The following is a 72,089-nucleotide window of genomic DNA, read 5'->3' as shown; positions in this document are numbered from 1 at the left end:
CTGCCTTTATTAGAGATAATAATATGTTCAGCCCCCTCTCTCCGAAGCTTCGAATATTCGGTGCTCATTACTACCGAAGCTTCGAAGCTCAAAAAATGGTATTCGGACCAGCCCTATTTGTTACCTTACTTAAGTAGAAATTTTGGGTATCTACACTTTACTAGAGTAATTATTTTACAGCAGACTTTTTACTTCTACTCCTTACATTTTCACACAATTATCTGTACTTTCTACTCCTTACATTTTAAAAATAGCCTTTTTACTCCTATTTCTGTTTGGCTTGTTTTCATTCCGGCTTGTCATTGTTCAAAAAAAACACACACACAAGAAAACCTATCCAGATAAATCGCACCATCCGGATAGAGTGAATTTGATTGTGGTTGGATGAGAAGTATAAACATATACCATTCCGACACCCTATTGGTTTGTACTCGATCCATCGCACCTGCACAGACCCGGTGCTAATACAGCAACGGTGCCTTAACAACGTTATCTATCGGACCGAATAGCAACACGGATTTTGGTGCCTTATTTAGGTGCCACTTAAATGCCTGCCTCTGCTCCGAAAACGGACGTTAGAGGGAACTGAAACATCGCCACACGGGACGCTAGTAAACACTACATTCAACAGCAGGTAACGTTAGCCATCCGTTAGCTAGCAACTGGTGTAAACACGGTTAAAATGCTGACAGTTAAACGGGGTAAAAGTGAGTCTGTATTTCACTGGAGAGGATTGTAACACCAGACTGTAGCTGCCGTTGTCTGAAAAACAACACAGACTCAGCCTGAAATAAGTTATTGTTACATTTTTAATAAATCATTTAATTTTGACCCTGAGGCCTTAGCAATACACAAGCCGTTCTTTAATGTCGCCTTGTGCTCCTTTTTTTATGAACAGCTAAGTAAGTGGTCTTGAAAAATAATTATTTTTTTCTGTCTCAGCCTTGACTGTCTCTCATTTGAACTCGGTCTTGACTTGGAATTACATTTTTTTTTTACTCAGTCTTGACTTGGACCTGAACGTCTTCGGTCTTGGAGTTGTCTTGGACTCGACAAAGATAGACTTGACAACAGCCCTGGGTCTGAGCCGAGCATGTCGTCAGCAGCAACTTACAGCTACTTTATAACCGCAGGTTATGCCACAACAAGTAACTAATACGCTTATTTGGAAATTAATTCTTCTGCTGAGTGTATTTTTTTCTGGTGTTCCAGATATGCTGGATATACAATCTGACTCTTCTTTACTTCCCTGGAGTCAACGAGCACAGGTGGATATCCTACAGGAACATTGTCACTCTGCAGTTGCAACTGAAATTATGTAAGTTTGCCACTTACTTAGACCACTAATAATGTTACAGCTGGCAAAATACCTCCACTAATTAAATCCATGTACTTTTTTTGGTACAGTACAAAAGTACATTTGGAAGTGGACTTTAATCAACACATTCTCATGAACAGTGTTGGGAGTAATGTGTTACAAAAGTAACGCAATTACAGTAAGTATTGCTTTTTTGCTTTAACGCAGTAATACAACGCATTACACACCATCCCAATAGAGTGGAAAACATTGCATATTAGGCCCCTTCCTAAAAAACAAAGTCCCAAAGAATATAATGATATTCGGCCAATAGTGACTTTATGATCACAGACTTCATGATCACAGATCTGTGATCATGAAGTCTGTGATCAACAATTTGTCTGTGATCAACAATTTGCGTATAAATAAGGTCGTAGTACGGAGGATGCAGTGGTTACACTGGTGTACCTCATTTCCAAGCATCTTGATAAACCAAAAACATATGTTAGGGCTCTGTTTCTTGATTTCTCATCTGTGTAATCAACCAAATTTAATTTTATCAAAAATTCAGTTTCAGATTAATCCTTATCTTATTCTTTGGTATTACTCATTTCTCTCAAACAGGGTTCAGCTCGTCAAAGTAAATGACAAACTCTCTTCTCCAAAGACAACTAATGTTGGAGTACCCCAGGGCTGTATTAGCTCACCTGTGTTGTTCACTTTATATACATACCTCTATATATACCTCTGGCTTACATTGAAAATGCTAATGGTTAGCCTGTTGGGTAGCTGAAAAGTCTGTGTGATCTATAAAATCAGTGTTTATACAAGCATCTTGTATTTGAGCTCTTTACCAGGCCATATACTACTCTCAGCTTTATTGTAGCTTTTGGGAAGGGTTATGGTTATTGTATTTAGCAGACACTTTTGTCCAAAGCGACGAAATATGAATCTTACAATAGTTAAAATTAACAGTAAACTGTTTTTAAAGTTGCTAAGCCAATATTAAGCAAAATACTAATACTAACAATAATGGCAATACAATATCAAATATCAATAATAAAAAATAATAAAAATTACATAAATATACAAATCATAACTCTAAGAATGAATTAATTATTTATGTGTAAGCTCAACAGATAAGTCTTAAGATCCAAAAATGATAACCGGTGTGATAACTGCATGCCAAATTAATCAGAGCATACAAGGCCAAATTGTCTAAGTAACCACATTGCAAAGGGTATTTTTCAATGGAGTCTGACGCAGTCAGTCCACATAAAAACACACCATGGCTACATTTACTTCCAGCTAACTTCACGGAGAACAATGACGGCAGAACAGCATCACCGATCTGTTTTAACTGATACAGATACACTCTGGTCCAGCTCAGCTAAAAATACAGGATCTGCAGCACATTATCGAGTTGCTACCATTTTATTTCATGCTCACTAACGATCCTGTTTTTCACTGGTAGGCTACTGACAACAGATACTAGGCTACGTGACTGTCCTGCTATTTTTTACAGACCTGTGAACTCACGGTGTGCGCTGCTGAGAGTGAATAGAGGAAACACTGGAATATTTGGTGTTTCGAACAGGAAACCGTGATGTATGAAACTGCCAATTAGATTAATTTACTTGTTTATCGAAGGTGCCGGAACACTGTTCCGGACTGCTCTGGCCCACTTTAATCACTGGATATCACACACCTCAAACATGCGTGGGTGCTGGGGTTTCCCCCTTTCTGGTCTAGGGTCTTTCATATCCCTGCCTCTGCGGAATTATTTTTATTCCCGTTGGGGACAAAATGTATCCCCCCCTCAAAGAGATTACTGCTACTACCAGTAGAAATAAAGCACTGTAAAGTGAGCTAGCGACAGAATGATAAATCCAAGCGGCAGTTGCTGACTGTATTTAGCCGCTACAGAGCTCCGGGATGCTGGCTACCAGCGTCAGTTGTTTAGCCGCCAATAGGTGACTACGAGCCATCTACAGATGCACCAGATGTCGGCCCTTTTTCTAGTTTAGCTAGAAAAAGTGAGCGTCATGCGATGATGACAGTTAAGTTCAGACACTGCAGAGGAACAATGAGCGTTTCCTGGGTGAAAGTATTTTGTTTTTGCCGCAAAGTGAACTCTGCTCTCCATCTTGAAAGTACTGTTTTATGTTTATTAGATTATTTTCCATTGAATATTGAAGTGCATAAATAAGTGTTTTGGCATGCCTGGCCGAGTGGCACTATATCCATGGTATTGAACGTGGATTTAATTCTTGCATGTTGTGATTACAAAACATCCCCCTCTCTGCTTTTTTTCCCAAATTGCACCCTGGGAACATGACTTACAGATCATCCCTGGTGCCGACTTCTGGAACCAAATCTGCCAAAACATCTTCCACCAAAACAAACATGCATCTCATTCAATACAAGATTATTCATAAAGAGGCTGCAATAATTGGGCTAGATTTATTAAAGATCCCAGGTAACAGCCTTTTCTTCCTGTTGAGGTCACAAAGAAGGTAGGCCAGCACTGAGGCTGAAGAGGAGCTTCAACCCCCTTGAACCCTAAATGAGGATTACAATAAAACTGCATGAATGAGGAAAACAGACCATAATTGTAACAAATAATGTTAAACATGGAATAGTGTGGTATCACTTTTGGACATATTGCACGTATTTATTTTTTTGCACGTATAATACTTCGTAGATATTGTTTTTTCTTTTGTATGTTGCAACACACTCATTGTATTTTTATACAATACAATTGTTCTCTGTGATAACTGTGTTCACTTGCTTCTGGCAGCTGAAGCCATGGGATAAGAGTCACCTGCGCAGTCACAGGATGCGCGCACACACACACACACACACACACACACACACACACAATTTCCTTACACTTAATTAAACACATACATCAATGCATAAAACTCGGAGCTGCCCCTTCATGTAAATACACATCAATGCATACTTGCAAGCTACCACATACTCTTTCTCTCATAGGAACCCACCCTCCCTCAACACACACACACACACCTCCACCCAGGTCTCTGTTGGCCTCCTTTCTCAGTCAGTCCTGACAATGTGAATGATTCTCACTGGGGCACAGTATGACGGGTGACAGAGTCAGGGAATTTGAAGGGCGAGGAGTGTGTGTGTGTGTGTGTGTGTGTGTGTGTGTGTGTGTGAGGGGTAGAAGAGGAGGTCAGGATGGTGGTGCACAAGACCCTTCTCTGGTCATGTGTCTGGAGAGATGCACTATTCCCGGCTCAATGGTAATTTATTACATTTAGGACAGGACCTGACACCCTGAATCAGCCTCCATTCAGATCACATTGGCTGGGCCGGGTGGTGGGAGGATGTGTGCAGAGAACAGGAGGGAGAGGGAGGTGAAGACAAAGGAGGAGAAAGCAGAGAAAGGAGGAAACAGAAACAAAATGGAAATGATATGCGATGAGGAGAAATGTAGCCTAGGGGCATTGTGCATGTTTTGCCTGTTTCCTTATAGTTAGTGTATTTATAATTCAAATATATGCCTTTAATAATTCACAGACAGGGCATATCAAAGGAAAGTGTGTAAGATATTTCTGATTAAAAAAAGAACGTGCTGGAAATATTCAACTTTTTAAGCAAATGCTTCAGTGTAAATAAGGAAGAAACAGATAAAGCTAATAAGGACACAGAACAGTCCAACTGGACTGACAAGGTCTATGTGGATAATTTGAATATTTGAATTTGAATGTAATTCCATTACATATTTATATTTTTCTTTTAATTAATTAGCCTAAATGCTTATTTAGAGTAGTACATAGGCTCTACACAGAGCCTTTACAGTGTTGGGGTCTGCCCCAACACAATGTGAAGTTTCATTGTTGGGGAGGTGCATGTCAGCCTACGGTGTAAGGTACGGTGTGGGGTCCGTATCTATGTACAAACCTATGGCGATTCACACAGAACCACAAATCAAGCTGAAGTGTGAGAACAATTCCAAAATATTTCATATAACTTGGCAGCATTCATTCTGAAATAGTTGACCCATTATGGAAGGCACGGGAATGTATGTATATGCAGTAGGCAATACTATAATAAAACAATGCTTTGCCTATAAAATTGCTTTGATGTTCCTATAGTTCTGTATTTCCACTGCATGTTGTTTTGGGTTAACTCACTTCACTGCACTTTGACTTCTTTAAAGGATAAGTATTTTACTATATTTGTTTTACTGTCAACTAATCCCATGAAAAGACCAAACTACAAAAAGTGAGCAAACTACATTGTTAAGGTTACATGCTGCCAGTCCGACATGTCGCCACTCCGACAAGCTTCGATTCAGACATGCCGCTATTCCGACATGTTGCTATTTCCTAACCCTAACCTGTGACACACTTTTTCCTCCAAATCACACCACACCAGGCAGCACAAAGAAAGGATTGATACTGTTCAAAGTACAGCGAGAAAGAGAAAATGAAGTGCCGATTGTGGATGAATTAATGATGTAATTCAAGATGAGTTTACCTAATTTGTTATTGATTGTTCAATGCCATTCAGATCTGACATTTCTTTAAATATTCATTTGTTAAGACAAAATCATCCATCTATCATCCATCATTCACCTGCAACCAGTGTAAACCATTTTTTCTGCCTTGAGGACAATAAAATGTTGGAACGGTACTGTGTTTAAATGTGCACACCACATAAGATGTTCAGTGAGCCAACACCATCAGCACTTAAGAGTTTTTTTCATCCAAATGAAATAAATCATTCAAATCAACAAAAGTGATTTATGATTTCCACATATGACCATATAATTAAAGTAGTTTCAATTAATATTTTTTTGTTGTTCAGTGTCCATATTTGCATATAGATTTGGTTGCTAGAATCATTTGGTTGTCAATTATGCTAAAACAGTTGGGAACACCAAAAAATAAATAGGTAAGTTGTTTTGGGCACCTTAGAATATGATTAGATGACGTTTTGTTTACGGGATAGTTCCAGTTCTGCCGGAACCTAGTGCCAGGCATACCATTACATCTCTGTCACTGCTTGTGTGCTTTAACAGGATGCACTCTGACATATATATATGATCCAGGAGGTGTTTTGTGCTGGATGATGGTCCCTTAACAGGCATGGAAGATAATGTGTAGCACATAGGAATAATGTCAACACATTAACATTTCAGATGCATTTTTTAATGCATTGATCAACATGTTATCTTCTTTTCTTTCTTCTGATGTAGTTTGTCTAGTGGCTCCAGGCAAAACCTTGATGTCCAGCCGCATCAGTGAGATGGAATCAAAAGATTTTTCGTCTCTTCTACAAATGCTTTGTATTGCTGGCCCCAGGTATACTTTCTAAAACAATGTGTGATAATTGTAAACACCATATATTTGGTGAGTGCAAAAGCTGCTGTCTACTGTGATTCTTTACAGCTTTTTGTGCTGGATTTTCCTGTTTGTCATGGAGAAGTTCCAACTTCATGTTAAAGAAGAATACCATCGAGTGGCAGCTTGGTCATTGTCCGCTACTTCTCAAAAGAAGCTTTCTTTCCATGGGTAGGAATAGGTATGTAAAATATGTTACAACTCACGTTGCTTGTGTTATTGCTGTGTCATAGCAAGAAAAAAGTCATGTTGTCTACATCATTGTCATATCTGAATTGTAATTAATATTTCCTAAACTATACCTAACCACTTTTGTTTATGTTTTTCTTGATTTGATTGTATTGGTAGCTGACCAGTTAGTGAGCAAGCAAGCTAACATTAGCCAGCAGCTAAAACAACAATATCACAATATATTTCACATGTCAATGTCACATTTTGGATGTTTTCAACACCAGGGTGAAAGGGGTTTGTTGTAACGTTTGTTATGAAGGAGCAGGGAACGTGGACCCAAACGCAGAGAGAGGGAGGCAGGCAGGCAGGAGATGGTCGAACTCAGGGATTTTTTTAACAAAAAGCGGCAGTACAAAGACTGGGAAACACTCAGTCAAGCAGGGAAAAACCAAAAGCAACAGACAAGCCACAACAGGCTGATGGCAACACACAGGCAGGAATGAACAGGAACAAACACAAAACTAGACGACTCAAAAAAAAGAATAAAAACAACCCAAGAAGGGCGAAAAAGGTCCGGGGAAAGTGGAGAGTCCATGGACAAAGTCACTGGGGTACAGGGGAGCAGAGAGCCCTGGGGCACAGGGAACAGAGGGCCCCGGGGGGCACAGGGAACCGGAGAGGCCTAGAGAAAACAGAAGGCCGGAGAGGCCTGGGGATAACAGAGGGTCACTAGGGACAGGGTACTTTGGGACTGGGGACCGAGGGTACACGGAACTGGACAGACTGTGACGGGACCGACTCAGACAAAACAGACGGGAACGACTCGGACGGGACAGACGCAGACGGGACAGACTGACAAAACAGACGCGGACAGGACGGACTCTGATGGGACAGGCTCAGACGGGACGGACTCGGATGGGACAGGCTCAGACGGGACGGACTTTGACAAAACAGACGCGGACAGGACGGACTCGGACAGGACAGACTCCGACTCAGACAGGACAGGCTCAGACACCGACAGGATGGACTTAGGCTTAGGAGCAGGGAAAGTAATAGGGACACAGATAGTGAAGGGGACAGAGACGGGCACGGTGACCGGAAGGAAGACGGGCACGGTGACAGGGCACTAGGGAGGCTGCCGGCTAGCTGGGAATCTGGAAGGCTGCTATCCAGCCCGGAGTCAGGGGGGCTGCTAGCCAGCTGGGGATCTGGGAGGTTGCTGGCTAGGCTGGATTCAGGGAGGTTGCCAGCTAGCTTGGGTTCAGGGAGGTGCCAGCTAGCTTGGGTTCAGGGAGGTTGCTAGCTAGCTTGGGTTCAGGGAGGTTGCTAGCTAGCTGGGACTCGGGGGAGCTGCTAGCCAGCTGGGACTCGGGGGAGCTGCTAGCCAGCTGGGACTCGGGGGAGCTGCTAACCAGCTGGGACTCGGGGGAGCTGCTAGCCAGCTGGGACTCGGGGGAGCTGCTAGCCAGCTGGGACTCGGGGGAGCTGCTAGCCAGCTGGGACTCGGGGGAGCTGCTAGCCAGCTGGGACTCGGGGGAGCTGCTAGCCAGCTGGGACTCAAGGAACTCTGGGGGGCCGCTACACGGCCGGGACTCAAGGAACTCTGTGGGGCTGATACACGGCCGGGACTCAAGGAACTCTGGGGGGCCGCTACACGGCCGGGACTCTAGGGGAATGCTACACAGCTGAGACTCTGAGAGGTTGCTAGCTGGCCTAGGCGCAGAGAAGCTGCTAACTAACCTGGAGTCAGGGGGCCTGCTAGCTAGCGGGGGAATCAGGGAGGCTGCTGGCTAGCTTGGCTTTAGGAGGACTGCTAGCTAGCTGGGACTCAGGGTGGTTACTAGCTAGCCGGGGCGCAGAGAGACTGCTAGCCAGCCAGGAACTAGGGAGGCTGCTAGCTAGCCGGGACTTAGGGGAAAGGCCGCCAGCAGGCCGGGAGTCCGGCGGGAAGGCCGCTAGCAGGCCGGGAGTCTGGGAAGGGGCTGCACGCCAGCCCGGGGTCAGGAGGGCTGCACGCCAGCCCGGGGTTAGGAGGGCTGCACGCCAGCCCAGAGGCAGGAGAGCTGCACGCCAGCTCGGAAACAGAAGGGTTGCACGCCAGCCCAGGAACAGATGGGTTGCATGTCAGCTCGGGGTCTGGGGTGGAGAATGGGGCATGGTGACGGGAGCCACAACGTCACTTTCCCGGTCCACGACCTCCACGGGTCCCAGAGAAGACAGCCAAGTGGGTTCCTTCATGGGGCTGTTGACGGACGGGGGCGCACGCTGACCAGGCTGCATCCAAGGAGCCGCTAGCCGGTGTACTGGGCCTCCGACTAGCAGCTTGGAGGTTGGCTCCCTCGGCTCTCCCAGTCCGCTCAAGCCACAAAGAAAACTGTCCAAACAGGGATGTGCAAGTCTGTGGCTCCTTTCCGGGTGGGGCAGTGGCTCAACTCGGAGAAGCTAGCAGAGAGGCAAGCGGGGTGCTAAACAATGGTCACGGTGTTTCTAGACTGTGAAACAGGCAGGGAGATGGATGAGTCACTGGGATGAGGCTGGAGAAAGCACTCCAGCTTCTTTTTAACCACATCAAGGTGCGGAACAAAATGGCTCACCCAGGGTCTCTCCTTGAGCCACTGCTGTTGAGTGGATATTTTCTCCAGGATTGGGGTACGCTGGTCAAGTCTTGACGTTAGGAGACTCTATCTCGGACAGGAGATCAAACTCGGACACCTTCTCCTAGAACAGACGCCTCTCCGCTGGGTCCATAGTGGTTAGATCGTTCTGTTATGAGGGAGCAGGGAATGTGGACCCAAACGCAGAGAGAGGGAGGCAGGCAGGCAGGAGATGGTCAAACTCAGGGATTTATTAACAAAAAGCGGCAGTACAAAGACTGAGAAACACTCAGTCATGCAGGGAAAAACCAAAAGCAACAGACAAATAAGCCACAACAGGCTGACAGCAACACACAGGCAGGAACAAACGCAAAACGATCTGACAAGAGACAAAGGGAACACAGAAGCTAAATACATGAGGTGATGGTAAATCAGAGACAGGAGAGACAACAGGTGAAGCACATCAAGGCGGGGCAAGACAATCACAAAGGAGGGAAAACACAGGAAGTAAACTGGACGAGACAAGACAGAAAACCAGACTATCAAATAAAACAGGAAACAGAAAAGACAGAAAACATGAATTCAATTAAATACAGAAACTTGACACAACACTAGACCACGCAAGGGAGAACAGGGAACACAGGAATTAACCGAAACACACAATACACAGAACGGAATACATCAACACAATAGGGAACAGGAATATACAGAATATACAAACACAGAAAACATACAGAAATCAATAAGGCAACAGAAATGGGACAAAATGCAGAGCAAAACACTGAAACCATAACGTTTTTGTGATCTTAACTAGTCGTTTTGGTGCCTAACCCACCAGGTAAATTTTAGTGTAAAGACATTTAAACTTGAAGGGGGGAGAAATTTGGCAAGGAGGACATTTCCGGCACGAACACTGGTAACGTTAATGTAAATGTAACGTTACGGATGGCTGCTGTTCTGACTCGGGTGCCTGCGGGATGATATGGTCTGTTTCCCGACAGCAGTGGTGGAGGAAGTACTGAATCTCTAAATATATCTCTGTGTTACTAGGACAGAGCGGACTCAAATGCAAGGCACGAGGTAACAAATTTATTGAACAAACTCAAACAAAGGCTAACGAGGAACTCAGGAGCAGAAACTAGGATTGCGAAGGACTTGGGGGAGAAAACCTAGGATAGTGAGCCAGACAGCTGAGGAGGACCAAGAGTGCACTGGGAGCTGGACGGACTGCCACCGGTGCAGGAGCCGTTGCTGAAGGCTTCCCTGCGGACTGCAAACGTGTGACAGTCAGGAAGACCTTTTGGCCGGGGGGAAAACTGATCAGAAAATGTAACGAAAATGTAACGGAACGTTGTAGAAACGTAGTGGAGTAGAAAGTATAGATAATTGCTGCAAAATGTAACGAAGTAAAAGTCAAAAGTATGCACAATTGTTTGTACTTAAGTAAAGTACAGATACGTGAAAAATGTACTTAAGTACAGTAACAAAGTATTTGTACTTCGAAGTATTTGCACTGCCCGATGGTTCATTAAACTGCTATTAGCATCAGTAGCCCCAGGCGCTGGCCGGGTTTGGATTGCTGTAATGATAGTGGCTGGCTGCTAGCTGGCTAGGGGCTAACATTAAAGATATGTCCCAGGGCAGCTATCATCCCGAATGAAGTCTCTCAGCACCGGGGGAGTGAGGCAGACAGACCGGGGTGTGCTAGCTGGCTAAATTAGCATTAGATTAGTCGTCTATCTATACAGCTAAAGTTACAGGTGAACTTATTCATGGGTTAGCCCAGTGCTGTTAACCATGGTCAAAACATCCATCCATCCATCCATCTTCGTCCGCTTATCCGGTGTCAGGTCGCGGGGGGAGCAGCTCCAGCAGGGGACCCCAAACTTCCCTTTCCCGAGCAACATTAACCAGCTCCAACTGGGGGATCCCGAGGCGTTCCCAGGCCAGGTTGGAGATATAATCCCTCCACCTAGTCCTGGGTCTTCCCCGAGGCCTCCTCCCAGCTGGACGTGCCTGGAACACCTCCCTAGGGAGGCGCCCAGGGGGCATCCTTACCAGATGCCCGAACCACCTCAACTGGCTCCTTTCGACGCAAAGGAGCAGCGGCTCTACTCCGAGCTCCTCACGGATGAGTGAGCTTCTCACCCCATCTCTAAGGGAGACGCCAACCACCCTCCTGAGGAAACCCATTTCGGCCGCTTGTACCCTGGATCTCGTTCTTTCGGTCATGACCCAGCCTTCATGACCATAGGTGAGGGTAGGAACAAAAACTGACCGGTAGATGGAGAGCTTTGCCTTCTGGCTCAGCTCTCTTTTCATCACAACAGTGCGATAGATTGAATGCAATACCGCACCCGCTGCGTCGATTCTCCGACCAATCTCCCGCTCCATTGTCCCCTCACTCGCGAACAAAACCCCAAGGTACTTGAACTCCTTCACTTGGGGTAAGGACTCATTCCCTACCTGGAGAAGGCATTCCATCGGTTTCCTGCTGAGAACCATGGCCTCAGATTTAGAGGTGCTGATCCTCATCCCAACCGCTTCACACTCGGTTGCGAACCGATCAAGTGAGTGCTTAAGGTCGCAGGCCGATGATGCCATCAGGACCACATCATCTGCAAAGAGCAGCGATGAGATCCCCAGCCCACCGAACTGCAACCCCTCCCCACCCCGACTACGCCTCGATATCCTGTCCATAAATATTACAAACAGGATTGGTGACAAAGTGCAGCCCTGGCGGAGGCCAACCCTCACCTGAAACGAGTCCGACTTACTACCGAGAACCCGGACACAGCTCTCACTTTGGTCATACAGAGATTGGATGGCCCTGAGTAGAGACCCCCTCACCCCATACTCCCGCAGCACCTCCCACAGTATCTCCCGGTGGACCCGGTCATACGCAAATTTAAGGGAAACTTAAAACTATCCGATTCAGCAGGGAAACACGATTTACATTGCTGATCCTCCGTTTTTTTAACCTATTACTGTATTGAATGAGTGTTAGTCATTACGATAAATTATTAATTATCTCTAAAACACACTTTTAGATTTCTGAAAGCTTTATTGTCTTTATGAGAACACAATAAAAGTAGGTTTCACCGTTTTTTTCATATGTAGACCACATTGGACCAGGTCTAGATCCAAAACCACAATACCTAGACTTGTCAAACCTGGACTAAATTATCACAGAGACTCTAAGGAGTCTTAAAAACACAGTTTGAGATTTGTGAAAGCTTTATTCTATTTGTGAAAATGCAATAAAGGGAGATTATACTGTTTTTTTTTACACATAGACCACATTGGACCAGGTCTAGATCCAAAACCACAATACCTAGACTTGTCAAACCTGGACTAAATTATACCAGAGAGCCTAAGGAGTCTTAAAAACACAGTTTGAGATTTGTGAAAGCTTTATTCTATTTGTGAAAATGCAATAAAGGGAGATTATACTGTTTTTTTTACACATAGACCAAATTGGACCAGGTCTAGATCCAAAACCGCAATACCTAGACTTGTCAAACCTGGAATAAATTATACAACAGAGCCTAAGGAGTCTTAAAAACACAGTTTGAGATTTGTGAAAGCTTCATTCTATTTGTGAAAAGGCAATAAAGGGAGATTATACTGTTTTTTTTACACATAGACCACATTGGACCAGGTCTAGATCCAAAACCACAATACCTAGACTTGTCAAACCTGGACTAAATTATACCAGAGAGCCTAAGGAGTCTTAAAAACACAGTTTGAGATTTGTGAAAGCTTTATTCTATTTGTGAAAATGCAATAAAGGGAGATTATACTGTTTTTTTTTCACATAGACCACATTGGACCAGGTCTAGATCCAAAACCACAATACCTAGACTTGTCAAACCTGGACTAAATTATACCAGAGAGCCTAAGGAGTCTTAAAAACACAGTTTGAGATTTGTGAAAGCTTTATTCTATTTGTGAAAATGCAAAGGGAGATTATACTGTTTTTTTTACACATATACCAAATTGGACCAGGTCTAGATCCAAAACCGCAATACCTAGACTTGTCAAACCTGGAATAAATTATACAACAGAGCCTAAGGAGTCTTAAAAACACAGTTTGAGATTTGTGAAAGCTTCATTCTATTTGTGAAAAGGCAATAAAGGGAGATTATACTGTTTTTTTTACACATAGACCACATTGGACCAGGTCTAGATCCAAAACCACAATACCTAGACTTGTCAAACCTGGACTAAATTATACCAGAGAGCCTAAGGAGTCTTAAAAACACAGTTTGAGATTTGTGAAAGCTTTATTCTATTTGTGAAAATGCAAAGGGAGATTATACTGTTTTTTTTACACATAGACCAAATTGGACCAGGTCTAGATCCAAAACCGCAATACCTAGACTTGTCAAGCCTGGAATAAATTACACAAGAGAGCCTAAGGAGTCTTAAAAACACAGTTTGAGATTTGTGAAAGCTTCATTCTATTTGTGAAAAGGCAATAAAGGGAGATTATACTGTTTTTGCATATGTAGACCACATTGGACCAGGTCTAGCTTTCACAAATCTCAAACTGTGTTTTAAATCGTAAATCGTGTTTCCCTGCTGAATCGGACAGTTTTAAGTTTCCCTTAAATTTCCCCTTAACTGCCGAATCGGAAGCTGCGCATCGGATGCCAACTTCAGCGTCGTACTCTTCAGTGACTGTTGGTTCCTTCATTCCAGACGTCATTAATATATTGTTCGATTTAACAGATAATGTCTAAATTATAATAACGTTTGACTTTGCACGATCCCTGAAAAAAACCTTTTAATTTCGGCTGATATTTAACAGCTCTTCTGTAAACTAAGTTAGAGCCCGACATTAAGCTGGCTCCGTTTAAAACATTCTTGACGTCTCTGTTTACTGTCATTAATGTTAATGATAGCTGGGTGAAAAAAGGCTTGGCTATTTGCAAAGGGGTCCCTTGACCTCTTAATTCAAGATATCTGAATGAAAATGGGCTGTGTAGGCACCCATGAGTCTTCCCTTTACAGATATGGCCACTTTTTGATAATCCCATGCAGTTTATGCAGCACACGTGTTATTTTTGCCTGTTCTATAAGGGTGTATTTAGATATTTCAGCAGACTGTGGTCCCTAAACAGCCTTGGAGTTGCATAAATTTAGTCGACTAGAGACTTTTGTGGACTCAATAAATGTGTGATGATGATGTATCAACAAAAAAATGCAATTCTTGCAGAAATCTTGTCAAATGTTTTTGGTAACAATGAAAGAATTCATTTTGTATCTCATATCTTGGTGTCTTAAACTACCCTTTGAAAAAGGGTAACTACCCTTTCAAAAACAGTAACTAATCATTAACTACCTATTTTTTTGTGTACCTTATTGTAAAGTGTTACCGCATTCTAGAACATCTCTGAGCAGCGCTTGCTCTGGATGTCTTGAGCCTGCGTGTGTAGGGTGCGCGACTATACGTTTGGTCAATGTATTCTTTCTTTCATTCCAACTTCGGGTCTGTCATTCACAGTAAAAACCGGGGACATTTCCGGGGACAGCTCCAGCCAGGGACAGATCACAGAAACCGGGGACTGTCCCCGGAAACTGGTTTAATGTTTATGATTTATAACATGGGACGTTATGATGTTATAATATTCCCACACGTGATGTGTCTCTAGTTGTAAGCAGACATTTGTTTATTCAGTCCACAAGGGGGCGCTTTAGTTTTATTGTTGTGTTGAGACTGCAGAAGCAAGGAGTGGTCAGAAAAACCAAAATGGCGGAACAGAGAATGTAAAGGATTGTAACGGAGATTTATAAGTTCACTAAAGAGTCTAAAAGCTACCTTGCTGTGTCGGAGTTTCATTCCAGAACATTACACTGGTCACCCTAAACATAAGGATCGGGTCATTCACGTGCATATTAAGCAGCCACATGCATATATTTTGGTCTTATAATACATCTGTAGCAGGTTGATTGGTCGCACTCACTCTCTGGACCAATCAGGAAGTAACTGCATGTTATATAGGCAGGGGGTTTGTCCTCTTGACACTCTCTACTCTTTGTTGCCGGAGCCATGGGCGATAGTTTTGCCTGTCTTTGGCCTGCCTGTGTTTATTAATAATATGTGTGTGCAGATTGGGGTCTATATTTATGGGTTTCTTTGTTAAATTAGGATTATGTGATTTTTGGTTATTTTCTATTTCTTTTTGTTAAAGTTTTGTTAAAAAAGACTTTTATTTCTGTTGAAACCTTATGGTTTATTTGTTGTTAGTCTTTGGTTATTTTTGTTTGGCTCTAGGTAGCTAGGATTAAGTGATTTTTCGTTAATTCCTATTTCTTTTTGTTTAAGTTCTGATAAAGACTTTAATTTCTGTTAAAACTTTATGGTTTATTTGTTGTTAATCTTTGGTTATTTTTGTTTGGCTCTAGGCAGCTATTAGTCACTTTTGGCGGCCTAGATTCGCCATAGATTGAAGTTGTTTTTCATTTATTTTTGGTTTATTGATTTATTTCCCTTTCCCCATAATTGAGTGTTCTTTCTCCCACAGTTGCTGAGTGCCAAAGTGGTGGTGTCGGTGTCCTCGGTGGTGGTTTTTCCCCTTTGGTTTATTTTGAGTTTTTCACCATCGTGTGTGTGTGCGAGTGTTCACGCGTGATTGGGGTGAGCCTTCCCTGAGATCCCACACCTCTTGACCCTGTCCCTCCACTGGTAATGCCTCAGCACTGCTCTCCCCCATTTCTCTACTTTTGTGTGTATGGTATTTTAGTGGTATTTTATACTTGAGGTTTTTAGTAATTGTGTAAATAAAATAATTGTCTTTAAAAGAACTACATCTCTGGCTTCATACATAAGTCGAACCTGTGTGCTTTCTATATTTTGGGTGGTTTAACTATCGAGCTAGCCAAATCCTATTCTCGGGGTGAAATTCCCCGGGTGGCGTTGCCGGTGTCTTCCTTGGGTCTGGTCGTTGAGCGGGCCAAAAAGGCGCTCCACACCAAAAAGTCCCACTCACCACACATCCATAGTAGTGATGGGACAACCGACTCTTTTACGGGAGTCGGTTCAACCGGACGGTCGTTGGTTGGCCTACCGAGTTAATAGATTCGGTCACCGGTTCGTGTACCCGCGGCGGCGGCGGCGGGGGCGGGGGGGGTGATCGCGTTTAACTTTACATAACTATCAAGATAACATTACATGTATTTTTATGTGATATAGGCCTAATACTTGGTAATGTAGCATATGAATTTCCATGAACACAATTCTAAAATGCACGAGACATAAAGGCTTCTGCTATCGGTTGATAACTCAAACTTGCCGAGAACCTAGACACCCGTTTGATTACATGACTCATGCATTAGGCACGGTTACGGTCTTGTTCAGTAGTCTGGTGCACAGTCTCCTGGTGACAGCCTACCTATCACATAACAAACATTTAACTTAACATAACTCCTAAGATAACATGACGTGCATTTGTATGTGATATCCATCAATAATGTAATCTATTAATTTGTATGTACACAATCATCTAAGATGCACGAGAAATAAAGGCTTCTGCTATCGGTTGATAAGTCAAACTTGCCGAGAACCTAGACACCCGTTTCAATATAGACTCATGCAGTACCCTCGGTTACGGTCCTTACGGTCTCGTTCAGTAGCCTGGTGCGTGGTCTCCTTGTGACAGCCTAGCCTAGCTATCACGTAGCAACATTCACTTCTCTAACATTTAACTTAACATAACTACCAAAATAACATGACGTGTATTTGTATGTGATGTAGGTCTACTGTACTTCCCCATCGATAACAAGGTTTGGTTAATAACTCAAACTTGCCGAGAACCAAGACACCGCTTGATTACATTAGACTCGAGCGGGCCGGCCGGCTGCACGGTTACATTAGACTCGAGCGGCCAGCCTGTTGCACGGTTACATTAGACTCGAGCGGCCGGCCGGTTGCACGGTTACATTAGACTCGAGCGGCCGGCCTGTTGCACGGTTACATTAGACTCGAGCGGGCCGGCAGGTTGCACGGTCACATTAGACTCGAGCGGGCCGGCCGATTGTACGGTTACATTCGGTCTCGTTCGGCATAGGGTCTAGGTAGCTCATTTCCTGATTGAGTCTACCACCACCACTCCAGTCCAGTGGAGGCGCTAATGAGTTAGATTACTACACACACAGTAGCAGAAGAATACCAGCTACACAACACACCATTGACATATATATAATGCCAACGGCACAAATGAAGTAAAAGAAAAAAACAGGAGTGAGTCGGTTCATTGACGTATGGCACTCGATTCTCCCGGCTCCGTGACACGAGTCGGGTTAATTAACCGGCTCTTCGGTCAGTTCGTCAACACTAATCCATAGATTTACTGCACCAGCGGAGACGATGGTTTGTTCAGCCAGCAGTTATGTTTACAAGAATTTGTCCAAATTTCAAGATTCGTGGCAAACTAAGATAAACAGTTAGACTACAAACCAACAGCTTTTGTTTTAGCTTGTTTGTAAAAATTCGCTATTTGCAGAGTAGAGCTGTGTTTGCGTAAAACAGCACGGTGGACAAGAGTGGACTGTGCAGAGAGCAGATTGAAATATCGCTTCCTACATGTTTATGCCTGTAGACAGGTGAGTGGTTAGGCTATTGATAAGTATTGACTTTTTACTCACGAAGGTTTTATTGTAGCCTACTTACAGTAACGAGCCTAGCGTTCACCTGTGTTCATCTGAGCTAGCGGCCGTTGGTAATCCTCTCTGTATTGTTCCCAGTCAGGTAGTGCATGTTGTAACTCACACACCTCTTGGCTTAGCTGGTGTGTGGAGTATGTGATTGTCATGATTGGATGACTGGCTGCCAGTCAAACTCCTTGCTATGGCAACACTTAAGAGCTTGATCTGTCAAATAAATATAGATGCACCAAGTTGTAGAATGTTACAATATTTGATGTAGTCTGGATGTCAGTATTTCACTGTTTTAAAAGTGATGGGGAGGGAAAATGAAATATATAAGTAATAAATTGTTTGCTTTGATCACATTCATTTCACTGAATATCAATAATTATAATACAGATTAAATTAATTGTCATACTAGCCAATCATTTTATTAGATAGGCTACTTATACCTTGTATTTTCTCTTTAAAAACGACCGGATACTACAGGTAGAGTGCTTTATCTTGGGTGTAAAAAAAAAAAGATTTAAAAGATGTTGAATACAAACAAGTCATGGTACTTTGAAAACACTGCTTACATTTGTTCAAATTAAGAACAATATCAGACATGCCAAAATCATCTGTGTCTGAAAATACGTTCAGACCCCGGAGGGTTAATCTAAATAGATGATCAATTCATTCTTATCCTGCTGAGCTCTGCCGGCGGAGCTTTTGACCCCAGAACAGTGTTTATTTGATTGCACACCTTTAGAAGAATTTCTGGAAAATAAAGAAAATATATCAAAACATGAATTCATCAAACAAAATATTCTAATGTGTACTTTTTAATTTCATCAGCTAGTTCAGAACACATCATTATGAATCATTATAGCACATTCTCTGTACAATACTACTACTAAAGAGTGGAGATTCAGCTTTCCAATTAATCAAATAAAGGCAGAACAACTAGAGCTTATTCTAACTGCAGCAAATCTTGACAGGGACTTCCACAAGAAACTTCCCAAATATAGGGCTCTCACTTTTCATTTTGTGAATATAAGGTCATTCTACTAAGAGATATGGATGAAATGATAAATAATTATAACCCAGAATGAACCAAAGCATGGAATGCAAATATGTTTGAATTTATATGCATTAATTACCTACATCACAGACTATTAAATGAAATTCTTTATTCCCACTGGCTTTAAACAAAGTAGTGCAAGTTTTTTAAAGGTGCCCTGCCACACGTATTTCATTACTTTGTGGTAATGTCTGAAGTTCTACCATGGACTCTGTAACATTTTTTGTGGAAAAAATGCCTTGGTTACCTTGTTTCAAGCCATTCTAGCGTGGTATAGAAAGCCTACAGGAAGACTCAGCTCGATTTCTGCCAGTTGTCCTTAATATTCAACAAGCTAAGCTGTTTGAATCTGATTGGCTAACAGCTAGCCAATGAGAGCCTGGCTGTCAGAATCCTTTACCCAGCCCAACTGGGCAAGCTAATGAATAGTAATGAGCTCAGGCAATATGATGTCAGATTGACCAGCTTTTGTAATTGGCCTGATCTCTCTGCTTATTTCTTTTCAGTGGCTAGAGCTGACAAAGGAGGTAGCAGTTCATTTTCACATTCACAACATAACACAAACACATATGGACCTAACATATTTCAAAAAATGCAAGTAAAAACGGTTTTGTATGGCAGGGCACCTTTAACAAATCTCAGAAAATGTATTATTATTATTATTATTATTATATGGACAGTAGGCTGTGGAGGAAGGTCTGGCAATGCAAGTCTACAAACTCTGTTAATCCCACAGGAGTTTATAGACTAAACAACAACAATGTAATAGTGCAGGCTGTGAAAAAGGCATTACAACCAATTTCATCCAAAACTACAGAAGCCAAATTCCAGCCAAATTCTAAAATGTCCTGATTGTAACCAATGTGATGCTAACACACATTTCTTAAACACCTTGACCAACTTCATCCAAGACCATTCAAAAGCCCATGTTGTAGTGGGAAACATGAATTTCTGCTGAAGAAAGTATATCATACAGTCAAAGATCTAGAAAACCATTACTTCCATCCAGCAATGGTCCCTCCTACATCCACACACATAGATGGTAGGTGCTGTGATCAAATCTACATGATTGACTTCATAAGTACAAAAACACATCAGTAAGTTTTCAGTGATACTACTTGTCTCCTTAGATCATAAACAAATTTCAATTACACTTGAGATGGAAAAATAAATATGCTGTACAAAAAAAACTAAATGGGTTTACATGTGTCTTGTGAAATTATTTGTTTTTGAGGGATTTACTTTAAGGATCAATCACCTCCTCACAATGGAGCATGCCAGGCATCTTTCTTGCAAGCACAGTCTTTACAAATGTAAAATAATACATGGGATAAGAATATATAATAAATGAGATACAAATATATACATGTCAATGAAACAAGTTATCGCATATATTGTCAATGTCTGACAGGATGGAGATTCTTAACCACACAAAAAATGGTCTGTGCCTCATTTAAGTGAACTATAATGATTTTCTTAAAACAGTTCAAAATCAATTTCTTATATGATCACTATATGACCTATATGATCGTTAGCTTAGCATAGCATAAATACTTATTATTATTATTAGGTAGCCTAATCCATCACATTAAACACCATGCCACATGTCACTTTGGGGTTAACAATCACATTAAAGGGTAACTTCCCTATTTTTTAACATGGACCCTATTTCCCTAATGTTTTTGTGTCTTTGTGACAGATAGGAACAATTTTTTTTAAATTGGTTCAGTATTAAGCAAGACCGCTCCAGTCGGCAGCAGCAAAACAAGCTGCAATGTAACATAATAGGAAATTGTACACCTTCAATTTACGTCCACTAAAAGTGCTTGTTTTGCCACTTTTTGCACAGATGATTATTCTTAGTGTCTGACAACAAAGGTCAATCTTTTTGTTAAAGAGTAAGATCCTTCTTTTTTTTTTACGTGAAACAGCCCCAAAATCGCTATCACCATACCCACCAGGCTTCATTTACATAAACAGTAATTTTATCAATGCATGGGAAAATAGGGTCAAGGTTGAAAACTGAAATACCCTTTAATGTAATACAATTTAAAGTTTGAATTCATTAGAGAAGTCAGAACTAATAATTAAACTTAAATGGACTGCATTCGTATAGCACTTTACTAGTTTCAACAACTACTCAAAGTGCTTTACACACACCATCACCATTCACCCACACATTCTGGTGGCTGAGGTTGCCATACAATGTTGCACATTCACACGCCTGATGGCGCACCATTGGGAGCAATTTGGGGTGCAGTGTCTTGCCCAAGAACACCTCGACGTGTAGACTGCAGGAGTCAGGGATCGACCAACAACCTTCTGATTGGCAGGCGACTCTGATGATATTCACTATTAGCAAGTTTCAAGTTTTTCCAACTTATTGTTGAAAGACAGGAACTGTACATTGAAAATCTAAAAATGCTTTAGAAAAATTGTCAGTGGTAATGTAAAGCATAAGTGTTACGGGGCTAAGCTGACCTGGTCTCGTTGAACAACATGTTTCTCCTCCAAACTTAGCCAAATGTCTCCGGCTACATATCTCTAGCCTCGTGAGACCGTCTTGATCTCGCAAGCTCCAGTTTTCCACTAGCAGATCAGTCTGGCATCTTGAGATAGAGAAAATTTGGAGCCGTTTGCCAAACGACCGGGCCAATCAGCGTTGGTTTTGAGGTGGGTTGGTGGTGATAGACAGATGGTTTATCCATTCAGCTAACCAGTATTTTCAGACAGCGGTAGCCATGGTCAGCCCACACCTGGACCCACTCCATTTTGCCTACCAGCCCAGACTTGGAGTTGAGGACGCCATCATCTACCTGCTAAACCGTATGTACACACCCCTGGATAAACTGGCAAGCACAGTGAGGGTCATGTTCTTTGACTTTTCCATTGCTTTTGACACCATCAGACCGGTTCTTCTCTGTGACAAACTGACAGTGATGCAGGTGGATGCCCCCCTCTTGTCCTGGATTGTTTACTACTTGACTGGATGACCTCAGTATGTGCGCCAGCAACACTGTGTGACGGAAAGATTAGTCAGCAACACTCCACCACGTCCTATTTCCCTTCCTCTTCACTGTCTACACCACGGCACAGCTACCAGTCAGAGTCCTGCCGTCTTCGGAAGTTTTCTGATGACTCTGCGGTAGTGGGATGTATCAGTGATGGTGAGTAGGATGAGTACAGAGCTGTGGTGGAGAACTTTGTCACATGATGCAAGGACAATTATTTGCAGCTCAATGTGACGAAAACAAAAGGAGCTGGTAGTGGACTTGAGAAGGAGGAAGGCACTGGTGACCCCTGTCTCCATCCAAGGTGTCGGTGTGGAAATAGTGGAGGACAACAAATACCTGGGAGTACACAGACAAAAACTGGACTGGATTTAAAACTCCTTACTTTCCAGGAAGGGGAGTCAGAGAGGAGGATGCTGTCCAAAGTACACTCCATCCTGGAAAACTCCTCCCACCCACTCCACAATACACTGGTCAGTCTGAGGAGCACCTTCAGCGACAAACACCCATGAACAAATGTGTTATTTATTTATTGTTTTTGTTGTACTGCACATTGCTGGGGCTCCTCTTTTCACCCTGTGCGTTGAGCTCTTTGTTTTAGCTACAGAGTGAGGCATCTCACTTCTATTCCATCTTTGTTGGGAGTCGCACATGCCCAGTACCTAGGTAAGGACTACTACCTAGTCAAAAGCAGAGTTTGAGGGCATGCAACTTTAGCAGCTAGGCGAGCATTATGACACGTGTTACAAAGTGACGTACGTTTGTCATGGAAGTAAAAGCTGGACTACAATAGAGCTGTTTGGAGCAGTTTGTGAACAGTGTTTTCTGTTGGAGATGGTAAGTCCCTTTTGTGTGGACTTTGGGCTTTTTCACTTTGTAAAACTATTACATGCACAAACAAGATATATAACACGATAAAGGAAAGGGAAAAATCCAAAAAGCATAATATGAGCACTTTAACGTTTTTAGTTATGTCTGTAAATACTTAACTACTGTAAAATTTTTATTTATGTCTTATTGTAGATATGTTACTTAGGTATTTGCTGTATACACTTATTGACTTGCTCTTTTCTTACTCTTATTTTACCTTGAATGTGACTGTGAGCAACTGCAACTAAATAATTTCCCTGAGGGAATCAATAAAGTATTCTGATTCTTATGTGTGTGTGTGTGTGTATATATATATATATATATATACAGTACATGCCAAAAGTTTGGACACACCTTCACATTCAATGCGTTTCCTTTATTTTCATGACTGTTTACATTGTAGATTCTCACTGAAGGCATCAAAATTATGAATGAACACATGTGGAATTATGTACTTAACAAAAAAGTGTGGAATAACTAAAAACATGTTTTACATTCTAGTTTCTTCAAAGTAGCCACCCATTGCTCTGATTACTGCTTTGCACACTCTTGGCATTCTCTTGATGAGCTTCAAGAGGTAGTCACCTGAAATGGTTTTCCAACAGTCTTGAAGGAGTTCCCAGAGATGCTTAGCACTTGTTGGCCCTTTTGCCTTCACTCTGCGGTCCAGCTCACCCCAAACCATCTTGATTGGGTTCAGGTCTGGTGACTGTGGAGGCCAGGTCATCTGGCGCAGTACTCCATTACTCTCCTTCTTGGTCAAATAGCCCTTATACAGCCTGGAGGTGTGTTTGGGGTCATTGTCCTGTTGAAAAATAAATGATGGTCCAACTAAACGCAAACCGGATGGGATGGAATGTCGCTGCAGGATGCTGTGGTAGCCATGCTGGTTCAGTATGCCTTCAATTTTGAATAAATCCCCAACAGTGTCACCAGCAAAGCATCCCCACACCATCACACCTCCTCCTCCATGCTTCACGGTGGGAACCAGGCATGTAGAATCGATCTGTTCACCTTTTCTGCGTCGCACAAAGACACGGCAGTTGGAACCAAAGATCTCAAATTTGAACTCATCAGACCAAAGCACAGATTTCCACTGGTCTAATGTCCATTCTTGTGTTTCTTGGCCCAAACAAATCTCTTCTGCTTGTTGCCTCTCCTTAGCAGTGGTTTCCTAGCAGCTATTTGCCATGAAGGCCTGATTCGCGCGTCTCCTCTTAACAGTTGTTCTAGAGATGTGTCTGCTGCTAGAACTCTGTGTGGCATTCATCTGGTCTCTAATCTGAGCTGCTGTTAACTTGCGATTTCTGAGGCTGGTGACTCGGATGAACTTATCCTCAGCAGCAGAGGTGACTCTTGGTCTTCCTTTCCTGGGGTGGTCCTCATGTGAGCCAGTTTCGTTGTAGCGCTTGATGGTTTTTGTGACTGCTCTTGGGACCTATTTAAGAGTTAAGAGTTATTTCACACTTTTTTGTTAAGTACATAATTCCACATGTGTTCATTCATAGGTCTATACCTATACTGTATATATATATATATATATATATATATATATATATATATATATATATATATATATATATATATATATATATATGTGTGTGTGTGTGTGTGTGTGTGAACGACCCCCTTTGCCTACGGGATCATTAAAGGTTTAGTCGTCCAGGTTTATTTTGAAAGTAACGACCGGAAGACAATGTTTACAAAAAACGTGTCAGTAGTAAGAGGCTGGTTGCACCCACACTGCTCCTCCACGTTCCGTCATCAGCGTGTACTGTAGACGACAGAGCGGTCCTATAAACAGCTGCCTTGCCGACCTGCAGACAGTGAGCGTGTCGCGAAGAGACATGGACATGAGGACACACTGAGTGCAGACTGCACTGAGCCGCGGACCGTCAGGGCATTCCTGTGATAAGGACAACTGATGCGCGGAATCAACATCATCAAACACTCACATCTGACAGATTATCACCCGTTAAAGAACTAAGAACACATTTGCCAGTTGACATGCGCATTTTGGCCCTCGTGGCAACGGAAGGACCTATGCCTTTTTTGATCACTTTGCATTGATTTCTGTCATTGATTTACCCCATGCCACATTACAGGGCAGGATTATAATTCCCTCTTGGATGTAAAAGTCATCGATTTTCCTACTCATCAACACCAAACTTTTCTTTACACGTCTGGAAATTGCGCACGGAGATGGCGCAAAGGGTAAATCTATCTGTTGAATTTAGATTTTTTTTTTTTTTAAAAAAAATACTCTTGATGAAGGTCCGGAGTGACCGACACGTTAGTTTTTCTAAATGAAAGGTGATGCTATATGCAAGAGCAGAGTGCGGCATTTGTTCCTTTGTTTCTAAGTTGAATTTTGATTATTGAAATGGGTTGCACAAGTTATTATTAAATAGGCTACATGCAAACGATATGATCTGAATTCATATGCAAAAAAAGTTAAGTAGCCGTGGTTTTAAACTATAAAGTATACAGGTCTGATGCCTAAATTGTCCTACTGAATACAACAAACACATTATAAGAATATAATTGTCCCAAGTTTTCCGCTTATTAATTCCCTACTCCACTTGTCCTCCCGACACATGCCCTGATGTCATCTTCAAATTTCAACCCAGTACGATGAGCTGGCTCTTTATGGAGGCGCGATGGACGGAGTCGGAGTCCCCACCTCCATGTACGGAGACCCGCACGCCCCCCGGCCCCTGCCCCAGGTCCACCACCTGAACCACGGGCCGCCTCCGCATCCGACGCAGCACTATGGAGCCCACGCGCCGCACAACATCATGCCCAGCAGTATGGGCAGCGCCGTCAACGACGCACTAAAGAGAGACAAGGACCAAATATACGGGTATGCATACGTGTTATTAAACAGAAAGATAAATATTCCGTAAAAAAATCTTGTATTTGTCTTTTTTTTTTTTAAACCTTATTATTAATGTATATATATTAATTATAAAAAAAAATATATATATATATATATATATATATATATATATATATATATAATTATTATTATTTATTTTTTGCTGCTGCTGCTGATTGACACGAGACGAAATACCTCAGTAGCATGGAGAATTGATTAAAATCTCTTAACAGGTTGTTTGCATTGGAAACATTGGCGCGTTTGTTCCCTTTCAATTAAGTAGCAATAAACAAATATTTGTCGCAGTTTAAAAGAGGTATTCTTTTGTTGAACTCACCAGCTTAATTTAAAATGTTATCTGCCGCTTTGATAGCCTACTGAATAGGCAATAGTTCATGCACAGGCCTAACAATGGCTATAGAATAAAATGGGCCTGTCTTTGCCTGTGTTACAGCCACCCTTTATTTCCATTGTTGGCTCTGGTGTTTGAGAAGTGCGAGCTGGCGACCTGCACGCCCAGGGAGCCCGGGGTTGCGGGAGGAGACGTTTGCTCCTCCGACTCCTTCAATGAAGACATAGCCGTATTTGCAAAACAGGTAGAAGCACAAACGTGTACTGAATTGAATACACTAAAAGCAAGGGAGCCAAATTAAATAAGAAGCAATGTGTGTAAGAAGCAGTGAAACACCAACTGAAGCATTTTCTTTCCCTCTTTAGATCCGCGCAGAGAAACCTTTATTTTCTTCCAACCCAGAGCTAGATAACTTGGTGAGCACTTCTTTCTTTCACATTTATTCTCCACTTTTTTTCTTTCCTGTAATGTGTTTTTTTCTGCCCGCACCGCGACGTCACAGACTTGCACGGGCAACCTACCTAAATGACACATTTCTTCTTTTTTTGTAATAAAACAAAAATAATATTATGTTGTTTATTAGCACATTTCATAATTATTATTCGTCATTATTATTATAGCACAATGGGTGTCTCTAAAACCATGTAATGTTCTGGTACCATGTATTTTTTAGATGATTCAAGCGATTCAAGTCCTACGATTTCATCTCCTGGAATTAGAAAAGGTAATACGTAAAGTATATATTTTGATGGCTCAATGCCAGATCTAATCCACACCTTGTACCAACACTGTATTTAAACAACACTGACTATTTTAATTATTTATTATTCTGATGCTCAGCCAAAATTCAGAGAATCTAAATGAAATACTGGATTTCGCAGGTTCATGAGCTCTGTGATAACTTCTGCCATCGGTACATCAGCTGCCTAAAAGGCAAAATGCCTATCGACCTGGTCATAGAGGACCGAGAGATCTGCAAGTCGGACTTCGACGACCTCTCCGGATCCTCCACCAACCTCGCAGATCATGTGAGTCACCTGCCTGCTCTAAATTCATAAAAAAAGAATTGTTTTATTTTAATTTAAGAACTCGGAGAGTTGCTTGAAGAGTCCTGCGTTTATCCCATTATTGAAAAGTTAACATACATCTGTTGTTAACCCACACAAGTGGATAATAGTTGCTTTATGCTGTAGACCACTAGTTATCAAACTGAGGTTTGGGGCCCATCTAAGGGTACAATCACTTTGATAAAACATGTTTTGCTACAAAAAATAATATTTTTTTTCCGGACTTATCTCTATAGATTCAGATAAAACAATCTGAGAAGAAAAGAATTCAATTTAAACATGTGACTTGCAAGAAGACAGTGCTTATTTTAAGGCAAAAGGTTTGGGAATAACTACTGTAGACCAATGCATTTCTCAACAGGGGCCATTTAAAAAGATTTTTTTTTACTGGCAATGCAGTGAATCTGAAAGGATGTTAGAGTTGAATTCCTTTAGCCTTTTAACATAAGACATTTTAAAAGATCTGATGAATGTCATAAAACAGGATAAAAGGTCTTTGGGTTTGGTGAGTTTTTGGTAGCATTAATGAAACCGAAGGCTGCTGTTGTTTGCTGTTTGATGGCATCAGTCCTGTTAATTATGCTGAACATTGCCCCAGCGGAAGACTTCTGTAAGATATAGAGAGAAACAGCTCTTTTGAGAATAATCACAATATGGGCCATTGAGATTTGTTGTTTAAATCATATTTTGCCTGCAAATGAGACATTGTTACTTATTTATCTATTGATTTATATATGAAGGTAGTCCGACATGATGATGGTGATCTTCTTAACACAAAGTGCAGCTGCACAGTGTTGGTTTTGGGCTTCAGTCCCTCTCAGCCTGGTATTTCTCAGCCAATAGGATTATTATAGCTAGAGTGCAGGGGCTCTTTGTCAGGCTGCCCCCCTGCTGTGCGCTTTACACCGTCTCTTCCTATTTTTGGCACCTGTGTTCATTTACAAAATGTTTCTAGTGGTTCAGAGCTACAGTGTAGCAGCAGCAGTGTTGGAGTATTGCTTTATTGACACATTACTACAACAAATTAATTGTCTGTGTGCTGAAAACAGCTTACTTCATGGAGTTTTATTCAGATTTTAGAAAGCATTTAACTATCATTCCCTTTGGATATGATGGAAGTTCCTCCATGAATTGTAGACTGTAAACTAACCTTTAGTTCCATCTGTACTTCAATTATGTGTTCCACTGGGTCCCATGGATCGACTACTCTTAACTTATTAACATTAACGAGCTTCATTGCTACAGGTGTTCATGGAAGATTTTTTAAAATTTATAAATAGATTTTTGAAATAATATAAAGTATACAGGTTGAAAACAAATCCTAAATTCATTGTAATAGATTTCAAGGCAATCACGGGCCAGAAAAGGCTGATAAACTCTATCTGAAATGGTTTTTAGTGTCATTTTTACCTTGCTAAGAGTGCATCCTTTAATATTTTGACTGTAAAATTTTCAAATGTGAATACTGGCTCAAAATATTGTCTGTGGCTTTTGTGAAAAATATCAGCATTGATTTCAATAACTTCATGAACATAAATTATCTTTGTTCTTGAGAATTCAATTCTTAATATTCTTCCTTCTGCATTAAGCCACAAAACACAGTTGACATGTTTGTGTGTGTGTTGTGTGTGAGCCACCAGTTGATTTGACAGGACACTCTCCTGCTGTAATGCCTTCCTAACAACTGCTGCATAATGGATGTGCTTCTTTCCTCTGGGTACAAAGACATGCACAGCTGTGTAACGTACATGCAAGTTTACCACTGAGTGTACCACTATCTGTTTATCATTCACAAGGGCTGAATAAGTGTGCGTGATTACACGTATATCTGCATTTAACCCTTGTTTCTTCCCGTTTTGTTTTTCTGGATCACCATTTTGAAGTTTTTGTCACTTTTATCCAAGTTTTTTATGCATGTTTTTGTCAACTTTTTTCTGTGCCTTTTGACATTTTGTGGGATTTTTCCTGCCTTTTAGAAGCCTTTTCTGACATTTTTGTCAGTTTTTTAACGTTCTTTTATCTTTTTTTTTTCAAATGCTATAAAATTGAATAAAACACCCAAATTCAATTAAAGTAATGAACTGATCATTTATTTTACTTGTGAAGAGCGTTATTTGTTGTTGAAAGAAACCAAAATTTCTGATATAGAAACTTTTAGAAAATGGGTCAAATTTGACCCAAGGACAAGAGGAGGGTAAAAACAGGCATTTGGTTTGGTTTGTTAGACTGGTTGTGTTTTTTGTATTCCTTTGACACTGTGGGTTGGACTGAAAGCACCTGATGTCTAATCCTTTGCTCCCTGCAAAAAAAAAATCCCAGTTGAAAAATGTTGTCTATTGAGACCTAACATTGTATTTTCTAAAAGGAAGTGGATATCTGGCAGCATGATTTTATGTCATCAGGTTCAAGAATTATTTTTTAGTGTCATTTTCTTCTTCTTCGATATTCCATTACCAAAGGACACTGCACAGTGAACATAGCTACACATATCTCTATTGGCATCATTTTTGAAAATTATAAATAAATAAATACAAATAAGTACATTTTAAAATTAAGATGGAATTACGGAATTGTTTTTTTCATATGTACTGATATTTGGTAAATATATTTTGACCATTTCCTCATCACAAAAAGCCACAGTTTTCTATTCTTAAAATCATCATCTAAAATTACATTTAGACCATCATGTGACTTTACTGACACCCCTCACACTGGTTTAGTAAAAACTTTTTATCAACATCAGGCGATACTCACTATGCATTTAATGCCTTTATTAGAGAGTAATAGGTTAAGAATTGATGGGAGAGAGATGACATGCAACGAAGATACGTGGTCTGAATAAAAAAAACGACGTTACTATACATGCTCAGCACTTTAAAGTGGCCATATTATGCTCATTTTCAGTTTAATAATTGTAATTTGAGATTGTATCAGAATAGGTTTACATGGTTTAATTTAAAAAAAAAAAACACCATATTTTTGTTGTACTGCACATTGCTGCAGCTCCTCTTTTCACCCTTTTTCAGGTCTCTGTTTTAGCTACAGAGTGAGACTTCTCAACTTTTATAACATCTTTGTTGTCAGTCGCACATTCGCAGTAGCTAGGTAAGGATTACATGAGCTAGCTAGCTGTTTCTCCAACTTCGGCCTGTACAAGACAGGATTAGCCGGGAGACTTCTTCTAAATGAGAGCGCACTTCCAACTTTACGTGGAATACCTGCAGAACAGGGACATGTAAGTAATTCTATACAATTTATTTTGTAGATTAGGGTGAATTTGTGTGTGTTGTAGCAGTGTTTTTCCATTGAGAATGAGCTAGCATGTTAGCGCTAGCATGCTAACGGTTAGCCCCCTAGGCCCCTTCGTTTCGGCTAGTGACGTAGAAAGCCGTGCAGATTTTGAACAGCTCACCCGGAGACTGAAGGCAAGACACATTCAGAAACCCATATCTCACTCAAAACAGCATGGATGTTGTTTTTTTTTTTAAGTTTGTATGCGTGTGGAAGCACCAGAAACACAAAAAACACCCCAACTGTACTGTACCTGAAAAGTTACAATAACTGTTTATCCACAGTTGTCCTAAATCCTCCTTAAGCTGGACTGCTCTGGTTTCTCTTGTACATCAGTCTGTAGGTAATTGTCTTCTTTGTTACAATAGCTGTCAGAAATGGTTATATAATCAATAATAACCAGTTTGACCTGATTTTGCTGAACAAACATCCCTTCATTCACAATATTTTCCATGTTGGAAAAAACATAGTTTGTGTACATTTTGATATTGGTCTTTACCCTAATTTGCTGCTGGTCTGGAAAATCATGAAAGTAAAAGAGAAACTGTGTAAGGCATGTATGCATAATGTTTGGTAGAATTCTCTTCACCCGTGTATTTCTCATACACGTGGGTTCTTGGCTGTACACTACCCTCCATTCCTTTTAATTGGGTTTTAACAGATGGGATGTTGGAAATAAGGCCTTCATTAGCTTGATAAACGTGGACACACATGGCGCCTCTTTATGTAGCTGTGTGTACTTAGGAGTTGTAATTATTGGATGGCTGGATAAGAAAAGAGGGGCCATCATTGAGAGGCCTTATTAACACTGCGCCATTGTCCCAGCGCTTCTTGTTGTCATCTGCCGAGCTCTTCATTTAATTACCATCAGGCAAACAGCTGACGCAGAGAGGCTGAAGTGGGAGCTCTGCTGTTTGGTTTGGGCTTGTGGTTGTCTGAGTGGCCAGGCCAATCGGCCCAATAAATACAGGGTTTCCTCCCAACACAGGTCACAGTAACAGCCAGGACACAGGAGGGTCCACATGCTGCAGGGTTACTAAACTGTCTTCTAAAATTCTGCTGCTAGTCTTGTTGCAACTATATTTAAATCTCCCTCTTGGACAGAATGGTAATTGTTCTTGATCACATTTTTTACAACTTACTTTGCTAATCATGCCACACAGCTGTCTTTGTGTCTTTTGGAATTTGCTTAATGGACCTCATACTGGAACTACTGGATCTTTCTCATCTATTTTTTCCTCTCTCCTCTCATCTTCTCCTCTGTTTCCTTATTTCCTGTTCCCTGGTTTGCGGACCTCTTCCTTACCTTTTCAGAACCCTGCATCCTGGAGAGACATGGATGACACCCACTCCATGCCCTCTGTGGGCACCCCAGGACCGTCCAGTGGAGGACATGTCTCTCAGAGTGGCGACAACACCAGTGAACTTGGTAAGAGCACTCGCAGGCCTCCTGCGTCCTCTTTCAAATCAAAGCTTTGACTTTCTTGTGACCCTTTCTGAAGCATGGACACTGGTGACTGAGGGGGATCCTTTCAAAAAGTTCATGCATGTATTTAATCTAATCACTTTGTTTTGATGGCATTGATGAAAAGAGATAATTCAGTTTAGTGAGAACTGCTCTTGCAGGTATTTACCCCTTAACTGTTCTTCTGAGTAATGTTTGCTAAAAACCAGCTGCTTCAGGGAATTACTAAGCAGTCTGATTTTTAAATTAAACTATCATCTGTGTTTTAGTAACTAGAGGGGTAACTAAAGGCGACAAGCGACTAAACGAATTGTGTGTCCTCATGTGTCATTAAAATAAAATTAAAATTTCTCTGGGTTTGAATATTGTTAAAAACATTTGGTATATAACATATATATATATATATATAGTACATAACTAAACAAAATATATAACATAGGTAGGCCTATAGTTGTTTTTTAGTCACATTTTAGATATTTTAATGCAGAATTATTACATATTGTACCTTTAAGAGACATACTCACAACAAACGACATACACATTGACAAACTTGACAACAACAAATTTGTTGACAGTAAATAAAATATACAATACACAATGTACATAGAAGTAAATTATTTAGATGAAAAACATCAAAAGGGCATTTAAGGTTGATTTTCCCATCTAATTGCGGTTCCTCACTTTTACGGTCAGTGTGGGTTCTCAATTACAGGTCACTTACCTTCTGATGCCATCCAGCCCTTGTCCTTCTTGTGGTCCCCTGGTGTTCCTGCACTTAATGTGATTTCTGATTTGCTAATTGGAGGCTATAAGGGTTTTATGGCTTGTTTTTGTTTTTCTCCCCTTTGGGCGCAGTAAAAATAGAATGGAATTCAAAGCAACTTTCCATCCTCTGCACATTAGGCATCAAGGACCAGACCTTTGCTGAGAACAATAGGAGGATGCTTTGCAAGACAAGAGAAATTAACAGGATAAAGAGACAATCAGAAAAAGACTCTTAAAAATGATATTTGCTTCTCAACTTCACCTGAGATACACACAGCGTGAAATGTTTGTTTTATAACTCTTAATTCAACCGTTAAGTATCCAGAAATTGTGTGTTGAGACAAGCTAAGAACGGCCACAGTGTAAATAGCTTCTTTTCTCTAAGCTATTTTTAAACATCATTGGGGGAAAACCCAAGGTCCATGCCCTTTTGACCTGAGAGAGAATGCATAGGGGATGGGAGTGTAGAATGCCCCCTGTAGGGATGTAAGGACAGAGTACTTTATGTATGAGGAACAAAGGAAAGGAAGAAGGCAGAATGATCAGAGCTGTGGTTGCTGCTGCAGGATCTTCTGCATGCTACCTGTTGCTTCTGCCTGGGCCTTTCTGCCTTGTTTCCAATCTATTCTCATGCCAGTGAAGAGTTAAACACATGACCTGAAAGGATAGTAAGGACAGTTAGAGGCATATCATGTTCATTTCAGATTAAATTCAATTAAATTTTACATTCAATTAAATTTTCCTTTTAAGATTATGTTCACATGCAACTATTCTGCATTAGTTTTTATAGACTAATAAAAAGATTGATGATTGATCTTTCTAACACCAGCCTGCCAGGTTGTGCCCTTTCTCCCAAATTGTGTGCCTTTGCCCAACTATCACCTGCAATTTTACAAACTATCACAGTTGAACCCTGTCTGCTACAACATAAAAGTATACCCTACTAATTTGCCATCCCCGAACATTTTGGACGAGACATAATTGCTTCCTGGATTATGCTCACTGGCAATGTTTTATTTTTTTTTTCTTTTGCAATTAAGGAAATAACGCTGTGCTTTGAAGCCAATTGGACATAGCGGCCAAACAGTGGAATTAAAAATTCCATGTCCGCCACTTGATGCCATGGAGCCCAAAAATACTTCTATAGATTTACATGGCAAAACAGACATCTTTAAATTAGAGGGAAAATGTTTCAAAATGGTCAAATCAGCCAATCTGGTGATAGGCCTGTTTGTTTGTTTGTTTTATGTTTAACCAAGATCACAGTCTTCAAGCTAAAGTGCTTTAAGCTGGATAAAAGTAACCAAACATTCTAGGAATAACAGGGAAAGTGTCAGCAGTAAATATTTAGGGACACATTCTTTACAAAAACTCATGATGAAAGGAGAATATCGTAGCCTTTGCTACAAAATCGTATTCATTTATTTATTTATTTATTACAATTTGTCTATATGAATTTATCCCAAACACAATAGAAGAATTCAATTTAAAAGCTTGGGCTACAGACAGAACCCTATTCAAAGTGATTCAAAGTGATTCAAAGACTATAACATTGGGACTGAGTGCAATAACAGAAAGTCAGATAAAATATAGACAGATAGAGAAATAACAAATGACAAAGATCATCATGAGGTTTTCAAAATTCCAGAATGATTACGAAAGTTAAAAATGTAATGACAATCCAACACAGGAAGTGATTGTGTGGTCCTCATGATAGTGGGATGTCATTAGTAATGCTTCCATGGTCTGATGAAACCTTTTAAAATTTGCTGTCACTAAAGTGGTTGTGATGTGGCTTCCAGCCCTGGCTAACCACAGGTAGATGATCCATACAATATGTGGCTGGTGGTTTGTGTCATGCCTCCTCCTCTCGAAGCTCCTCAGGTTTTGGTTGTTGCCTTGTAAGCTGTGTGATATGCAGGGGCTCTCTTTAGCTCAACCCCAGGGGGAATGCTGTTGGCCACAGCAAAAGGGGCTGAGCTCTCTAAGGGATGATTGAAAGGGGGAGGACAAGGGGAAGCTTGAAATGTCCATCACAAAGACCCAAATAAAACAAAAGGCAGTGGGAGTGACGCAGAAATATCCTGCACACTTGTGTTGAGAAAATGAGCGTGAGGAACAGGTTGCATCTTTTTGTCACATCAAGAGCCTGGAGTCTGAAGTCAGGAATGTGGTGAGGTAGAGGTGTTGACATGCCAATGACATCACAGCTTCACTGTGACCATGGGCTACTCTCTCTTTAGCATCTGTCATGCTTTGGATGTCAGAAATATTTTACAAAGAGAGGGAAGAGAAAGAGATAAATGCTGGATGTCTGCTCTCACAGAAAACAAATAATACTTGATAACAAATGACAACATTTTTTATTTTGTGTTCCGAAAATTTTGCATATTTTACTATTTGAGGGTCGATTCACCTGGATTACAAAGAGTTTATTTTTTTATGTACCTCTAGAGGTATCTACAAATGTAACTGGTTCTATTTCACGTGATTACTGTGGTAATCACGTGAAATAGCACCGTGGCAGCAGTTTAGGAGGTGGAATAATTTATTCAGTAATACCTGCAGTGTGCCCAACAATCACCAGGATGCCCATGCGAGCAGTCCAGATGCAGTTTCTCTGTAGACTGGGGAACAGAGAAAACACTATGAAAGTATTTGTAAATGAGTCACAGCAGTCTGTTAAATAATCTGCCAGGTCTGTACAATATACTTGCACATTACAAATTTCATAATGGTGGTGTATAATGTCATAATGGTATTCTATATGATTATAGAATAATGTTTATTTTGTAAATTTTCACACTGAAAATAGACGATAAAGCAGGGTATGCTTTAGGAGTGGTTACCTTGTGATTGACAGGTCGTCCTAGTAGCGACAAAATAGAGACCTAGCAATGCTAACCATGGCACTGTGTACATTCAAAAAGCCGAGAACTTGTTTTTGGGTGTTGTCTGGGTTTTTGTCTCAGAACTTTGATCATTCCACTAGGTGATTTTACTTCAACAAAGTTATTTGTAACATCTTGCCGCTTAAAATGTCATGTTTATTGTTCGGTTGCACCCTGCTAACCAAGCTAGCTAGCTACCGCTAGCAGGACAACAAATTCTCACGAACGGGTTCGTACAATACAGTCTCACTCCCTACTCGTCAAATGTCTGACGCATTGTCAAGGACCTCTGGCGTTAAGTTTCAACGAAATAGGGGTACCTGCTGCGTTATTATTTAGAGCTGATTGATTGGTTCATCATTTATGACCTCTGATACCTTCTGACTAATGTCACGACCCTTTCCTCAGCTTATGAAATGGTTGAATGAGGTGTGTGAGTTGTACATCTCATTCAACCATTTCACTGTGTGCAGTATATAGGCTGAGGTAGAATTGTGCCAAAAATGCCAAACACACAGCCCATATAAAGGATCTTACTCTGTGAACAAAAATCTCAGCAACAATCTGCCTTTTAATTTCCTGAAAATGCTTCCTAAAACTAGTCCCTTCTTAATTTTGAAAAAGGCTACAAAGGTTAGGATGGCTACAATCTGTAACCACGGTGATTGATATAAGGATAATTTTCTTCATAAATTGATATTTCAAAAAAGTCATTTATTTAAAACAACTAATAATGCAGTGTGGTTTTAAAACAAACTTAAGTCCCACACATAAATATGCTCATGTTTTTTTCCCTTTAGTCCTTGCTATTAATATAAAATTAGAAAATTGCGTTTTTAAATAACTATGCATGGAAAATAAAATAAAAAAATGCTCAACAATCAAACACTCAACTGTAGGTTTTTTATAAGGCAAATCAAAGTTCTTACCATAAAACACAATTTTTCCGTTATTTGTATTTTATTGTGTAAATTGTCACGTACAACGTGCAACATTCTTTCACAGACGAGGAGGGGTAATTATTACGTCAATTCCGCTGATTTTCTTAAACGTTATTACAATGCATAACTCACTGGAACAAAGCTGAGCAACGTGTTGTTGCTGGTGACCAAACCACTGACTATATATATGTACATTGAAGCGATACTGTCGTTAAAGACCAGCTGATCGCTGTCTGATTCTGTGAATGAATGCCTGCATTGCATTGTGGGATATCGGCTTTGAATACATCTAGCTCGGATCATATCGTAATGTTCTGTATTACAGCATACTGTAATATTTCACCGGTAATAAGACCGAATTAATATTATTAAAATAAAGAAATGAATACCATGATAACATCTAAATAAATGTTGGTAGATGTAGCGTTATAGTTTTAAAAATATAAATAAACAAAAAAGCAAAAAAAGGCTTCCCTGTCCAAAACAGACCGAAATAATAACATTAAAAGAAATCCATGATAAGATCTCGTGAATAAATGTTGATTAAAGCAGCTGTTATGGGCTAAAAATACCAATAATAAAACTGTCACAGATTTCGAGTTAAGGGGGCTGTGTTTTTTCTTTCGTCTATATCCGACGGTAAGGGATTAACATGAATGTCTATATGATGTCTACCCCCCCGTCGAAAAATAACGCAACAGGTACCCCTCTTTTGTTCAAACTTAACGCCAGAGGTCCTTGACCATGCAGAGTTAGACTGTGTTGGTTCGTACAATATAGTACGAAAATGTATGCACACCAATTCGTATGATATCCTGCAAAACTAGGTAACTGCAGGCTGGTCACGCTGGCTACAGAGCTCCGTGATGCCAAGCGAAAGTTGGTATTTGTGTTACATTACATGTAAGTGACTTATAATTAAGTGCTTTCAACCCTGATGGTTCAAAACGTAGTAAGTGCAAGTACATTAGCTTTAAATAAGTGAAACTACAAAGAGCCATATGAAAGTGAAGCTTCAAGAAATATATATATATATTTTAATTTTTAACGTTTACCCAAGGTGTAGTCAGAAGAGATGTGTTTTTAGCCTTCGGCGGAAGATGCGTAGGCTTTCAGCCATTCTGATGTCAATAGGGAGGTCATTCCACAATTTAGGAGCCAGGACAGCAAACAGTCGGGATTTGTTGAGGGATTAGTTCTCCCTCACTGTGAGGGGGTAGCAAGCAGGCTGGCTGATGCAGAGCGGAGTGGGCAGGTTGGGGTATAGGATTTGACCATGTTCTGGATGTATGCTGGGGCTGATCCGTTCGTGGCCCTGTATGCAAGTACTAGTGTCTTGAAGCGGATGCGGGCAGCAATTGGTAACCAGTGAAGAGAGCGGAAGAGCGGTGTAGTGTGAGAGAACTTGGGGAGGCTGAAAGCACTGTGTTTTATGAACTACCCATTGTAAGACGAGATGCCTTGCAAGAGCAAGGCAGCGCACACGTGAGTCACAACCTGCCTCACTAAGTTTTACAGTGGCAGGCAGCGACGGCAGTTCTAGCCTACAGCAATCACGGAACAGTTTTTTTTTTAGACCCCTGGCTTCCTATTCTTAAGTAGTAAGCGAAGCAAGAAGAGGAGGAGGGGGCCGAAGGTCACGTCAAGCCTCCTAATTTGACATCTACTGGCCTTTTTGTCGCTGGGGGTTAAGCCTCTCAACCTGCTTTACTCCGCCTCTGTTATGGCTGTATATATGGCCCAACGCACAGAGACACCTCACAGGACACAGATAATAGTTCAAGTGTTTATTAGATGACGATATGCAGTGGAGATGAACAACCGAGGCTGTGGTAGTAGTTTTCCAGGAGTGAACTGAAACCAGGCAGTGGCGGATCTGAAGAAGGTCCACAGTTGAAACCAGGCGAAGTAGGTGGATATGTCGGAGTTGGCGTGAGGCAGACAGGCAGGCAGCACGGCGGAGCACGGCAGGTGGGGAGCAGGTACAGCAGGATCTGCACAGAGGAATAGTAGTTAGACAAAACAAACGTGGAGTCGAGAGAGTTGCTAGCAGGGATACTGAGCCAAGTTAACACGTCAGGGTATGTAACGATCTGGCGCTGAGGAGGTGAACAGCCCGGGTTTAAATACTGCAGGTGTGAATCAGTGAATGAGCCTCAGCTGTGCCAGCGACAGAGCAGGGATGAATGGCCACGCCTCCTGACCCAGTTCCCCCTGACACGCCCCCTGCCACTTCCAGGTAAACACAGTACAGACAGACACAGAGAGGAAAAGGGAGACACAAACACACAGGAAGGGGGAACAAGGCAGCTGACCCACAACAGCCTCGAAAAAATTCCTAAAATATACACCTCTCTTCATCTCTATGCACAGATATATCAATATACACAGGCATCTAAGACTTTTCTACCTGAATATGGAGTGTGTTTATATAGTCAGTGGTGTACAGCCGTAGTGCGGGAATAAGCTGTTACTCACCTCGGGGGCTGAGAGAGGTCCGGTTTGAAGAAACTCCTGATCCTTTGGTCTTTGATCCGCTTTTGCCAAGAAATGAAGTGCACCCCAGAGCTTTTCCTTGGGTTCTTACGTGATTTTTATTGAACAACCATTGATTAATACAGCCAAACAATGAGAAAAATATTAAATCAAGAGTCCGGGGAGGAGACTTTATCCTTAAGTCGTCTACATACCCTTATTTCTGGGCATATTCAACGTAAAAGGTGTTTAAATTTGGTTGTTTGACTTTATAAGGTCACAGTCACTCAGAATTTGTCTGTCGTTTAAATTTCTTAATATTAAATTTAGGAATTGACCTACATTGACTGTTTGTAAAACTCAGTCTCTGTAGAGTTCTTCCAACAACCAGTCCACTTACAACTCAAGTTTGGGAGTATAAGGGATGGCAGTGGGTTCTTTGCCATCAAGCTCCTGCCGCATGTTCTGCATTTGGAGACGATGTTCCCTAGTCTATAAAATCAACAGGCACCAAGTCTTCGTTTGTCACCACTAGGCTACCAACAACGTTATCATCCCTTCACTCAACTCAACTGACTTAAACAGTTTGACAGACATCCAAATGTCCTGCTGTTATTGCAGAAATATGAACTAAACCCTGAAACTGGACTTACATCACTGCAGTTCACCGCTGCTGCAGAATGAAACACTGATGAATGAAAGTGCAAATCAGATTCAGTTACTTTTAATCAAAGGTTTCATAATGCAGTTCCACATCATTCCGACCCACTTGTCTTTAACCCCTGGTTATAACGTGAAAAGCATGTTGTTATAACAGCAAACTTTTCACGTTATAATGGAATACTGATACCGTTTTCTTGCATTACAGCAATATGCTTCTGTAAGTTTGACATCTGAAATGAATCCAAACTTAATGCCATCTCTTTCCTTTTCCATAAATAGGTTCTAACTAATTAGGTTGAATAGAAAACATTTCACACCTCCCCCATGTGTAGCAATGATGTTTAGGCAACATCTTTTGTTTTGTTAATGACCCTCCTGCTGCTGCTGTCTGGTAAAAGTAGGAAGAAAAAAGGTTGAAGACCTCTTTAAAAAACTCAAGATAAATCACAAAATCTTTAACCTCACTAAAGATCATTGAATGTTATTCACACAACTAATCAAGGCAGACATTATAGATTAAAGACATTTATTGGACTATAATCTAGGAATATAATTCAATACATTTCATCAAATGTATTGAATCACTGTAAAAAAATCAGTAGTTTAATGCAGTAATGCCTGTTACAGTATTCAAATACAAAAATGACAGCACCCTATTACCTTGATGACAAAGCTAATGAACACATTGATGAATACACAAATAAACCATCACGTTAGCATGTGTGTGTGTGTGTGTGTGTGTGTGTGTGTGTGTGTGTGTGTGTGTGTGTGTGTGTGTGTGTGTGTGTGTGTGTGTGTGTGTGTGTGTGTGTTAAAATAGGTGTACTCGTGATGGATCATATTGGTCATTGGTATAAAAAAAAAGAAAAGAAAAAAAAAGTAACCTCTTGACTCTGTGTGCATTCCATCATTGTATATGAGGCAAATCACAATCTATCAATTGGTAACAGCAAATGTTACACTGCCCCAACATCCATTCAATGGCATTGTTTGCATTATAAATTACTATATATCCAACATCACTAAACCAGTGTTTGGCTTAATGTGACAACACATTGAATAAGTACTGATTTATTTCACTGTGAACACCATGCAGATAGATTATAAATTCCACAAATATGCACTAAAGTGAAGTTGAATAGGTCAACATCTTGAAAATCAAATACAATATTAACAAGTTTTATACAACTTTTGATAAGCTTGATAGAATCCTGATCTACAGAAAGTTTGGTAGCAATCGGACCTTCGGTTTAGGAGATGTAAAAATGTGGCATCATGTTGGTGTTTATTGTCCAAAATGCTTTTTTGTGGAGTCTGTTAAGTTGTAAGTGTCTCTTCCACATGCCCACTCACGACAAACCATATTACTGGTTTGGTCATCTAGCCTAGTGGTTGGTGTTGTTTTGCATTCCCTTGGCAATGCCATGGCTTGGGGGGGGCAAAGCTACTGAAGGAGCACTTACAGGAGGTATGTATTTGTTTGGGTGTTGAGTTCCAATATCAACAATATTTCTCCAGAATGGCTGACTCCACCTTTAAGACAATCTTTTAAAACCAAAAAAAGGATGGCTTCTTAGGTAAAATATTGACATTGATATTGTGCTAAAAGCTGACAAGCCTGCTGTGTTTTCACATGTTTGCACAAATGACATTTTTACGTACTAGGCTGTAGCCTACTTGAGTCAGGTGTGCTTCACCATTAATGTGATAAATCAAAACTGCAAATGGTCACCTTCAAACAGCTTAAAGAGTTGCATCTCCCATCAACAGCTTCTGATCGTCATGTTTACTTTCTCACATGCAGGATTAGTCATGTCTTGGAAACCTTCCAGACCACTCCATTTAGAGATGTGTATCATGTCTAATAAGGGGAGGAGCCCCAAAGTGTCACTGATGATGGATCAGGCTCTGCTCAACTCATTAGACAGGCACTGGTTTTGTATCACCAATGCAAAACCAGCTGCTGGGAGAGCTGCAATCAGTTCTGCTAGCTGCTCCGTCTTATGGAAACGTCATCCACCGACTACATCAACAGCATTAAAGTGACAGAAAGCAGATGCTATGGAGGAGGAGATGAGAGAGAAAATAAAACTAAATTTGAAAAATATACATTTTCCAATTCCCCAATCAAAGATGCCACACATGTACACACATGCAGTACATGTATTGGGGAAATTAATAATGATAATACAGAATAAATCAATAAGTATTTAATCAATGACTAAATTAAAAATAATATAACAGTAATGAATACATACAAAATGATTGTTACTATAACTTTCTGTAAGCCACAAATCTCTGTAAGTAAGAGGCTAGGTATAGTATTTGGTCCAGCTTCCAATGTTATACTACCACCTTAGGCAAATGTTGCAAAGATGGAGATTTCTGCAGTGTGTGAATGCAGGAAGGAGCATAATAGAAACGAAAAATAAACAGCTGAGTGGGAATGGCCTAAATAGTTTACATAGGTATAAGTCTATAACAACACAGGCTGAACAGCATTGAGCGTAATTGAGCAGCAGAGGTAGAAGGGGCTAGAAAGGAAGACTCTTTATATCTTAGGGTGCTGTTTTTGTGTGTGTCTGTGTGTGTGTGTGTTTCTTCTTAGCCCCAGGGCAATACTCCAGCCATCCCTGCGGTATTGCCCACCCCTCCATCTACCCCCTCTCATCTACTGTGCAGACACTGGCAGGCAAAGAAAGAGACAAGAGGGGGCAGGGGTGTGGGGGGGGGGGGAGCATGGGAGACTTGCACGGGTGTATGACTTTGAGACTGCACCGTCACACACTGGTTAGATTGGCCGAGTTGCCGGGGAACAGTCAGTAACGATTAGTGTAGCAGAAGATCTGCCCTGCGGCTTTCCCCTCTCTGGAGCAGAAGAAAGAGGGATGAGGAGAGCAGAAGAGGTGGACTAGGGTGGGGTGTCAAGGATGGGGTTCGAGGGGGAGAACAGTGGCCTTACTTAGATATAATTAGGCAGAGGGAGTCCTCTTTTCCTCCTTTTTTTCTTTCTTTCTCACTCTGTCTTTCTAACTTTTTTTAAAAAGATTTTTAATACATATAAACTGTAGCTTCATAATCTGATGATTTAAAATAATACAGTAAAACTCAAGTCTTTGTTTATTATTAAAGCTGCTCTTTGATTTCTCATTTTATATTAAATAGACTTGCCCTTTTTCTTTAAGAGCTAGAGATGCACCAGTCTTATCAGTTATATCAAGTAGGTCTTAAAAAATAATCATTACATACATTTTCTTTTAAATTGTTGATGTTAATTTTGCTAGATTACTATAGACTGATAATTAGTCTGTATTGTCATTGTTGTTTGGAAGGAAGATAACATGCCTATTCTTGATCTCGAACTTTCCACCATCTGAGGGAACATTTGCCTAGAAAGAAGTAATTTAATCGACAGGCTGAAGAGAGGTGTAAGAATAAACAAAGTGAAAAGTAGTGAACAAAGGCAGTGTGAACCATGTACTCTGTCTGTGACGCAGAGCTGGACACCATCCATCAAAAATCCCACAACCCCCAGAGCCTACGACCCTAGAATACATCCTTTTTAATGTCAATATTCATTAGCTAAAATATTTATGCATGAATATGGCTCATATAGGCGCATTTGATTGATGCATCTCTAAAAACAAAAAGACATGCTAGGGCAAATCTTAAGAAATGTAGGGTTCCTGTCACGCCTCAGGGGAGGAGTCACTCAGATGCATTATTCACATGCCCTCCAGGCAAGCTTTCAAGGCTTCTCTGCCTCAAGGGCAAGAAAAATAACCACCACTGTTAAAAGTAAATCATCTCGCGTGATGCACAATTAATGGCAAAGAGGGAGAAGCAGCGGATTGCCCCTTGTTGTTGCAAATGGAGTGAGGTATCTACAAGGGGCTGAAAGGAAGCTTCCTGCCATGATCCGTGGCAGGTTCATGCTGGAATCAAACAGGGATTCTGGTAATGGAAGGATCCATAGCCTGATATGAAATCCGACACTGCTGTTGTCATTGGGGGGGGTCAATCAATGAACACCATTCACCCCCCCTACATTTTGCCTCAGTGCCCCAAATGAACGGCATGTTTCCTACTTCAAACAGCACAAGGTTTGGTGTTATTGGGTTCATACTTCAGTCACAGGCTAGGTTTTTGTTTTGTTATCCTCTTTTTAGTTATAAGAAAACGTTTAGTCTTATTTCAAACAGTGGTCACATATAAATATCAGTACATAGTACTGAGTCCAACAGCAGTTTGAACGTTCATTATTTTATTTCAGGCGCACAGCTCCTGCAGTCATTACCGCATGTCAAACGCGTGGCTCGGATTGAATTAATAGCTCTTGGTTTTATTGAGCTCCCACACTACAAAACTCCTCTTCATTATCCAATGGCCAGGGAGTCAAGGGAGGTGAAAGCAAGAATCTTGTGCTACTGTGCTACATAGGAAAAAATCTTCCTCTGTCTGCCCTTTAGCGGCACATTTTCACGGAGGAGAATGAGGGCCACACTAAAGCTTTCTCATAATGTCACTCCTCTTGTCTCTGATTGCAGGAGATGCCCTCGACAACAGCCTGGCATCACCAGGCACAGGAGACGAGGATGACCAAGACAAGAAAAGGCAGAAGAAACGAGGCATTTTCCCCAAAGTAGCAACAAATATAATGAGAGCATGGCTCTTCCAGCACCTTACGGTAAGGGAATTTACCCTGGATCCTGTTAAATTGCCTTTCTGTACAAGCAACATCTAGCTGTGGATTTTAATAGATTTCAAACTTTTGCAGGGTGCTGTTCCCCTAAAATAAGTTTCTTTCTGAGACTATTTTGCAGAGCAACCGTCGCTGCCACCGGAGCATAGTGCCGCAAGACAATTGTGATTGTTTTACAGAAATGCAGACAGCCCAGAGTGTTGTTTATTTCTCATATCCCAGAATGTATCTGTGGTGTAGCCAGACCTTACTCCACAGCTCTGTGCCTCAGTTGTTTAGTTTGTTAAAGGCCCATACAAGTCCTGTAATCCCTTCCTTTCCAAAGCGCACCTTTAGATTTTCCAGATGAAAAAGGAGGATAATTGAATTATCCCCTCTCTGTTCCCCATTCCCTTTCAGGCCTAATTTGTTAAGCACAAGTGTTTGCCATGGCAGGATGTGTCTATGAAAAGTGTGCAAGGGGACTTTGGCCTCTGAAAGGCCTATTGCAACACCCAAGCGATCAAGCATTCATCAGTCGTTGAGGGTGTGAAAACAGCGGGATTATGTTTTGTCAGACGTTGCAGTGTGAGGCCCGCGGTTGGTAGGCCATTGGGAGGGGGGGTGTTTCTGTCCACAACTAGCTGTAGCCTCCTGCTTTTATCGTTCGTTTGGAAGACCCTTAAAAGATCCCCTTCTGTGGAAGCTATAGAGAAAACAGCTGTGAAAGGTTTTAATTCATTATATTATTCATTATTGGACCATTAGCCTGGTACGTAACTGTTCCTGCATCTGTGACCATGAAGTGCTTTAAACGTAATCGGTCAAATCTTAAAATTAACCCTAAAACTTACTGCTGAACAAAATAGGCTGTAGTGATATGATCTTGTCTTCGAGTATTTGTTAAAAGCCAAGCAGCTTTGTTTTGTACTAGTTGAAGGCGTGAGATTGTTTTTTTGGCTTCACCCTGAGTATAATAAATTGCAATAATCTAACCACGATATAAAAGCTTTTTGCCTGCCTGACTAGCAGAGTTGTTGTTGTTCCTGGTTATTTGTATTTCTCCCATAAAAGTAAGTAGTCTGCATAGTTAACTGGTTTCTTCCAACATTGACTGGTAATATATTGAATCTTGAGAATATTGAATTGGAATGAATTTGAAGAATATTGAATGAAAGTCTGAATATATGGAATGAAACTTGAGAATATTGAAGGAAAGTCTAAATATATTAAATGAAACTTGAGGATATTGAATGAAAGTCTGGGTATATGGAATGAAAGTCTGAATATATGGAATGAAAGTTGAGAATATTGAATGAACGTCTGAAATCTGATGGTGTTTACAGTTTTTCTCAATCGCTTTAGCACAATGGTAATGACTATTAAACTTTGTCAAACTATATGACTATTTACGAATACATGACTTTGTCATTTGTCATTGCTTTGGCACAAAATTCATTGAGTAAGCCTTGAAGATCAAAATAGTTTGCATTAATTTGCTATGGAATCATATTATTATCAAATTCAATTATAAACATGTTTATTGTGTGAATCCCTATACATGCAAAATAGAGCAACCAACAATCACAATTACCTGTTACATATATATTAGATACATAATAGGTATGTGGTTTTGTTGTAAAAGTTTTCAGATGAATAGAATTTGGCTATATGGGGAACAATTCAATTTCCTCTATAAGCAACCAAACACAAACAGGTGACAGGTGAGGATATCACAGCAGATTGTTGTAGGGGGTGGATAACCAAAAGTTTTTCCCTCATTGCATTGCAATGGAGGATATCAGGTGTGATGTCGATAAAATGTTGTGGCCAGAAAGAGAGGAGAGATTGGATGACCCTTGAGGTTGATACTTTTTCAGCATATTTTCTTTTTTCAGTTCCTGATCATGATTGAGTAATTACCTTTAGCAGCTTACTTAGAGTGATGTGCTGAATGTACCATGTGGTGTGAGGATTGTACTTAGAGTTTTGAAAATTGTAAGTTTGTTTCAGCGATTGAGAAAAACTGTAAATGTACTTCATTTTTTTCACGCTCATCTGTTATTGGTCAAAACACGTAAGGTGATGCTCCAAGGGAGGATGTCCTCCCTAACCAATCAAGATTGACATCCAATGGTCCAATGATAAATTCCAAATGTCATCTTCAATTCTGAGTATGAGGATCTGGCAGTGAGGCGATAGAGTCATACGTTAACATAATACAACCATGGATTCAAACAGTAGCATATTAGAAAATAAGTTATAACGTGCAAATAGCGAACTAGCCTTCTTTTAAACATGTTACTAAAAAATAGATTTTATTTAGTCCTTTCATTAGAGGCCAGATTTACTCTATTCAGACTGTTAGCTAAAGCAAGAAAGGATTTGGACTGTGGGGCAAAATTAGATCATTGATCTTTTGGTTGATGATTTTGTAGCCTATAATAAAAGAGGGATCAATACATGGTTTTCTTTGAGTGATCATTTACTGAATCAACACAAGACTCCCTCTGGTGAACATCATGTCATGGCGTTTGGTCACGTGTGAAATGGAGACTGTAGAGGGATGGACAGAGGGATTTATTTTTCTTTTGTCTGTCTGTGATATAGAGCTTTGATTTGAGGGCAAAGTTTAGAGTAATCTGTCACTTGACTGTTGTATTGTGTGTGTAACCATATCAACATTTGTGTGTGCATTTTTGCACCTGGTGTCACTATTGTTATATATGTGGCTCTGTGTGTGTGTGTGTGTGTGTGTGTGTGTGTGTGTGTGTGTGTGTGCGTGTGTGTGCGTGTGTGTGTGTGTGTGTGTGTGTGTGTGTGTGTGTGTGTGTGTGTGTGTGTGCGCTTAGCCTGAAAGGCAGTTTAAAAATGAAGTGCTTGGAAGCTCATCCTTCACTGATGACCACAGGAGGAGGCTGACAGAAGCAGAATGGGGAATGTCCCGCGACCCTGCACAAGGGGTACAAGGATCACCTCTGTCTACCATCTGCCGCCCTCATCTTACTGTCTCACACACACACACACACACACACACACACACACACACACACACTTTCCACACAGAGCCAGTGAAGGGATCAAGGACAAGGAGATGGAGGGGGTTAGGGGGGGACAGGGGACCTAACCTTATCGAGGCCCCAGACAAAAAGTCACCATTGTCCCTCTTTATATCCCACCCGATCGGTCGTCAAACAATATGAAATAATGTCATCGATAATAATGTCTCGAGCCTTGACATTTATTTATTGAATGTTATATCTTTTTGTCACTCACAGCACCCATACCCCTCAGAGGAACAGAAAAAGCAGCTAGCACAAGACACAGGCCTCACCATCCTTCAAGTGAACAACTGGTAAGTCACTCTAATGCCAGATTTGACTGCTCTCATATCCACATGTACATGCACAATCTGTCTCTTTGGTATGGAAAATAAATTTCCATTTTAGAAATACATTTCACTTGACTTAATTAATAACAATAATTAAGTCAAAGCAAACACACAGATGTCATACATATTTTGTCGGATTTAGCATGGCCATCAAAAATAGATGTTCAAACAGCTGCTTAAAATGATATAAAAGATGGGCTCCTTATAATTTAGGATCTTGGCTCATGGTAATCAATTTTAGCCCTTTTTCAGTATAAAAGTAATTCAGCTGTTTGATGTTCATCCATCAGTTTATTTGTGTTGAGTTTACACATGTTAAACCCAAGCAGCACTACTGTGCACTGACAGAAATACTGTAGTTTATGCATGCAATTTATTTAAAATAATTAATTGAAAGTGTATCAATTAAACATTGTATCTATTTTCCTATAATTTACCTCCCAATTTACATAGTACTACAGTAAATAAACATGTATGGAACTACTGACATGCTAAAGTCATTTACAACACACCTACCTTATCCTGGAAATAGCAATATATGGCATGCCTGGCTCAGTCATGTCATGACTACAGGCCTCTGAATAATGGGAAACTGTGAAAAACAGCTGAGGGTTCCTCCACTAGTAGTAGATATTCCTCCACTATGGCCGTTTTCAAAAGCACATACTATACTAGCAATATGTACTGATTTGGCCAAAATGAATGATGTAGTATGAAGTATGCAAACAAAATCAAAATCTGCAGTATTACCAAAAATACGCAGATGTCACTGATCTCACATACTGTATTCCACAATGCAAAGTGCTGCAACAGATGATGTATGGGACATCTTTCTTTTGAAAGAATTACAAGTAGACCAGGTGAGGGGACAGGTCAGGGTGGGTCAAAAAATTTAAGAATAAATATTTTCTAATGTGACACTACTTTTTCTTTTTTGTTTTCAACATTTTCAGAAAAAATGGGAGCTCTGTTTTTACTAATTTTACTAATGATCTAGTTGATTCCCTTATATGATCTGCACAACAGATTTAGACTTGAAAAATCTTTGTACTATTGTAATTCAAAGCTTACTTAGATTATTTCAACTTCTCTAGTGAACTAAAAAGGCTGCGGAATACTGTCAAAAAAGCAAGAAATTGAACCTTGATTTTATATTTTATCACATATTCCAAGGTCAGGAATGTTAACTATTAAAAAAATAATAATGTTGGTACATACTAGGTGTGGAAGCAGAATTAGTTTTTTCATTCATGCTTTATCTTCACTCTTTCGCCTGTTTATCAAATAGTTCATATGATATTGCTCTTTTTTCCAGGTTTATCAATGCAAGGAGGAGAATAGTCCAGCCTATGATTGACCAGTCCAACAGAGCAGGTAAAACTGCAGTTTATTTAATGTTCAGTGTACTAAATTGTTTCTTCCATTCTATCAAATGATCAGGTGAAACTAAATGCAAACTGTACTGCCTTACTAATATCACCTTTTGCAGCTACAGAGACAGGAATTAAAGACAGTATGAAAAGTGAGAAAGATTATATATCAGAGGAGCCAATCATAAGGCTTTTGGAGTATGGATTGCATGAAGGAGGTGAAGAAGGAGGAGGTGGCTTTGTGTGCAGCATGTTTGGGTTAACTGCAAAGCGATTGTAGAACTCTTGGGTTGCTCACTCTGACAATCTTGCTTCTGCTCTCACAGTGAGTCAGGGAACAGCTTACAGTCCAGATGGCCAGCCAATGGGAGGATTTGTTCTTGATGGGCAGCAGCACATGGGTCTCCGACCTGGAGGTGAGCAATCTCCCATTCTTTATTGAACCATCAAGGGCAAAATCTCCATAATCATTTTCTGGTTGTGGTCAGCTGAGTTTTAAACAATTAAAAGAGAGAAAAGCTGAAGTGCTCTTTTAAGCACTTTTTTTCATACAGTAATGTGCCATGACAGACATACATAACAATATATAAATATTGTTATGTATGTCTGTTTCTGTATAGCATTGCCATAAGGCAACAGTTTGTGATTGGTCATTTGAAATCTTTATCATAAGACCTTCTAAAAATCAATGCTTTACTACAATTACGCACCTCATGTTTTATGTCTAGTGGCATTTTTTGGTGCCAATCCAGCAAGTACAACATGACATAAATGAAATTCGTTGTAAAGCATTTAACAAGATGACAACATTCAGATCATTTCTCTGGAGGAAAACATAACCTCATTAGCTGAGTTCATCTTCATTCAATATCATATCAAGTAACATTAGACTGTAACCAAATAAAAAAAAATCCAAAAAAGAAGAAACAAATGTTATATACTGTAAGAGAGTATAATGTAGCCATAAAAGGTTATCCATGTTAGCCAGTTAGCCTTGTCTGAAAGTGCAAGTTAAACCTAATCATACAGTTGTCTAGGAAATCAATTTGTAGAATAACCACAAACCATCCTTCCACTGTTTTAAGAAGCATGTTGGTGTGATCTCTCTGAGGGTAAGTTGTGCTTTGGCTGATGTGTTTTAGCCCAATAGTCTTGGAGAAAAGTGGAAAAAAAAAACTCTCCTATACCAAAGGTCAAAGAAGAGACAGAAACAAGCTACAATGTTTCATAAAGAGAAACTGATTTTAATTAATCAGTAAAACGGTACATTAAACATACAAATATTACAATTCTGATAAGGTTGTTTATTTTCAAGGATGATACTGAACTCAGAATTACCTATAAACATAGTTTCCTACCAGACTTTGTGCCTCAGTTTCAAAGTTGCAAGATTCACTATGACACAATGGAAATACACTTGTTTTTAAATGACTACTGTAGTGCCTATTGAAAATGTGCCTGATGTGCCAGGTGTTTGGCCTCCAGTATTGCTGCTTGCAACTTTACGCAATTTAAGCAATACACCTGCCATGACGTAGTTGTGTCGCATAGACGTCATTTGCTAACACCTAGCTATTTGGGACAAGGCTATTTTCAGGAACAAACTTGTTCATTCCAAAAGTTACACTGCTGATGCTTGAAATGTTTGAGTTTGCTACAGTGTAACATCTCCGGTCTCTCCAATCTCTCTTTCTTCATCTGTTCTTGAATGTAATGTAGTGCTAGCAGTTTGCCCCTGCTTCCAGTCTTTGTTAAACTAGACTAAACCTGTCTCTGTACTGGAAACAGAGATGAAATTGTTTCTTAAAGTAAAATTACAGACACAGACGCTTTGCTACATACAATACTCATTCACATGATATCTAAAGAACAAGTTAGAATTGTGTTTATACCACCTTTAACTTTGTGATAAAGGCACTTTATCCTTTGTGCTAGCATCAAAGCTGAAACTAGTAAATACACTTTTGCTTGCCAGCAGCTGTAAATAATAATGGTCTGTAAGAGTTCTACCAGATTCTGAGTAGTCTGTTATCTTGTTGTTTTGTTTTTACTCCTCTTTCCAGGGCCAATGGGTAGCATGGGCATGAACATGGGCATGGATGGGCAATGGCACTACATGTAAATCCATTTCACTGAGGCAAGCCTGAAAAACACTGGTAAAGTAAGTAGTCCAGTTGTTGTATGTCTTCATTTGTAACAAAAAAAAACAATTTCACCATTCCCCCACTTTCTCCTCTGCTCCTTTCACTCATATTTCTATTCTATTCTTCCCATTCTTTACCAATCCAATCTAGACTGGAAAATGTCTTTGCGACCTGGGACTTTGATGTTAATACAGTACATATAGTCATAAATATCTATTCACAATATCAATTTTTGCGTTTGTCTTCCAGGTTTTATTTTAAGGCAACATAACCTGTGAACTTCTTTGCATTTAATTCTTAAAGGATAAATCTGGTTTATTAGAACTTTGGTTTTGTCTTAATGGTTTTGACCTTATTTCTATTGGGAATAAAAAAAGACCTTAGTAATCCTAGAATGATTTGCTTGTGTGATTGTCTAATAGTGTAAGGAGTTTCTGAATCAGATGGAGATGGAATCAAGGGGAGCTGCTTATGGCAATTGTATGAACTTTGTATGGTTCTCACCCTAATCTGATAAGATCTCATCAGTTAACCTGGTGCGTACAACACAGGGTTAAGCAACCACTGAGGTTTTTTTTAGGGTTTTAATGGATTTATCGTCTTCCCACCAGACCCAGTTTTTTCATGACAGTGATAATATTTTGGGCATTTAAGCCTTTAATAGACAGGACAGCTGTAGACAGGAAAGGGGGGATAGAGAGGGGGAAGACATGCAGCAAATGGCCGCAGGTCGGACCCGAACCCTGAGCCTCTGCATCGAGGACTGGGCCTCTGTATATGGGCGCCTGCTCTACCAGGTGAGCCAACTCGGTGCCCATGACAGTGATGTTTTTAGCAATTTGGAATATAGTTAGTTATAGTTTCATGTCTAAGCTGTCCTATCGAATAAAGGCCTAAAATGCCCCCAAAAAAAATTATCTTTAAAGAAAGAAAGATGAATTAGACTATTTACTTACTTGTATTTACTTGTATTTTTTGTTCATACATATTTCAATAATATTGTCATCATGAATTATTTGGGCCACTATAATCGTGTAGTGAAAATCTGATCTCATGACAGCCCTAGATAAAAGCTTGTGTGCATCTTTGACTATAGAAAGAAAAATGTAATAAAATAAAAACACTGTGTGGGAAACACACTCCTCTTCATCAGTCTATCTTCGTACCACTTCCTCTTTTCCTCTCTATCGCTCTACCCTATTTTTCCTCAATTTTTCTTTTCCTCCATCTCTTCTCCCATGGCAATCTGATTAAGAATCAAGGTACTATTACCCCTCCCCTACCTCCTCCTCAAGCCTCTATCAGCTCCCCACCACTGCTGACAGTTCTCAAATCAAGACGTATCGCTTGCCGGAGGCACCCGAGCACAGAGATTTTTATTTAACACCCACTCTCCACTGCTCAATGAGCCACGCTGTAATGACACTTACCTTGATTAATAGAGCTCTTTATATGTAAATAGGAGCTGCATTTGCTTCATTTTTTTTTAACCAGGGCCAATTTTTGCCAACACAGCCCCCTCTTCCCTTTCTGATGACTCCCCTGGCTTTGTTAATAAAGTTCAAAGAACAGATGTGATGCTTCATATTAAACTAAATAAATAAATACATCTAGATCTACATAGAGACATCACGGTGTGAATAAATGTGAATAAATGTAGCCGAAATATTTATTCTAATTATTATTTATTTAATGATCATTAGTTACAGTAATAGCTTAGTAGAGCCGGATGTTTTTGCTTCCCCTAATTTGATCTGTGGCAAGAGTGTATTCTGAATTCGGCACTAAATCTCCCTAGGACTGCAGAAAGAAAGAGAGCCATTTTTTAAATAATATGAGGGTTTTCCATGCACGATTAAGCCCGAGCCATAACATTTAACCATCATGGAATACATGACTGAACTTGCACTATTTTATTCTCCTCTCTGCTAACTCCACCATATGCTTTATTATTTAATTTAATTATTTATATTGCTAGCTCTCAACTGCATCCCATAATCAGCAGATGAAGGAATTATTGCATAACATGTTCCATACTTTCAATAAGTCAGATGGTGACAATTGGACTAAAGTATCTTCTTGACAACTGAGCAAAGTTCATCCACAAAGGACAACCCTCTCAAATAATAATTAAGTTCCCATACAAGCAAACTGCATTCTCAATTTTGTTTCAAGGGAAATGTATTTTCCAGCGACCTGTGGTTAAAGGTCCAATATGTACTGACAGCTATCATTTAAAATGGTTACTGCTGTCCAAATCCAAAATACTGGAGAGTCGTTTTTTTATTTTTATCAAAATACAGCATAGAAATCTGTTTAGAAATATAGGAAATATTGGGTAGGATAGAACAACACTGTAATTCTGCAACATAAAACATTGCATTAAATATCACATTATAATTATTCATTTCACTTGTTTTCATTTTAAACAAGTCTGCCATTTTTTTTTTAAACAAGTCCAGTGCTGGTTCAATGGTATCAGAATTTTGGATAGTCATCATGGAAACATCAATTGGTCATGTGACAAGGGCTGGGAAAATTGGCAGAACAGCCAACCAAGTGCAAGTACTTTGATCCAATGGAAATCCCAATTGTCATTCTCGCCCCGCCCCTAGGCCCCTTGTCCCCAGCAGCGAAGTTCACAGGGGTTGCCAGGTTGCGAACGCTAAACCCCATGTCCCACAATGTTAGCTAGATGCTAGTCTCGCTAGACATTACTCCACAGTGCAACGGAATTGCTAGATGCTGCTATGTTTACGGTTATCAAAAGCCTGCAGAGCTCTGTACCCGGCTGACAGTCACCTTTTATCGGCTAAAGATAACAACAACGACCATTAAAAAGACCGCAATCTTGTGAAGCGTTGTGCCTGACTGACAGCCACCCTTTCTTGGCTTAACATCACTGCTACAGAATGCGACCTTGCAGTCGTCTGTACCCAGGTCACAGTCGACGTCTGTCGGCTACGGCAGCTGAACAGAAGCGGGGGAAGAATTTTGGTACTACTACTTTCTAGACACCGTTATACAGCTTGTCTATACACTGTTTTTTATTTTATTTAACCTTTATTTATACAAGTAATCTCATTGAGACACATGGTCTCATTCTCATGTTATTACACATTATGATTGCATGCCAGTTTGTAACAAAGTGGGAATCATATTGTCCAACATATCATAACCTTGAAGCTGGTGATGGTAACATTAGCCACAAGAATATTCCATAACATAACATACATTGCAGAGCAACTTTTAGAGAACATAAGCTGTGTCCCAATCCAACAATTCAAGCTACATGGTTGTTTGCCAAAGTTTAATTGCATGTTTCCATTGTTAGGAAGTCAAACTTGCGGTTTCTGTCCGTCAAGGTGGTTGTAAGCATCCATGGCTCGTAACATTATCAGTTAGCATGTGTTGGCATTCAAGATCAGTTTTTTTGCGAGTAACTAACAAGTACTCTATATAATTTAATGCCAGCACATGAATGTTGAAATGAATGAAAATGCCCGTCTCTATGTTAGCCGTGATAGAAATCAATGAAGCTCAACGCATACCTGTTTAGGAAGAAATTAGCCAACTCAGCGTCCTTTTGGACTCCATGTCTCCATCTTTGAAATGCATCTCCAATATTTACCCTTGTTTTACCACATCTCTGGTCATGCAACTGTTTAGAAAGATGCCACGTTTTTTTTTAGGTTGGGTAGAATGAATCTATCTCTGTTAATCCAGTTTGTTTAGTTGCTGCTACCATCATGCAGCCCGTTGTTTTTGCATGTTTGCGTTTCATGTCTGGCAACCCCGGTCTCAAAATGGACAGTTGACAACAACACAAAGGCCAAAATAAAAACGGAACAGAAATTTCAAAGGAGAAAATACTGGCTTTAGCACTGTTGTCAGAGAAGATAGTATTTCAACTTAGCATGTCTCTTTAATATCTGATGACATATTGTGGTCATTTTTTGATTAAATACAGTTAGTCTACATATTAGACCTCTAACATTGTGAATTGAAGCAAAACTACTTGGTTAGGTATTAACAACAAAACTTTAAAAAAGATCATGGATTGGGTTAAAATAAGTGTTAGAGTTTAAGTATGTACAGATGTAAGTTAACTACGCTATGTACTTTAGGTTAAGTATGTTTTGTAAAGTGTCAGTTTTTCATGAAATGGCTCAATAAAACCCTGAAATATTCTGCTATACATACAATCAAAAATGCAAATAGTTGTTTGTATTGATTGCATTAACAATGTCTCAAAATTAAAAATAAAAAAATAAATTGAATTATAGCTGCTAGCAGCATTGGATGGGCCCTTGCACCTCTGCGCGCATTGGGGTTACTGGCGGACGCCGCTCCTTGTGACTGTGCATTTGTGTGGCACTCAGACACTGCAAATAATCAGCAATGAAAAGGGAACTCCCTGCTGACAGTTTATTAGCTGTGAGAGGGGGCGTGGCCAAAGCATAGGGGCGTAGCAAACCTTTACCAATAAAAAAGTCTCTGCTGAGTTCATTGATACCTCACACAAGATTCTACCTTAAGGGGGTGTGGTTTAAGCATAGGGGGTGGCCAAACCATCAACAATGAAAAAGGAACTCTCTGCTGAGTTCAATGATACCTCACACAAGGGTCTACCTTACGGTTCAAATGTTATGAAAGGGGGCGTGGATTAAGCATAGGGGGTGGCCAGACCATCACCAATGAAGAAGGAACTCTCTGCTGAGTTCAATGACACCTCACACAAGACTCTACCTTAAACGGTTCAAATGTTATGAAAGGGGGCGTGGCCGTAAGTGGGTGTGGTTAAAGTATAGAAGGCGGCTCAGTATCACACATAGACCACACATAAGTTTCATGTAAATCGGATGATGTTTGTCATATAAGGCTGATTTCCTGTTGCCAGCGGGGGGCACTATGACCAAAAGTCAATTTTTGCCTTTAACTGTCCTCAGGCCTGGACCCTTGTCAATCATGAGAAATGTCGGCCAAATTGGACAATGTACACTAAAGTTACAACAACTTCTTCATTCATCGATAAATGCTCAAAATGGCCGCCACGCCACACCCACACCGTTGGACCAAAAGTTTTTCTTTTAATAACTTTTCATCACTAAGGTCTTTAGATGACACAGACTGAATTTGAAGTCGAACTAATGAAATCTCTAGGGGGAGTTCGTTAAAGTATAGCACCTTGACTTTTAGGCCTACTTCCTGTTGCCACTAGGAGGCGCTATGACTTTTAAAAGTCTTAAACTTTGACTTTTAAACTAGAAAAAGTTAAATTCACATTGAAAGGGTAAGTCCAGAAATTTTACTTGAAATGGCAACCCTTTGTGACATATTTTGAGAATCTTAATCCTAAGTATTGCCTGAAGTATGAGACACCTTTTTATTTTATATTGTACTTCTTCTCTCTGTTTTATTTTTTATTTTTTCTATGTATGTTTATTCAAATCAATGGTCAACTACCTTAATGTGGTGGGAACTGAGTAGCCTGACTGACAATTGTGAACCTGTGAGTTTAAAGCCTTGTTAATCAACTGGTGTCAAAATGTGGGCTTTGCAGTAGTGTGCTTGTTTTCAGTGTGTAGATCCTTAAACTGTTTTGAAGAACTGTGTGACAAACAAAATGGGGAAAAAAAAGCTTTTTATTACTAAGCAGTGTTTTCTTTTTGGGGGGGGGTTGTATAAGGTTTTAGTTGTTTCACTTCACACTGTAAAATATAACATCCTTGATCTTCCAATAAAAAGATTGATAAAAAAAAAAATAAAAAATGGCAAAGACCAAATTTGAAGCTGATTGGATTAAAACTCTAGGAGCAGTTTGTTGAAGTATGACGTGGAAATGGCCAAAATCGCACTAATTTTGAACATTCAATTCAAAATGGCGGACTTCCTGTTGGGTTTAGGGTATGGCTCCAATGAGCTTTTTTGTACGTTTTGACATGTTACATATGTGTACCAAGTTCCATGAGTCTACCTTAAACGTACTGCAGGGGCTCCATTTTCTTTTATTTTGTAGGGGGCGCTAGTGAGCCATTTTTGTGCGCCTATTCCCGAAACCCTTAAAATACGTAGATTTTCACCAGAATTGATGCGACCGCCAATTTTGGTGAGTTTTTCAGTATGTTAAGCCCCTCAAAAAGGCGATTCATTTGCAGAAAAGAAGGAATAATTATAATTCCTTCAGTTTCAATGGGGCCTTCGCTGCTGTCGGCACTTAATTACTCTTTACTATGATTTCTATAAACCATGTGGTTCCCAAAGTGGGGGTTTGAAGATACATCTGTTTCAAAATCTTTCTTATTTCAGACTTTACTCTATTTTTGTTTCCAGGTGAATCACTTTCGCTCAGGCCTCTAACACTTTAAATAAAGGGAAAAGAATCACTCTCAGACTTTACTCTATTTTTGTTTCCAGGTGAATCACTTTACCTCAGGCCTCTAACACTTTAAATAAATGAAGTGAGTTAATTGGTTCCAATTATTTAACTTGTGCTTTAACAGTTATCTCTGAATGTTGGTGTGGACAGGAAGGTCTGAAAATTGAACTGATATTTTCTTTATTTGTTTGTTTTGGAAATTGCTGAAAATGTTAGAAATGTACTGTATATGTGCTGGTTTGTGTTCTTGTGTCTTGCACATGTAAGACTAGTTGTAGTTGTAGTTGTAGTTAATTATGTGTCCTAACCTTCTATTCTCTGTCCTGCATGTGTCCAGGCCTCCATGGTGGGCTCAGGGATCTTCTAACATCTGGCTGTGGAGTTCAGTATTGTAGCAGCCTCCGCAGCCACCACGTCAAACCCACCTGATCATCCACTTGGCTACTCCCACTCCCACCTCACCTTGCCCAAGCCTGCACAGTGCGCACGTGTAGAGGATCGCATGGAAGCACCAGGCCGCTCAAAACTTTAACATTAAACGGAACAGAGACTTGGAGCTTTACGGCTGCATGGAAAATATGAGGACGAAGGACTTCATAGTGAAGAGAAGCAGTTTGACACATCTCCTCCATTTCGTTTGAATTATTTATTTATTTTTCTACAACAGCGGACCACGGGAAAGACAACTTTTTACCTTTTTCCCATTTTTAAACTAAAGCTTTACCCTCGCAAATAAAATTGTACAAAACACACACACACACACACACACATAAACGCATGCACGTGCACACACACACGCACACACACACACACACACACACACACACACACACACACAACCTGTCTTTACAGGAAAACAAAACAAAAAACACTGTGAATATTTTTGTTTAATATGAGGACTTTAATTGTGCTAGATTTGTGCTCTTTATTTGGCTGTTTCTATTTATGTTTGTGCTTGTGATCACTAGAGCTTGTACCACTGACATGTTTTTTTTTTTTAAATCCCAACTTTAATCAAAAATTTTAAAGAAGAAAATGTATATTTTTGTTTCTGTTTTCAATGCACTACATCGCTTTCCTTTTACTTGTGTTCTTATAAATTGGACCGGAAACCTTTTTTGACAATGTTTTGAATAGTTTTAGCACCAAAACACAGAGAAGTCTGCACTAAAATCAAATAAAGAAGCTTAAATGAGGAAGACAAAAAAAAGGATTGAGCAAAGTGATTTAATGTGAAGAGCAGATCTGCCATCCTGATTGTTTCCGTTATGCTATTTTCCTGCTTGCTCACTTTAAAATCCGATCGAGAAAGGTCAGTATAGGCGTTGGAGAAAATGGTTTAAGCAACGACATTAGTTGGTGGTGCAGGTCACGTAGCAAGCACTGGTTCGATATGAGACGGGATTGCAGTTGTCTCGCGTTATTCGATTGATGGTGACAGGAATGATGGATGGCCTGGCTGCAAAGTTCAAGAAAATTCAGAGCGAAGTCGGACGCTGCAGCGGGCAGCTTTTACTAAATGTTGTTGTTTCTATATATAGTTATAGGGCTACTGCTGGGATGGTTGGATGCATATGTGTGAGTATGTCTCTGACAGGAAGACAAAAATATGTAGACACGTAAAATGAAAAACATTGTTTCCTAAAAAAAACAAAAACAACTTCGTTTTCAATGAAACACTGTTGGATCCAGGGTAGGCCTACATTTGCATCACAGGAGAAAATAAAAATTACAAAACCTACGACTTATGTAAGCTATGTAAATGTATAAACAAAGGCATCGCAGCACCTTTTCATTTATCACTGTCAGCATGTAACGATCCTCAGCGGTTTGTATTGACAAGGAAAGCAGCAGCCAGAGCAGACTGTTAGAGCTGGAGATGGCCGTAATGCGCCTTTATAATTATTGATAGAAATTAATTAATTAATCTTCAACAATCGATCGAAATTATAAAGCGCTTCATCCGTCCATACAATCCGCAGGATTTCGCTTTATACACTGTGGAAAGAATTGTTTAGACCTATACAATAGCTTATATTATTATAAGCATTTTATTATTATTGTTATTATCATTATGAGTAATAGTAGTAGTAGTAGTAGTAGTTAGTAGTATTAGTATTATTATAGCCTACTGGTCATATTTAGTTAAATCCGAAAAGTGAGTTTTACAGTCCCTTTTCTTCCAGCAGGTGCTGTCACACTGTCCTCGAATAAAACAACCACTTCAATTTTTGTCAACTATAGTCATCGTTTTTTTGTCACATTGAGCAATTACTTGTTGCCTTAAATATACTTCTTGCTAAAAGCACATAATGTTTAGGGCCAGATTAGTCTGACCTGGGGGCCTGGGTGTGTCCGGGCCTCTTTGCGTTTCAAATCCTGTTCCACTCTGGCTCTTTAGATTGTAAAATCTAAAATAAAAAATAAAAATAGTTTTCTGCTACCGATATCCCCTGAGTGAAAAAAACAACAAACAGACAGCCTAATGCAAACGAATACCACAGCATACTGACCACTGAATCAACTTTAGTCTCAACAAAATCCACATTTATTGCAGGGTTATTGTATTGGATTTCACTAAATTGCGCAATGCTGGTTAGCCTATATTTTCTGCTTACAAATGTATGTTTCGAATGACCTTCCAGGTCATAATTATATTGTGAAAACAGCAGTAGTCTGCAGTTTTCATATCGTATTTTCCGCGAAAAGATTCCAAACAGTAGCATTCCGTTATTGCGAGTAACGAACAATTCTTCATCTTCTTTTATTCAACACAGAGACAAATTGTAGAATTCTGCGTTGCTCATATGAGGAAAAGCAGTATGACACATACAGATTGGAATGTTCTCTGTATCTTCTCTTGCAGCGCATATGAGCGCCGCTAACAGGCCTAATTCATTCAGCCCTGCCGACTGTGCTTAAGATAAATGCGTTTTGAAGGCTGCCGGAAACAAGCGCCTATCCGTTTGAAATATGGGTCATAGCTCCCGCAGAAAGCTGCATCACAAGGATGCACAAACTCTGCTTTTTAAACAGAATTCCCTCCTAACAACAGCGGGGTAAGCTATTGAAGAGTAAAATACCATTTTATATTATTGTTTTCATTGACTTTTCAGACTTTTTCAGGAATATTGTAAAAAAAACTGAAGGCTACTAGAAATAATAAAACAAGTAGCCTAAAATACATTCAAATACCTTTCACTTTTTATGACATTTATTCTTTGTAACATTAGAGTGTAAAACCAAACTTTGCCTACAATAATGTCACGAAAAACCTCTGAAAAAATATGATATTATAGAACTATTATAGAGGATATAAATATATAATTAAGAGAGGAAATCACTATTACTATTAATTACTATTATGTGTAATAGTGATTCTGCTCTTAATTATATATTTATATCCTATTCTCTATTCTATATACACTACAAACATGTGAGGGCCACACAGACACAGATGACCAGAATATTAAAAAAAAATGATTGTGATACTATTGGATCAAAAGATCACTCACTTACAGATGAAGCCATCTAAATTTTCCACTGTAAGCACACCATTTTACCATGAGGTGGCGCTTCCTTCACAAAGTGTAGTGAGTGAGTTAAGCTATCAATCAATTCTACATAAAATGAAGCTTTAGAGACATGTAGCATATCAAGTTCATTCCAAGTCAATGATGTCTTATAGTATTTATAGCCTAGTTATTATTCTCTAGTCTCTAGTCTAGCTATTTTTTTGAGTTAGTCAAACAGTTCTTAGCCTTTAATTCTACCTACATCTGTTTATTTTACCCGTGCACGGTTAAAATGTCGCTCATTTCAAAGGTTAGGCTATATGTAACCATGTTCCTATGGCAATGTTACATACATTATAGCCAAATTAAATTATAAAATGAAAGGATGTTTTGCTGCCTTGTCATTTTTACTAGTTAATAATATAGACCACTGTCAGCTATGCTGCAAAATTTAGGGTGAAATGTTTTCTTGCATATTACTCAATAAGACTGTCAGTATCTTTCTGTTTTGCTGATGGGCCATTAACACTTCACCCTCCGTTCTAGCAGCAAGAACACACAACCCCCACCAGACATTGCCAGATAGCGTATTAAACAGCTTAAACCCACAGAAAACTGGGGTACTCTTAGCAGTGTAAAATGTGCTATTTTAGGAAAAATATTTTCACACTGCCACCCGGTGCAGTAACTGTTCTGTAAATTTACACATAGGATGAATACTGTGGGCATATATACCTTAAGTATTATGCAAACCGAGAATATTCTCAATATAGGCTACTAATATCACAGGAACTCAGGTTGGACTCTGACCTATGGAAAAGCTACAAAATGTATAAATCATTTGTTTCCTTCTTTGTTCCCCAGACCTCCTATATTACATTAATGATTTATTTTTTCATCAACACTCATGTGTATTTTATACAGTTATTAAAGGCTGATACCTTGTACTTTAACTTATTCAGCCGGTAAAATTACATTTTTTAGTTTCATAAAACCTCCTCGGATTCACCAGTACGTATGATATTACTACAAACATTCCTGCTCTTATGTCGTCTCCTTTTGTTATTTATTAGCTAGTCTTGCATTGCCAAATCTCCACAGCGCTGAGAAAAGTGGCTAAGTGGTCAAAGCAGCGACTGTGGAACAGTTTAATTTCCTGTTCATTTTTCACATAAAATGTCCCCTCTGTTATTTATTATTTCAATGCGTTTATTATGAAACTGCCAAATCAGGAATTGTTGGGTTTCATCAGCAGTAATTTAACTCCTATACTGTTAAATAACAGTCAAGTGTTAGCGTCTCTTCTGCTTTGGGGGGCCGCCAAAGTGTATTGTAAATATTAGTTTCATCACACATAAGACTAAAGTAAGCGCTTTTAGCAGCAACACTGTTTTAAAATAGACAACAGTAAATACAGTACTTGTACAGTGCTGTTCATGAGTATAGGAACCCCTACTAAAGTTGACTAAAAAGAGGAATGAAGTGATAAAGTTCCTTTGGAATAAAAATAGCCCCACATCATCACTATGGTGAAGGGTATGTGATGATGTGGGGCTATTTTAATTCCAAAGGCCAAGGGAACTTTATCAGGATGCATAGTATCCTGGATCCATGAGATAACTGGCCTTTAAAAACAAATCTGCCTGCCTCTATGGGAATTTAACATAGGGGTGTCTATACTTAGGCCCCCTGTACTTTAAGGAAGAACATATATTTATTTAAAATACATTATTCATTCAGAATAATTTCCAAAAGATTCTTTTTTTATTCCTCTTTTTAGTTAACTTTAGCAGAGGTTCCTATACTCATGAGTAGCACTGTATTTTATCCCCTCATCTTATGAATGGTCCTTCTCAGGATCTTTAGCTTGATCTGCTTAAAATTTGGTGAATTTTCTTTTAAGGTATAATGTGTAACATTTCTGTATTACAATGTCTAATAATGACTTGTATGTTATATATTTTGATGAATTGTGTACTTACACTATCCCAAATGTTTCTAATAATTTTCAAACCCAGACAAATCTGTAATTCTATTTTTGACACGAGACGTTTAGTAGCCTGTCATCATATAACCTTTTTTATTTTTTATTTTTATTCATTCATTTGCAAATCAAGTCCAAAAACAAAATATATACAGCACAGTTAATCAACTTTGAACTGTGCCTAATTATACACAGCACATGCTCTATAAATCTACTAAGCATATAGCCTAAAAAGGAAAAAACACCAGCAACACAAATAAAAAATAAGATATTATACAAAATAGGTCTTTATCAAAATTTCCGTATGCCAAAACATTTTCAGATGTACTTTATACAAAAGGGTACAAATAACTAAATAACAAAGTCAAAATCAAATCATGTTCATCGCTAAATTGAGTGCATCCTTCCTAGCCTTAAGCATAACATGGCCTACCCCATTCATTCTGGCAACAGCTAGCAAAGATAGAATCTACATTAACGAATAAATCCACTGTTGAATGGAAAGAGTGTGTGGCGGCAGCCACCTAACTGCCAACATCTCTCTTAGCAACGTGCATGCTGCTAGCCAAAACTGTCTTTGAGAATAATTAAAGTTCTGTCCTGAATCATCATTAAGCAACATACATGCTGGAGAGCAGTTCATCTTTAAAATCTTTGACCCCTGTAATACTGTAACTTCCGTCAAAACCATAGACTGTAAAAAAATTTGGACAGAGCATCCAGTTCGGCGAAGTGTGCCTTAAACCTGCATTCTATTTAAATTCCAGCAGGGGGCGACACATGTGGTTGCAAAAACGAGATCAGTTTCTATAGAAGTCTATAGGAAAATGACCCATTTCTCACTTATTAGTAAACATTTTTACGATGAATTTATGGTCTCAATCGTTAGTTTGAAGTCTTCTCCAATACAGAAGGATGTTAATTTTTTTAATTATGGTCTCATTCATTTTAAAATGGACGATAAAGCAGGGGATGTTTTGGGGTGTGGCTTCTTTGTGGTTGACAGTTTGTGACCTATCAGTCATGACAGGGGCTTGTGGTGTCAGTGTTCTTGTTCTAAACTTTGACCATCTTACACTGTCTTTCACTAGTTAATTCAAACATTTTGGTCACATAACAATGGCTTGTTCGGTGTTCGGTTGTACTACAGAATGTATTTAGAGTCTATGTATGCAAAATGGTCCCACTGGGGCTGGTTGATTAAAACGGGTTAATTTTAATTAACCCATTTTAATCATTTGTGGTGGTGTTGGGTAATCAATGGTTAGCTTCATATCAAAGCCTGTTATATAGTGCAATTTTGGTGTTTGTCGCGTTGTTTTAATATACTTTCAGTTAATAAAACTATCAATGACATGCTATAGTTCAGGTTAACATATTGTTATGTTACAGTTTGTTATGGTATGTTATCAATCTGCCAGCAGATTCAGATAAAAATTGCCTGTATGGCTAATCTGACCCATTTACACAATTGACTAAGCTCTAATTATTGTGCATTATTATCTTAAAGGTCCAATATGTAATATATTTACTGTAATAAATCAAAAAATGACCCCAATGCGTCATCAGCTATTAAGGAAACATGCTAAGTTGAAACACTATCTTTTCTGACAACAATGCTAATGCCAGTATTTTCTCCTTTTGAAATTTCTGTTCCGTGATGGAATTTCTATTTGTGCCTGTGTGTATCAACTGCCAAGTTTGAAAGCCAGGCCGGGTTGCAAGATATACCTGTAAAAACATAAACCCAGCGTGCTACAGCTGTAACATTAGTACAGCCATGAAAGCAGCAAACAAACGAACATAAATTATATATAAAAAAAAATCTGGCATGTTTCTAACAGTTCAGTTCAGAGACATTACAAACCCTGGTTAAATATTGGAGATGTATTTGAAAGATGAAGACAGCTTAGAGCCCAAAAAGACGCCAAGTTGAATAATTTCCTCCTGAACATGTAAGCATTAGCTTCAGGTTAATTTATCACGGCTACAAGGGACGGGCATTTTATGTCATTTCAACATTCGTAATTCTGAGCCAAAAAAGTGTGCCTGTCAGTGGGGTACAGAGCTCCGTGTTAGCACGGGCTTCTATGACTGTCAATATAGCCAGCATCTAATGTTAACTACTCCGCTGTGCTGTGAAGTAATTTCTGGCTATGTGAGACAAGCGCCTAGCAAAATTGTTGTGGTTGCTCCTTGTTGTGTTGTGGTCTCCATTGTTTGGTTTTCCAACTCGGGTGATCTAGCTATATAATTCAATGTGAGTACACAAAAGTTGAAATTACATAAAACTTTACATGAAAGAAGTTCTTTTCTTGTAGCTGTGATAAATTAGCCTGAAGCTAATGCTTAGCTACCTGTTCAGGAGGAAATTAGCCAACTCGGCATCCTTTTGGGCTCTAAGCTGTGTCCATCTTTCAAATACATCTCCAATATTTACCCGGGGTTTGTAACGTCTCTGGTCACGTAACTGTTAGAAACACTGTTGTTTTAGCACAGTACCTTTTGAAAAGATGGAAGTCTGGAATATGTCTGGGGACACTAGTTGTTGCACTATGTCCATTAATTGCACTTTATTATGTTGTTCTATGCTCTATTGCACATGTTTTGTATGTCTTGTTATGACATTTTTTAATAATTTTAATAAAGAAGTTCATGTTTCAAGTTAAAGTACATGGAATCTTAGAAAATCCGTATTTTTTTTACCGTGGCATTGAAATCGGCATCGAGAATCATGTTATTTACTGGTATTGGCACCAACTTCTGAATTTGGTATCGTGACACCCCTACTTGGTACATGCAATGAAATCCTAGCTGTGTGAGTCTGAAACAGCATTGACTCACCCCACTGGGGACATGCCTAAGACTTGCAGTTTGTATATCTTTTTTTTGTTATTTGAGAGGTGATCTAAACTCTTGTGGGTTGTAAACACTGAAAATTTGAAAGGCTCTATGGAGTTCCCAGTGTGTTTTGCCGACACCAGTCACGTAACTGAATTGTGTGAATACATTTTCAAATTTACTTTATCATTTTATATAAGTCTCATCATTAATTTTGTTATTCATTGTGCTTTGGGCTATTTGCCTTTATTGTGATAGAGGAAAGTAGAGAGGAGAATGCCAGACAGACATTGTTGCATAGGCAGTGCGACCTATGTCATTTATTTAGCTGTTCTTTTGTAGTTTGTAAGTTTTTACTTTCCAAGATAGCCTAGGTCTAAATTCAGTCTTTTCTCCAATGAGTAAATTATGCTTGAGAAATTTCCCCTGCCAAAATTACTCTGAGGACCCCCCTAGGGGCCCCAGACCCCCTGTTGAAGACTCTGACCTATGGGGTTCAAAAGGTTTTTGACTTTCAAATAAGCAAAAAGATTCCTTCACAGGTAAAAAGACTGCCGTGAGTTGGAGTGCACAAGCTGTACTGTATATTTGGTCAATTTAAGTATGGCCATTTGATACTGATTACAGCTATCACAGTGAGCCCGGGCAATTATTCCCAACATAAACAGTCAACCAGTCCACTTGGCATTATTGCTTGTCAGGACATTTGATACTGGCCACTGATATTTTAGCACATTTTTACACAATGAAAAGAGTCTTATCTTTGATAAATGAGGGAACAATAGACTTTCACCCAAAAAACGATTTTAAAGTTCGAACAGAAATATGAAGGTAGGAGACAAGTCCTAAGTGAAACTAATCAAAAATCATTAAATTATTGAAACAGCACACAAACACAAGTCAGCAGGTGATGAATGAGGGGGTCGGGGCCAAGCTCATCCATCACTTCACCGGTGCGTCTGGCAGCACCAACTTGACAGGAACAGTCAAATAACGTTTAGCACACTGGGAACCTAGTATTTTGGGGGAGATTATACTTGTTACAGCTATAATGGATTAGCTTGGGCCAGTGCAGGTTCAACCAATTGGGTGCGAGGACTGTGCATTAGCATAGCTATCAGTGGTCCAGCCAGGCAGCAGCAGGTCGGTGATTGACAGATGGAGGTGGCTGCCCAGCAGACATGTAGCCAGTCTAAGGCCGAACAGCGAGGAACCAATTATGTTGGGAAAAACAGGGTCATTCATCATTCAGTTAGACACCTGTCCAGTCACACAAAGGAGATTTAAGAGCCTCAGCCAGCATCCCCAGACAGAGATGATGCTCATTAGATTGGACTGGAAGAAAAAAAATCAAGCCCAGGGTTCACATTTAGAACACATAGCACATAGACAACACAGACAATGGAAATATTACATGCAGTTCTGTTAAGTGCAAAGGGGAGCAGAGTTTTTCCTTTCTCATTCCGAATAATTCAAGCTAGTGATAAAAATGCATGACTGTTGCTGTAGGTTCTTTGGATGAAAATAATATAGAAAGTTTTGTGTTATATATCGGTTACCTACATATTAAAGACATTTCTGGCAGAAGTATGATTAAACAGATTAAGATCAAAGATGTTTGGTTTCTTCTTCTACTGTCTGTTTGTATATAGCGTGCAAGCTTTATGCCCATGCTCTGCCTCTTCTTCTCCGTTTTTGGTGAAATTCTGTAGCAGAAACAGCGCCACCTATAGGCCTGGAATATTAAGTAGCGTGTTGAGTCATTTACAAATGGATCTGTTTGGACTCAACTATTCTTGAAACGATGCCAGGGAAGACTGGGAAAAAAAATTGTTTTGGTACGTGTGGACGTGGCCTGAGTAAACCTAACTCCATCAAAAATTTAAAAAGTAATGCCTACCAACAAATACAATACTCCATTTTTTTCAGATAATAACCAAATATACTCTGTATCAAGTAGTTTCGGAACGGCTTTAGTCAAACAATACCTTTGTACCAAGATCTAGAAAGAAAAATGACTATTTATATTTTTGTGTGCAGCCAATCATTGCAAGTGGTCTTGGATTTAATGCAACATGTGATTGGCCCACTACTGCAGCAGCTAGTGGTGGAAGCATTTTACGCTACTAATGCATACATTCACATGATGGGTTATAAAAAAGGATTAAGTACTCTATTGCTATGTCACATCCAGCTCACATGATTAGGTCATGTTTTGTTTTATTTACATTCAGCTTACACTTCCTGTTTTATTTTTAAAACTCACTGTCTGTCTCTGTTACATACACTTATCTTCCCGTCTTTGTCTGCCTTCCCGCCTGTGTGATCACCTGCCCACCCCTAATGTGTGTCATCTGTGTCTAATTGTCTCCCCTACCCCACTGTATATTGTAGCAACCCAGGGGACTTGAGCACTTGAGCATTCCGGTTGTAGACCCGAACCTGGGCTTACGAATAAAAACAAATTTTGGAGGATGGTAATTATAACCCATGCAAATCGTTTAAATTTTACTGGAAGTGTCTTAGTCAGCAAGCAAATATATATTTATAAGTACTTCCACCTATACTACCTATTTTTCAACAGTAACAGTTGCAGCCTAAAAAAAACAGAATAAAATCTACCCAAAGATTATTAGTCTGTAGTGCATGAGTCAACTCTGGTTCTTGGCTCCCGGTGTTTTGGTTTAACGAGAAACCATGTTAACTGGCGACCGTCAGCCAAATGCGTCTGTTGTTGTCGTAGTGATGACAGCTGTTGAAAATGGGAAGAGAATACGTAGCTGTCCACGTGAATGCCTTTTTGTTAACTTGTCATTAAAATGTTAAAACATAATGACGTTTACCTCTCTGATTTGATTTGTCTTAGGAAACTTGTCAGTCGCGTTTCGAATGTGGCTTGCTGTTAAGGAAAACAGGAAGATAGCGTTGTTTTCTACAGAAAACTATGGAGCCCTTTTTAAAAGTAGAAAATAAATTAATAAAACAACTTGTTTGAACTCGTGCCATTGTGGGAAACTAAATAACACATAGCTCAGCAGTCTAACCCACTGCACCATCACATTGCGTTATTGGTTGGTGGGCATGCCATCATATGAAGTCAAAGATTACACAGAGTCTCTTAAAATCAGGAGGCAGTCAGATTAGGTTGTGACCACACTGCATGCAAATAACTGACCAGCTGCTCTTACTCAGAAATTGTCTTTATTTAGTTTGAGTCCCACAAAATGCACATTTCTGGTATGTTTGTCCATGGTATATTTATTTTTTTATTTTATTGGTTTATTTTATAGGGACCATGCATATTTATGAACATTGTTGTATAAAAACACAATGTAAATATGCCAGAATTAGTAATAATAATCTGCAGTCCCTAGGCAGGTAACATAGGACTAACATAGAGACAGCCAGCAGTCATACAGCACTCATTTGATTCGATTGATTTGATTTTCTTTTATCTTAAATGGGTTGGAAATTTACATAATTGCCTATGTTAAAGCATTTTCTCTAAAGTAGTTAGAGTACATTGAGTTAAAAATAGGCCTTTAAGCACGATGCTTCTGTACTTAATGTACTGTAATTTTATTTTTTAAAGTGAGCAATCTTAAATGCACAAAACTCACATATTTGAAGTGTTAAAATGTTTTGTGATTCAGTTTTCCTGTTTAGTTGAAACTGTTGCTGTGTTTATTATTTGGAAAGAGATAATGGATTGCACATTAAATTTCTGTTTTACTTGAATATGTAGAGTGGAGAGGGCTATTTTTTGAACATTTGATTGAATAAAAACAAAAATTGACATGATCAATTGTCTCCTGTGTCTGACAATATTTTTTTAAGTAAAGCTACCTTCCCTGAATAAGTAATGGTTAATAAGTCATATTGTTCAATTATTAGTCATATAGTCAATATTACCTACTTTTTGTAAGTAATCCGTTGTATAAAGTGTTGATAAATGTTAGGTAGACCTAATTTCTTTTAGTGTATCATAGTTGGAAAACGTAGGTACACTTTACTGTGGTAAATTACTACATAGTAATGTGGTAATGTGCTACCTAAACAAACTGAGTGCAAATTGTTACCTCACATTATTGAGTAGATTCTATAGGTTGTTTTTTTAAAGTGTGTGCTTGCTGCATATGCTCCCGTACGAGTGGCCATATTTTAGCCATCCTCTCTTGCATCTGATCCACATACTCTATGATGGAGCGGTGGGGTGAAGGTTTGTGGACAACCATAACCCGTAAATAAACAATAAAAAAAGTTTTCTTATAATGACATGGCTTGGCCGTGAACCTTAAGACATACATGCTATCAAACATCTTTAAAAATAAATGTTTATTAGACAATTTATTCAACCCTTAATAACGGTTAGTTAAGGCATCAACTAATGGTAAATAATGCATCAATTAATACCTTAGTTAACATGAGCATTGTTAATAAATGTTTATTAGACAATTTATTTAACCCTTAATAACGCTTATTAATACATTAACTAATGCTAATTAATGTACCCTTATTGTAAAGTGTTACCTTGATTTCTTGTTTCAAGGCATTTCTAAACTGAAATCCTGTGTGTCCATGAGACTGTAAGTAAATAATTCTGTTAAGAATATGTAGTGTACACCGGTGAAAAGAAGAACGCCGTAACAAGTTCAACAAGTGCCGTTTACTTCAACAGGAAGCATTATATTATTACAACAGTTCTTAATAGCGAGCATGCTAGCAAAGCACGGTCGTCATTGATGAGCACGGTACATTCAGCAGTCGCCATCTTCTTCTCTCACTCTCTGTACTCAGGATCTCAACTTATAGCTGCTTTACAACAGTGCAGTGGTAGAATGCAGCAGACATACAAAGATAGAACACAACATCTCCCTTTTCTGTAAAAGATTACACTCATAAAATAAGTGCCAACAGTAAAGAGTAGATCAAAATAAGGCAAGACTGTAGCTGTCCTATACTGCTTAACTTAAAAATATACCCATATTATACCAACTAGATAGCATTAGCACAGTATAGTGGGAAACTTATCATAAGGCACATTAAACATTTAAACAGTGCACGTAAGTATAACATAAGAATTACCCTTCACTTGTATTTTAAATGTGTCTGGTGCCTAACCAGTAATACTTTGAACTGTAACAACCAATCATCTCAGCTCATTTTCAAGCTACGGCATGACATAGTCCTTATGCCACTTAGGCTTGTATTTAACACGTGGCTGTTTGTTAGAGGGTTCAGGAGTGAATCGGGTGTCAGAGTGTGGCAGGCAAGATGTGTCACAGTCTTGTTCAGCCACAGAGGAAAAGCGGGCAAGGTGAGCTGCATTCCAAATCTTTCCATCACTCAGTAAAAAAGAGTTAGGACCTATTCTCTTTCTCACAGTTACTGGGGTAGTGAATCTGGGATGTGCTTTAGGGACATGCTGAGGTTTTCTTATCCTCACTTTCTCTCCTGGTTTGAAAAAAGGCGGGCGTGCCCAACGTTTAGCATCAGTGTAACGCTGCATGGTACGCTGCTGTCTCTGGACCGAATCATGAGCAAACGCATCCAGTGGAGATGTGACAGGCAGCAAGGGAAGCACATCCAGTTTGGTTCGCATTTTTCTTCCGTAAAGGAGTTCATGAGGGGTTGTGGAAGTTGCTGCATGTGGTGTTGCACGGTACACCTGAAGCCAGTTCAGTACAGTCTCTTTCCATGGCAGGGACTGTTGGATTGCGATTTGAATGCTTGAAACTTCTGAGGACACAATGGAATTTCTCAATTGCTCCATTAGCAGCTGGATAGTAGACTGAAGTTCTGCTATGAGATATACCTCGGTCCTGAAGAAACGCTGCAAAAGCTGCAGAAGTGAATTGTGCACCATTGTCTGTAACAATGTTCTCTGGGTTGCCATGACGACTGAAGACAGACGTCAGGAACTGGATAACATCTGCAGTAGTGGCAGTATGTGAAAAAGCAAGCTC

At 39.7% G+C, this 72,089-nt stretch overlaps 1 protein-coding gene across 1 annotated transcript; it reads left to right on the top strand.

Moving 5' to 3' along the window:
- The first annotated feature begins 24,791 nt into the window (after window positions 1-24,791).
- meis2b (Meis homeobox 2b) lies at window positions 24,792-51,408 on the top strand. Its single transcript, XM_028605533.1, has 12 exons — window positions 24,792-25,244; window positions 25,661-25,893; window positions 26,363-26,504; window positions 26,626-26,676; window positions 26,934-26,984; window positions 27,142-27,288; window positions 31,933-32,047; window positions 44,366-44,505; window positions 47,778-47,854; window positions 49,206-49,264; window positions 49,587-49,676; window positions 51,324-51,408. The coding sequence occupies exons 1-12, from the start codon at window positions 25,233-25,235 to the stop codon at window positions 51,380-51,382; spliced, it is 1,176 nt and encodes a 391-aa protein (XP_028461334.1). The 5' UTR covers window positions 24,792-25,232; the 3' UTR covers window positions 51,383-51,408.
- The last annotated feature ends 20,681 nt before the right edge of the window (window positions 51,409-72,089 follow it).

The sequence above is a fragment of the Perca flavescens genome, chromosome 18 (assembly GCF_004354835.1).
Source record: "Perca flavescens isolate YP-PL-M2 chromosome 18, PFLA_1.0, whole genome shotgun sequence".
Taxonomy (NCBI): Eukaryota; Metazoa; Chordata; class Actinopteri; order Perciformes; family Percidae; genus Perca; species Perca flavescens.
This window is presented reverse-complemented; position numbering and strand designations above follow the sequence as displayed.

Bases quoted from the DNA above. Each gene is read 5' to 3' on its own strand.
- meis2b (XM_028605533.1), top strand. The intron at 44,506-47,777 runs GTAAGGGAATTT...TGTCACTCACAG, and splicing joins GGCTCTTCCAGCACCTTACG to CACCCATACCCCTCAGAGGA. The intron at 49,265-49,586 runs GTAAAACTGCAG...CTGCTCTCACAG, and splicing joins TGACCAGTCCAACAGAGCAG to TGAGTCAGGGAACAGCTTAC.